At 51.5% G+C, this 68,582-nt stretch overlaps 4 protein-coding genes, 1 long non-coding RNA gene and 1 pseudogene across 9 annotated transcripts in view; 1 reads left to right on the forward strand and 5 right to left on the reverse strand.

The window, feature by feature from the left end:
- Nucleotides 1-10,274: 10,274 nt before the first annotated feature.
- On the reverse strand, nt 10,275-18,307 carry SOST (sclerostin). Its single transcript, XM_011289261.4, has 2 exons — nt 14,956-18,307; nt 10,275-12,218 (listed from the first exon to the last, which is right to left on the reverse strand). The coding sequence occupies exons 1-2, from the start codon at nt 15,170-15,172 to the stop codon at nt 11,797-11,799; spliced, it is 639 nt and encodes a 212-aa protein (XP_011287563.2). The 5' UTR covers nt 15,173-18,307; the 3' UTR covers nt 10,275-11,796.
- A 1,030-nt stretch (nt 18,308-19,337) lies between these two features.
- On the reverse strand, nt 19,338-21,967 carry LOC109494381. The gene is made up of 2 exons (XR_002149224.3): nt 21,789-21,967; nt 19,338-19,835 (listed from the first exon to the last, which is right to left on the reverse strand). It is a non-coding gene; the product is annotated as an uncharacterized LOC109494381 (long non-coding RNA).
- Nucleotides 21,968-23,781: 1,814 nt separating this feature from the next.
- DUSP3 (dual specificity phosphatase 3) lies at nt 23,782-38,087 on the reverse strand. The gene is made up of 6 exons (XM_023243574.2): nt 37,946-38,087; nt 37,701-37,752; nt 36,583-36,658; nt 35,635-35,794; nt 32,560-32,786; nt 23,782-27,592 (listed from the first exon to the last, which is right to left on the reverse strand). The coding sequence occupies exons 3-6, from the start codon at nt 36,587-36,589 to the stop codon at nt 27,387-27,389; spliced, it is 600 nt and encodes a 199-aa protein (XP_023099342.2). The 5' UTR covers nt 36,590-36,658; nt 37,701-37,752; nt 37,946-38,087; the 3' UTR covers nt 23,782-27,386.
- Nucleotides 38,088-38,200: 113 nt separating this feature from the next.
- CFAP97D1 (CFAP97 domain containing 1) lies at nt 38,201-41,991 on the forward strand. Its single transcript, XM_006940410.5, has 6 exons — nt 38,201-38,342; nt 39,090-39,160; nt 39,430-39,548; nt 40,445-40,568; nt 41,312-41,368; nt 41,863-41,991. Exons 1-5 carry the CDS (start codon nt 38,219-38,221, stop codon nt 41,366-41,368), a joined length of 495 nt encoding a protein of 164 aa, XP_006940472.1. The 5' UTR covers nt 38,201-38,218; the 3' UTR covers nt 41,863-41,991.
- A 3,422-nt stretch (nt 41,992-45,413) lies between these two features.
- On the reverse strand, nt 45,414-45,999 carry LOC102902027 (annotated as a pseudogene).
- A 3,876-nt stretch (nt 46,000-49,875) lies between these two features.
- Nucleotides 49,876-68,582, reverse strand: part of MPP3 (MAGUK p55 scaffold protein 3) — a 26,310-nt gene continuing 7,603 nt past the window's right edge. For 4 of the 5 annotated variants that reach the window (XM_023243722.2, XM_023243721.2, XM_019817962.3 and 1 more), the window contains exons 7-19: nt 67,661-67,742; nt 66,419-66,504; nt 65,039-65,113; nt 62,147-62,343; nt 60,071-60,135; nt 58,737-58,757; nt 58,200-58,241; nt 57,716-57,880; nt 57,519-57,599; nt 55,302-55,395; nt 54,988-55,096; nt 53,422-53,544; nt 49,876-50,183 (exon numbers count right to left, since the gene is read on the reverse strand). In XM_023243722.2, coding sequence (XP_023099490.1) covers nt 50,007-50,183; nt 53,422-53,544; nt 54,988-55,096; nt 55,302-55,395; nt 57,519-57,599; nt 57,716-57,880; nt 58,200-58,241; nt 58,737-58,757; nt 60,071-60,135; nt 62,147-62,343; nt 65,039-65,113; nt 66,419-66,504; nt 67,661-67,742 — 1,317 coding nt within the window. In that variant the 3' untranslated portion in view covers nt 49,876-50,006. The other variant, XM_019817963.3, reaches the window with a different exon arrangement.

Below are 68,582 nucleotides of genomic sequence, written 5' to 3' on the forward strand. Positions count from 1 at the left end.
TAGCTGAGTGGCTTCCCTGCTGAGGGAGTCTGGCTCCCTCCCCTAAACCCCACACCCTGAGCTGGGCACTGGCCGGCCCGCACGCACCTCGGGGTCCCCAAGAGACCCTGAGAACCTGGGGGGGTGGACGACGCAGCAGGCAGTGGGAGCTGTATTCCGGGTTTATACCAAGTTCTCTAGGAGCACAGGAGAGAGCGGGACTCCGAGAGAAGAAAGACGTCTAGGAGAAAAGGTCTCCAGGGCCACATCACGAAGTGGCCGTAGAGTTGACCAGGGAGCAAGGCTGTTCCAGATCAAGGGCGCAGCGTGAACGGTTCGGGGCCAGGGCCCGGGGAGGGGGTGGGGTGAAGCAGGGGCGGCTGGGGAGCTGCAGGGGGGCAGGAGAGGGGTGGTTGGGGGGTGGGGGAGGGCAGCTCCACGCGTTGGTTTGGCTAAGCTGAGAACCCCCTTCCCCATGGGGTCTGGGGCAGAGTTGCTCCGAAGAGGAACTTCCAGGAGATTTGGAAAAGAGAAACAGCATCACGGCTTTCAGAGGGTTGTCTCCACCGCTGTCTCCAGAGGCAGGGGCCTCCCCCCACCGGAGCCAGCTAGTTCGTCCTCACGCTTTTCTGCTCCCTGTCCCGCCCGAGGGCCTTGCCGGGCAACGGCCCCCACAGGCCTGTCCATCGGCTCCCTGCACGCCTCCCCCTCGGGCAGCTGGACGCGCTTGGCGTCTCACATTTCCCTGCAAGCTCCAGCTTGTCACCCGGGCAGGACTTTCTCTGATTGTCCAACTCTCCTTGCTGAACGTTATTCAGCCCGTCCCATGTTTGGGTAAGGTCTAATGCCTATAATAATTCCCTTATTCCCATACAGGCTGCTTCCCTGGCTGGACCCTTTCCAAACGGTCCTTGTCATGAATCTTTTTAAGAGCAGGAAAACCCTTCTGTGTAAGCATCTTACACACACACACACACACACACACACACACACACACACAGATGCACACAGCTCATCTGGGGTAGATCTCTTACTATCCAGGGCTGAAGAAAGAGAGGTCCCTCTCACCCTCACATGGTAGGAGAGCTGTGCCCTCTTTCCCGCCACCTGCCGGGGACAGGAGGGTGGGGAGGCCTGGGTGGTCCAGTCCTTCACTGGCGGGCCATCCTCGGCTTCAGATCCCCTCCAGAGGCTTGGAGGGCTGTCCTCTGATGTGTCCTCCTGAAACGCAGTCACGGCTGCTTGAAGACCAGACCAGACCACAGGTTGCCTAGGGCCCCTCTTTTCCCAGAAGCCTCTAAACTCAAATCAGTTTCCCTCCCGGGAGATCAGATCTTCCTCGCCGGGATTTCGAGGTAAAGATGGTCCAATTTCTATCCTTCAAGGCTGACTCCTCCTGCAAGTTAAGCCACAGGATTTTCACATCAGGGGCTTCTCTGCAGTCCTGAGCAGGACAGCCAGCCCCTGTCCTCGCCACCTGGCGATTCAAGAGCACTGTACCAAGAGCAATATGGGAGAAAAAAATACATCGTGCCATGAGAATACGGGGGAGGGCCCTCACCTAGGCCGGGAAGCCGAGAGGGGGCTTCCGGGAGGAAGTGATGTAAGCCGAGGCAGGAGCAGCAGGTGGGGCCGGAAAGGCTTTCAGGTCGGGAGTGAACTGCATGAAGGCAGGAGGTATGGGAGAGGAGGGGCTGCGGGGAACTAAGTGGGGCCCAGTGAGGCACCTGGGAGGCGGTGGGAAGAGAAGGAGCCGGAAAGCTGGGAGGTCTGATCAGGTTGAGCTGAGGGCTCTCTATTCCGGGGCCACAGTCAGCAGAGGAGGGGCAGGGTCAGATTCTGCACCTTTGGGACGACGGGCTTGGAGGAGGTGTGTCCGGAGGCCAGAAAACCTCAGAAGCCAGGACAAGGGAAAGGTGGCTGAATCAGGGGGCAGCCCTGGAGAGAGAGAAATGGATTCGAGGGTCATACGGCCGCTGGAAGGTGGGGGAAAACCATGCACGTGGTGGTCGGTGGGTTGGATGCAGGGGATGAAGGGGGAGCGGGAGGAGCCGTGGGGGGATCCCAGGTGTCTGGCTGGAGCCCCTTGAAGGGCTGGAGGCACCCAGTTGGTTGGCCGAGCGGCAGCTACAGTGTGAACAGTATTGTTGGTAAGGTGAAGTCTCTAATGAAGGCGTGACTATCGGGAAAAAAAAAAAAAAGGAAAATAAGATGATTGAGGGGAGGGAAGCACTTCGCGCCTGAAGAGACTAAGAATGAGAACTAGAAAAGCTGAAAACGTGTTTCTGGGGTCTCTCACCCCTGCGCCAAAAGAGGGTCACGTGGACCGACGGAGGCGCGACAGCGTTTGGGGTGTGGTATTTAAGTGATGGCTGCAGTGGTGGGCTAACAGTGGCAGCAAGGCCCACGGCCACCTCCCCTTGCTGGTTCACTAACTCGGCAAACATCTACAAAGCACCTGCTTGCCACGTGCCTGGCCCCGTGGTCTCAGCACAGGGCACACGGCCCTCAGGCCCTGCCTGATAGAGCTTCTGATTGGGTGCGGGAAGCAGACATGAGGCGACACTGATACGAAATGACAAATCGTGATAAGCGTTGGTAAAGAGAAGAGTGGCGTCCTGTTTCAGATGGGGACAGGCCTCCAAGGAGGTGACATCTGAGCTGAGATTGGAAGGCACAGGACTCAGGAAGAGCATTCCAGGCGGTGGGAATAGTGTCTCCCTCCCAGTGCTTTCGAGGAATGAAAACAGAGGCACTGTGGGTGGAGGGTGGCCAGAGCGGGGTGAGGGCTGGGGACACCGATAGGAGATCGGCTGGAGAGGCGGCGGGCGCTGGCTGCGCCGTTTGGAAAATTTTAGCCAAGTCCGGGCCAAGTGATTCCTCAGGGCCCTCGTTACCCCAAGTTTCAAGGACATTTTTTCAGAGTCATCCTGATCCCTTCTGTCATAACAGGCTCTGGAGTCTGTTTCCATCACCAGCTCTCCTCTGAGAAGAGGGGGCACTCAGGCTCTCACGAAACAGGTGACCCGGAAGATGCCCCTTGGTGCCCTGCCAACCGCCGGGCAACATTTTTAGAAAAGTTCCCTTTTAAACTCAACTTCTCTTAGCCAAATTGACCGGGGAAAGATAAGTCCCTACAAATAGCGATCGCCAGTGCATAAGGAGAGTCATTATCTTAAATTGAGGCTGGCTTCTAAGAAAAAAAGAAAAAAACCCGCACGCCACCGGCCAAAACCTCACCCCCCACCCACCCCCGGCACAGACGTGAGCGCGGTGGCTCCATCACCCTCCTTGCAAGGACAGGGCTCGACATGGGCCTCTGTGTAAAGGGAAGGAAACAGGCAGAGGAAGGAAGGCCAGAGATTAGAGAAGTTGACAGATGTAAATAGCCTCAGAGGAGCCACACTGTCCCAGCGTTGCTCCCCAGGGAGCCTTTTGTACCAAGGAATCTGGTTGCCTGAATGAAAAATGATATCATTTATTTCTTTAGTCAGAGCTGAGCTGTTTTGTTCAGACACAGAAATAACTCAACACCGCAACACCAAATTGTTGGCCAAGTGCTAGAGGTATCTGTAATTTGGGCGCTTGGTAACATCCTAGGTAAAGGGCCAAGGACTCGGTTTCTTGGGAGGGGCCCTGCTCCCCGCAACAATGTTGCAAAGCTCAGAGGGACTGGAATGAAAGAAAAGCTTTTGCAGAAGTCCCAGAACTCTGGCGTGCTGTGGAACTGGAAGGGAGCTGGACTTTTCATCACTGCTGCTCACACCATGCTCCGCAGACCAAACCTCCATTCATTCAACAAATATCTACTGAGCACTGACTGGGCCAGCCTGTGCAAAGGCACGGGGGCTACAAATGTGCAAAAGCTGGGGCCCTGCCCTGGAGAGACCCAACCCAGAGGGGAGGCAGCCAAGTTCAGCCCGTGTGGCAGTCCCTGGGATGCAGGGGTCTGCCCCCACGGAGGAGGCAGCGTTCGAGTTGACTGGAAGACAAAGAGGACTTTCCAGACCAGCGAAGTGGAAAGAGAGTGTCCTAGATGGAAGGAACAGCATGTGCGAAAGCACAGAGGCTTTGAAATGACGCCCGACTCTTTGGCAACTAAAAGAAATACCATATTGCAGGGAATAAAGTGTTAAGGAGGCCAGTGGTTGACGATGTGACTGGACAGGTAGGCAGGAACCGGATCCTATCTTTGTGAGCTAAGGAATTCAGAGTTTATCTTTTCGGTAAAGGGGGCCAAGGAGGAATCTTCAGCAGGGAAGTGATACGATTAGATTTTTGTGTTAGAGCACTCACTCCTTTCTGTCTTGAAACTCTACCATACATCACATCGGAAAACTAACGCAGGCAACTTCTTTACGGCATTGTTTGTAAGAGTGAGAACACTGGAAACAAAATAGATGTCCAGGAGTAGAAAAATGGAAAAACAAATACTGGTGGAATTATAAAATGTCATAGGGCTCAATAGTTAAGATGACCCAGCATGGCTCGCTCTTAAAAGCATGATTTTGAGTAAAAAAGAGGTGAGTTTCAGATTATGTATGGTATGGTAAAATGTGTGTAAAATTGAAAACCACACACGTTTGTATATCGTTATGAAGAATATATATGTAGAAAAGCATAGAAACATGGATTGGTGCTTCTGGAGAGTGAGGGAAAGGCATGAGGAAGGGGAGAAAGACCAAGAGGCATTTATCTAGAATGTTCTATTTGTTTTTATGTACAAAAGAAACAAGGGAGCAAAAGCAGTAAATTCCCTGCATTTAAAAAACTTTGAACTTTGTTTTTTAAAAAACCAAAGATCCATCTGGTGGTCCTGTAGAGGATGATACGGGAGAGGCTGAGAGAAGGGAGCCCAGGCTGGCCTCGCTGCCTCCATACGGCTCCTCCTGGTTGGGGGCGAGCTGGGGGCAGATCCGAGGACCCCCAGAGGGCAATGCACAAGGAAACACCCCACCTTCTTGGGCTGCTTTCAGCCTCTGGACAGAGCTGATATGCAATTCTGGCCTCTTGGCTGGTGTCCCTGGAAGACACAGCCACTGCTCGTCCAGTCCAGCTCACTGACAGGAATGTTCTTCAACAGTTCAAAGAAGTAAGAATGAATCCTTCCAGAAGGAATTCGTTTTTAGACAACTACTTACCACTCAGATCTCCACCCCCTGACCTAGTGGGAGCAGGAGGAGCATGTATACATCTACCTATGTTTATGTGTCTGGGCTGGAGCCATGGCAGAAAAGAACAATCAATGCATTTACGTTTGCGCTTTCCTGGGCCAAGCTAACCCTTGCTTCCATCGGAGCCTGGATTTTGTGAGCATCCAGTAAGGGAAAACTGACTTTTCTGCAATTACATACAAATCTCATAACTTAGGTGTATCCTAGAAGGAATACATCTGCCCAAAGCCCACAGCCTTACTTAAACAAACCTATCATGCTTTTTTTTTTAAGTTTATTTATTTATTTTGAGAGGGAAAGAGAAACAGCACCAGCTGGGGGGTGGGGGGCAGAGAGAGAAGGAGACAGAGAATCCCAAGCTGGATCCGTACCTTTAGCGCAGAGCCCAACACAGGGCTCGATCTCACAAACCGTGAGATCACATGACCTGAGCCGAGATCAAAAGTCAGATGCTTAACTGACTGAGCCACCCCGGTGCCCCTATCATGCTTTTTAAGAACAGAGGCATCCATAGCTACATAATTAATAATATGCAAATTATTCTTCTTGGGAGGGGAGGGAGGGCACCCCTTGGTCTTTAATATATAGAACCAGGAGAACATACCAAAGAGAGAGTCACTCTCTTTTACACACACACACACACACACACACACACACACACACACACACACCTCCCCACTATAATTATAATTACCATGCTGGTTTCCAGATCAGGGGTTAATAGCCTTGGCATGGAGACGCCTGAAAGGCACCCAAGACAATTAGTGGTGTCCCTTCACCACCCCCCTACATGCTGTCAGAGCCTTTGCATCCCCCAGGTCCCTATGTGGCTCACTCCCTTGCTGCACTTAAGTCTCGGCTCCAATGCCACCTCCTCAGAGAGGCCTGACCCGGCCACCTGGCTCTCTATCTGCTTACCGAGCTTTATTATTTTTTTTTTACAGAACTTTTCATTGCTGGGCATTATGCTGTGCATTTCTTTGTTTTCCAGCATCTGTCTCCCTGCTCTAGACCGTGAGCTTCATGAGACTTCATCATCACAATAACACGTCCGGAGCCTGGGGCGGTGCCTGGCACACAGCTGGCATTGTGTCCATCATAGTGGGACGAATGAATGATCATCCCTCTTTTTCTCTCCATGCCTACTTCTCCTTTCCCCGACTTCCTCTCCTGCCCCATCTCTCCTGCCTCCGTCTTAAATCTGCTGGCAGGATCAGCCCTCAGGAAGTTGTGAGGCAGGTGAGGTTCTTGGCTCCTCTCCTCATGTCCCTTGCCCAGCCTCCCTCGTGAGTACCTGTCTCCCACCTGACAGCTCCGGCCTTCTCGGTGGGCAGGACTCAAGCTCAGGCACGCCCGATGATTGTAGGAAGTTGGGGAGTGGGGCTGGAGGGAAGAGTGTCAGAAACGTAGGGCTCAGTCTCCAAAGCAGCCCTGCCAGGTCACAGAGAACAGAAGGTCATCCGGGGCACCCGTTAGCACCCAGGACCCAGCTTCCCGCCTTTCGCCAAGGAGTCAGCACTGCCATCGTAGGGACTCAGTCCCTTCCTCCTTGCCCCTGGGTGCGTCCTCTCTCCTGCCCCGATAGACAGTATCTGACTCTGCCCCACCCCCACACCGCTGTTCCTTCTGGCTTCTGCTGCTTTGTGTATTAAGCTGGGATAGAGAGATCTAGCTGTGTGCCTGGTTCCACGCCAGCATCACCCCCCACACCTGGTGTGTGTGCACCCCCCAACCCCAGCTCTTTTTCTTCCACTGCCTCTCCTCTCTGCCCCTCCTCGTCCTGGCAGCCTGCAAAGCTCAGCTCGGCTGGACCCCACCACTACCTTGCTCCCTGGAAACCCACACCCCCTCGGGTCTCTACCACTCTGGCGGCAAATGATCACATACTCCATGGCGGTATTTTCCACTTGATTCCCCGGCAAGATTACAAACTGCTTGAGAGTCAGGGCTGGGTCTTAACCTCAGAGACCTAATCTGCAAGGACGGACTCAAGCTACTTCTTTTCCCCAGAAGCCAGATACCCTCCTCCCTCTTCCCAGCATCATCCATACATCCCGGTCCGTTCTATCCAACCTAATCTCACAGGAGAAGAAATCCCGGATAAACTGAACAACTGTGTAACCACAAGGCACACAGGCGCCTACTGTATGCTGGGTCCCAGCGGTGCCCTGGTGAGCAGCAACAGACCAAGAATCCTTGCTTTCCTGGGTCCTCCAGTCGGGGCAAGGGGAGAAATTAATCAAACACTTACATGATTAAATCTATCATTGTGTGACTACTAAGGTGAGTCCTTTGAAGGAAGGAAGTGTTGCTCATGAAAGATGAAGCATGGTTTCGTTGGTCAGGGGAAGTGACACTTGTCTGAGGCCCGCGGGACAGACAGGCCTTGAGGAGGTACGCAAGGGACTTTCCAGAGGGGCCAGCATTTGAAAAAAGGCATCTGAGCCCCAGCCTTTCCACAGAAAGCTGTATCTCTTATATTTGCGTCTATAATAGCCATGTAATTTATTGCTCGAACAGGATATTTCTGAGGGTAAATGTGGGAGCTATTAATAATTTCACTGGGCCAATAGGTGTCAGTGCCTGGGCAAATCGGGCGCATGGTTCCATTAGTTAAGAGTGACAATCCCACCGCCTCCTGCCCCTCTAGCAATGAAAGGAACTTCCAACTCTCGGGGTGGAAGCCGCCAGAAGCCTGAGGTTCACCTGCCGGTGGACAAGGGAGAAGACAGAGGATGCACTCCAGGAACATTGTGGGGGGTGGGGGGCAGGGAAGTTTACACAGGCCCCAGAGCTAGAACCAATGATCAGGAACTAGGGCAGACCCGCGTCAGGGGACAGGTGGGAGGTGGGCGGTGACACCAGTTTCCAAGGGCAATGACTCCAAGCTTGGCGTGTGAGCTCTCCGCCCTCTCCAGCTGCCCAGGTCCCGCCTGCTTCAAGGAAAATGGGGAAGTCTGGGTTCCTGTGGCTTCTTTGAGTTTCTTTTCCTTTACCTCCTTGTGCAAAGGTGGCCTGATTTGTACTTGGAGTGCAGGTAGAGCCTGATGGATTGCGTGTGTGTGTGTGTGTGTGTGTGAGAGAGAGAGAGAGAGAGAGAGAGAGAGAGAGAGAGAGAGAGACCTGTTTCCCTCTGCCCCTCTGTCTGACTCTCAAGACTATTAATACAAACCCCATGTCTGGCTGTACCACCAGAACATGTGCTCCCCACGGCAGAACGCCACCCCCACCCCACCCCCCAGCTGAGCCTGTTGTCTGTTCTGTTTCTGATCGGCGCCAGGCTCATAGACCCCATGTAGGTAGAATATAACTTTCCATAAATAACCCCTAGCCCGACCTACAATTTAGGCTTTGGGTTTTTTTTTTTTTCCCCCTCGTGGTAATGAGATTATAGCCTGGGCTGATCCCTCCGGGTCCTGGGGTCCCAGAAAGCGGACCCTAGGTCTATCTGGGGTTGGACATTGCTTGAAATTCCCCGGCTCCCCCACGCTGCCTGGCACATGGTGAGGACTCAGTGCATGTGGAGGAATGTGGTGGACCGAGTCTCATGCCCCCTCGCACGGCCACGCACCTTCAGCCTCAGTGCCTTTATTTGGGCCAGTGCCCTCTGCTTAGAATGCCTGTGCCTCCTTCCCCACCGGGCAAACTTCTAGGCAGCACCCACCTCTGCGACAGCTTCCCTGAGCTTTCCTCCTCATTCCTACCACAAAGCGAGTCCTCCTGCGCTCTGTCCCATAACGCTTTGTACAGACTGTGTGACCTGATGGCTTGCCCACGTGCCTGCCAGGCTCCCAGTGGCTTAAGTGAGTGTCAGAGCAGGAACCGAGCCCACATCTGGCCGCGGGCAGACATTTAACCCCTTGGTGCCCCCACTTTCCTTCGAATCAAACACAAGCCTGGCTCCAGAGCCTGTGTCCCCATCCACTGTAGCACATGGCCTCTGGGGCTGGACCATGTGTCTGTTTCCTACCTGCTCTCATTCCCCAACTCTGAGACATTCCTCACGGTGCGTGGATTCCCTGCAGGCTCTCGCTGGGGCCTCCTCGGGGCCTGGAGGCAGATACTGACAATTATCAAAAACTTGCTGCTGCTGATAAGGAATTTAGGAGGGTTCATTGGGAGTTAAAGTGAAAAATCGGCGGGGCTGGGGAGGGCTTTGGGGTGGGGTTACCCCGAGAGGGGCTGGACTGGATTCAAAGCTTTGAGTCATCCCGCCTTGTGGCAATTGAAGGATATTTCCTGAGTGTCAGCCAGCGTCCAGCGCTGTGAGACGCCTTGGTGAGGCCATGCTGAGAGAAGGGCAAGACGTCGGCCCTGCTGGTGAAGATCGTTCATTTTACCAGGGGGGCGTGAGAGTCACGTTTGGAAAAACGCCTGAATGAACCCCCTGTGAGCTGGAACCGAGTTGTACTCGGCTTTGCGTCTGTCCCAGGACTCCGCAGGGCTTGACCAGGTGAGACACACGTCCACGAATGAGTATCGCACGGAAGACAGAATCAGGAAGCAAAGCAGTGGCGTGGACAAAAGGCCTGGGGCACATGAGGAGAGATCAGTGGGGATTGCAACATCTCTGGAAGGTGCAGGCTCGGAGGTGACAAGGAACATGAACTCCGAAGTAAGAGCAGGCGTCACTGGGGGTGGTCTGAGGCTGGGGGGTGGGGAGGATCAACTAAAAAGGCAGGGGCGAGTATCGAATATCGTTCGGCCTCTTGGAGTCAGGAAGGAAGTTTGGTAGAGGGGGGATGGAAACCCAGCAGGGGAAGGCTTCACGTGTCAGGCTGAGAAGCCCCAACTTGATCTTGGGCAAGGAGGAGCTATGGAAGGATTTTGAGCAGGGGTGAGGCACAATGAGAACAGTCTTTCTGGATGACAGTGTGGAGGGCAGTCTGCTTCAGGGGGACCAGGCTGAAGTTATTACAATGGCCACGGGGAACGAATGAGGTTTAGGTTTGGAAAGGAAGGGACAAACATGACTTTTCAAAGGGAGGACATAATTGCCACAAGGGCCACCACAGCCCAGGCAAAGGTGCCTCCCAGGTTGCAGTCCTAGCACCGAAGAAAAGGATGTCAACTTTGACAGGAATGGCTGTGTGTGGTTGACGAACATGAGACCACATCCTCTCGGAAATGATTCATTGTCTTTATTAACAATGCCTCTGGAAAGAACAGACTGGTATTTCATAAAGCAATATTAACGTTGTCATTTCTCTACAAGAAAAACTTTTGCATAAATAACTTAAGTGAGAAAATAAATATGTAACTTAACTCTTTGTAAAAACCACGACTTTCATTCTTGTGGACAAACCCCACATGGAAGGATTGTGGAAAGGACCAGCCTGGCGGGATTTCACACGGCATGTGCTTCTGGTTTGGTGTGTGTGTGTGTGTGTGTGTGTGTGTGTGTGTGTGTGTGTTACACAATTAGAAACTACACAGAAAGTAAGAGGTGTCTGGAAATGACTTTCAAAAAGATTTTTGGATGACATTTATCAGGCTTTGTGGTTTCTCGGCATATGTACAGCACTTGTAATTTTTTTCCCCAAGTAATATTATTTCAGTGTAAGATATGACATCACAGGTAACAGCACTAAGAAGCTAGGTTCTAGACAGAATTGTGTCTGTGAGTGGTAGGCAGGAGGATGTCTGCAGAGGGATTTGCTGGTCTTTGCATGGGTGGTGGCTGCTCCCTTGGGCCTGCAAGTCCAGTGTCCCGGGACCTCTCCTTCTCGACCCCAATCAATGGCATTGTTTCTGCATCCTTTGGGATGGAGGGGTGAAGACAGGCAAACATCCGGGGAGGGCCAGGCCGGGAGAGAACACAGCTTCTTCCAGGAGTTTGTCAGCCCTAAAAAAGATGCCAACCCCGCACCCCACCCCCACGGCCACACTTGTTTTTCATCTTTGGCTGTCAGATCCGGGCATCACAACTCTGAATTCTGGACGTGACCATGGCAGCATTTCAACCCAACCTCTCTCTCTCTCCTTTGCCCATTCAAAAGACACGCAAGGCCTTGGAATCAGGTGACCGTAGACTCCTCGAGATACAAATCCCACCCCCATCTCCATTTTCCGAATAGGAAATTGAGGACAAGAAAGAGAAGAGTGTGGTCCAAGGTCATCCAGCACGTTAGCGGCAGAGTCCGGACTAGAAACCACACCTATGGACCCCGGTCCTGTGTTCTTGGCACAACAAGGCACTAAAGGCTTTTTGAGGGGCAGAGAAGTGGAGAGGGAATCTTATCGCATTTTCTTAACCAGTCCCGGGACTTTCCTCCTCCCCCACTGCTCCCTTAGAACCCCTGGGCGGTGAAATGCTTGCTTTTCTGCCTCCTCGGAAGTGGGACCAGCAAAGGTGGGCGGCCCCTGTAGGCGGGGCTGCGTGGCTCAGTGTCTGTGACTCTCAGCGCCCTCCCCTGCCCTGCGGGACCCCCTCGGAGACGAGGGAGTGGGGGCTCTGCTGGCGCCCGGGATCCGCAGGGCCTGGCTACCTCCTGCCGAAGCCCAGAAGGTCTCAGCCCCCTGCCCTGGGTTGCAGGCATTTACAATGAGATACAAACAATCAAACCGCGCGCCGAGGGCAGAAACCCGGGCGCCTGGGCCGGGGCGCGGGTTGTGGGGGGAGGCGCGGCGCGGCGGGCGGCCTCTAATAGGCGTTCTCCAGCTCGGCCTGGTTGGCTTTGGCGCCCCGGGCGCGGGGGCGCGGCTTTCGGCCCTTCTGCGGCCGCGCGGCCTCGGGCCCGAAGTCCTTGAGCTCGGACTGATTGTGGAAGCGGGTGAGGCGCTTGCACTTGCACGAGGCCACCAGGCGCACTTTGCGCGCGCGCGGCGCCGCGTCACCGGGGCACAGCAGCTGCACCCGCTGCGCGCGGTAGCGGTCGGGGATGCAGCGGAAGTCGGGTCCGCTCGGGCGCCACCACTTGCCGCGGCCGATGGCGTTGGGCAGCAGGCGCGCCGGGCCGCACTGGCCGGAGCACACCAGCTCGGTGACCGGCTTGGCGCTGCGGCAGGGCCCGTCCGTCACGTAGCGGGTGAAGTGCAGCTCGCGGCAGCTGTACTCGGACACGTCTGCGGGAGAGACGGCTTGTGAGGCCAGCCCGGTTCCCTCCGCGCCACCAACCCCCCCCCCAGCCCCCAGCCCAGGTCTTTTCCAAACCTGCGGGCTCTCCAGATGGGCATCTATTACTGGGAGGGAGGGGGTGGCGGCTGGTGGAAAGAACGCTGGCCCACCCTTTCCCCCTAAAACTTTGGAGCCAAGCGTCTGTTGCCGTTCGAATACCAGCCCCATCGCTGTGTGATCTTGGGCAAGTCACTTAGCCTCTCTGTGCTCCTTATCAGAAAAACGGGTTGTCCTAAGGAGTTAGTTGCGTATATAATGCAGGGGACACTGTGAGCACACAGTAAGAGCTGGAAGCGTTGGCCGTGGCTGTGTGTTATTCTTCTTCTTCTCCTCCAAGGGGGCCCTTTTCTCCAGATGGAAGTCACATCTGTGCCACAGAGGGCCTGGTCGAGGCAGAGTAGGTATTAGCCACACCCTTTACATGGTCTTGGCTTCTCCTAAATTCTTTTTCCAGCCACTTGGGAGGGATGGCGAGGGGATAGAGAAAGGAGTAGGGGTTAATTGGAGGTAATAAATCAGGGCAACTGCCGCCAAGGACAGGGATGGAAGGGGAGGTGGGGAGGAGAAGTTATTAGACGCTAAGAGAGCCAAAGGCAGCTTGTCCAAGCCTCTCATCATCGCTGAGGACACGGAGGCCTCGAGAGGGAATAACACTTGCCCAAAAGGCAGAGTTGGGTCTCCTCACCCCAGTTCCCTGGGGCCCCAGCACCTCTGGGGTCCCACAAAGGCAGAAGCTATGTGCCTGAGCGCCCAGGTGGGAGGCTGGGCTGGGGGTGGGGGCAAAGGGCTGCCTTTCACTGCAGTTACTTCCTGCCCCAGGGGACAGAGCTCTGACTGAAAACCTACAGGTTCGCCTGCCACAAACATTTATTAAGCACCTGCTGTGTACCAAGCACTCTGCCGGGGACATCTCTTGTTTTGTGCCATTTAGATGGATCTCCGAGGGTGACACAGGCTTGTTCCTGGGTTGGGGGGGGGGGGAAGGGGGACTGGGCTCTGTGGCCTGGCTTCGTGCCCTGAAGGCACCTTGATCAACTCTCCTACTGTGGGCTTATTCAGATGGCAGCCTGTCCACCACCCAAGGGTCTCATGGGGACAGTTCCCATGTGACACAAGGGATGAAAAATAACCCACGACCAAAACCAGAGAGAAGCAGAGAAGGCTCCACTCCCCAGGCCCTGCAGAACAAGCATGGCAGGGGAGATGTGGGGTCCGCCTTCCTCCCGTGGCTGACCTGGTTTCTGCACTGGTTTGGCATTCTCGCCACTGTTCCCCGGCTGCAGGGGTAGCGTGTGGGGGTGGGCTGTTTGCCCAGGGAAGGAGGTGTTTTGGACTTTCCAAGAATAGTGCCCTTGGGTCAGGCACTTCCTCTGCAGAGGGTGACTTTGTTTTGAGCTCACAGCCTCCTCGGGGCCTGTGGCCTCTTATAGGAGCCCGGGGAAGTGGATGGTTTGTACTTGGGACCCAAACAGCGGCGTGAAGCAGTCACTTGAGCTTAATCGACCTTGCCCGGGGTGGGGGGTGGGGGGTGATGTGCTGCCGCCCTCCTCTTGTGAAGACTTGAGGCCCCAGGCCTCCTGTGGGGTTCCCCAGCCTTCACAATTGTGGGGCAAGGACGGATGGGTCGAGAGGGGCCTGGGCAGTGGATTCCTCACCAGCCCGCCCAACGACCGGAGGGCAGTGAGGCCCTCCCTCTGAAGTGTCATTCCGGCCCCTGCCCCCAGCCATTCCTGCCAGCTGCAGAGCCAGCTGTCACCCCCGCCCTCCCCGGGCTTCTCTGCGCAGACCTGACCAGGAACCCAGATGTGCCTTCCAATGGGGCTGTTGCCTTGTCACTGGGGTCAGGCTCCCTCCCTAGGAACGAGACAAGGCCTGGTCTGGGGGCAGAAGAGGGGGGCACCTGTGTCCACTCCCTGCACAGAGGATGCCACCTCCCCTCCAGGGCCCGGCCCCAGCTGCCACCCAGGTCCGAGGCTACGACTGTCCCTGCAGCTTGCATTCCTTCAAGTGCCAGCTGGCTGGGCAGACCGGGGACAGGGGGAATGTCCCTTTCTCACGGCTCTGTGGGGGGTTTTCTCTGGCTCTCAGTTCCCCCCCCCCCCACCCACGATCCCCCTCCAGGGCCGTCTTGGAATGGGATCAAACTGGGGTCAAACCCGAGCTCTTCTCACTACCAAGGTACTTAGCGTCTGGAGATCTCATTTCTTTACTTGCCAGCTGAGAGGTCACCTCATGGGGCTCCCGCACGGTGGATCCCCGGGGTAAGGTTCAGGTATGGCCTGTGTAAAGGACCTGCATCCGGCAGGTGCTCACAGCTGTGAGGCTCCCTTGCCTTGTCCCCTCTCCCGAGGTGCCAGCTGGGGGACCTATCTCCTGTGATCTCCAGAGGGGATTCTTTGAAACTGTCTCCGTTCTGAGGCTCTGAGCCTGTCCCAGAATTGGGCTCTCGCCACCTCAGCCTCCTTCCTGCCCCGGGCTCCCGCGGCCAGTCCCCTGCCAGCCCCGGGCCCCTGCACCTCAATGCCAAGGCTACTACGTTAGGCATGCTGTCCTCCCCTGCCTCCAGGCAAGACTGTCCCTCCTGGAGCGCCGGCAGCGGGGGACTGTCTACCCCAGTCTTCAAAACCTCCCAGAGAGAACCCTCCCAGGCCCCTTGTGCTAAACATGCCCTCCTCTACCCCATACCTTTGGTCTCAAAGGGATGGTGAGGGGGTCTCCCTCCGTTCTCCGCTCGGTTCATGGTCTTGTTCTCCAGCTCTGGTGGAGGCTCAGGGTACTCGCCCAGCTCAGGGATGATCTCCGTGGCATCGTTCTTGAAGGCCTGCCAGCCCTGGCCCTCCACCACACAGAAGGCTGCGTGCACCAGCAGGCAGACAAGACACAGGGCGAGAGAGAGCTGCATGGCGCCAGCCAGAGGAGGGCACCCAGCCTTCCAGTAGCACAGGCTCCGGTCCCCAGCCTGGGACACGTTTGCCTTTTTAAAGCCCCCTCTGCCTCGTGCCAACCAATGAGGACAGGCTGGGGCAGGGCTGGTCCCACGTTTCTCTCAGCCCAGGGGGAGGGAACGGGTGTGCTCAGAGCAAGCCCTCCCCAAAGACTTCTCAGGCACAGCAAACTCCCTGGGAGCCGGTGCTCCCAGGTGACCTAGAGAGAGGGGGGCGTGTGAGGCGAGCCTGCCCTCCAGCACCTCCCACATGCAGGTGGCTGTGGTTTTCGGATATCAAGATGAGCTCCAGCTCACAATCTTTACCTCCTTGGGCCCCTCGGGCTTTCTCAAAACAAGCTTTGGGCCAGCTTCACAAAGAAAACTACAGCCCGGAGCCCTCCACAGGGCTAAGCCCAGCCAAGTGCCTTTCTCAGGCCAAGTTCGTTTGTTACCCCACTGACAAGTGGCCCGAGGGGTATATCTTTGGCCCCCACAGACCCAGGCAGGGGCAGAAGGATACTTTTTAAGAAACCCCATTGGTCCCGATTCCATGAGGCTGAGCATCGATTACGCTGATCAAGAAAGCCCCCGTTGGCACCCTCTGGAAGGCAAGAGAGAAAACTGGAGGGCCGCGGGGAGAGTATCTGCTTGGGCGAGGGGGCGGGGATTCTGGTTCCAAGGCCAGGATGAGTAAGTCAACGGACAGTGGTGATGGAGCGCGAGGAGGAAACCGTGGGGATTCTGCGCGTGGTGACAGGCACTTTTTGGCCAAGACACTCACTGCTGCTTGCGGACTGATGTGCCCAAGGCAGTCATTTCCCTGGCCAGGCTGTGGGTAGGAACGGAGAGCACAAAAGTCCCTTTTCGTAGCAAAGACCAAGGCCGGCATTTTCAGTGCTGACATCCTTTTTTTCTTCTTCATCATCTTTTTGTTTGGTTGGTTGGTTGGTTTCTCAGACGATTATATTTTTCAAAAACAGCTTTGAGTCCTATATGGAAAACCTTATTGGTCCATGCTATGGGGTGCATTCCATGAGGCCATCCCAGGTCCAGCTAGCCGCAAAGAAATCAAAAGGAATTGCTACCTTAGCCCTGGAGCAGAACCAGGGGCCTGGGAGGGGTAGAGGCACCGGGGAGGAAGGTTCACACCTGAGGTGCAGGAAAAGAAAGGAGAGCCAGCGGAAGCTTTCACTGCAGATGGATTGTTCCAGGAGGCTGGGAAGAGGGCTGTGGCCCGCGTCCCCTTGGTATTTTCACTGGGCAATGAATCAGTATGCCCCACCTGCAGAGCCTCCGCGAGGCCTTTGCCACCTGCCTTGACTTGCAAGCCGCTGTGTCCATCTGAAGCCGTCTGTCCCTCCTTTCCACCATCCATCACTCGACACATGAATGCAGCTGCCCTGACAGTTTTACAAGCCAGACAGAAGCCCCTGCAGGAAGGGCCCTCTCTGATACCTGCTTCCTAAGTCAGTTTCCTTCGGGGCAGACGAAAACAGCTGTGGCCATTGTTGGAGGTGATCTATCTCTCCCAACAGAGCCGGTGGGTGTTGTGAGAAGCCGGCCCTCTGCGCCCCCTCCCCCTGTCTGTGACCCTCCAGCCTCCTTTTCCCTTGCTCTGGAATGTAGACCATTAACCCTATCGTGGCCGGACAGCCGCCTTCTTGCCCTGGATTTGGGAGAGGGCAGTTCCGATGATGCCCGGATTCCTGAAACTTGGCGCTGTCCGCGCGGGAGCCCCACCTGCCGTCCGGAGCTACAGACCCATCCGCCTGAACCGGAGCCCGTGGGGGCCCATCCTTGGGACACTCCTGCCACCTGCTGGAGACCGAAGGGGGAGCCAGCGGCCCGAGGATGGCGAAGGATTTCATTTGGCTTCAGGGTTTTATTTGAAACTGAAGTGAGGTGAAAGGAAACAAGAGAAGAATCCAGTGGATTTGAACCGATGAAGTGTGTCCATCCTTTCGAATTCTTCTCTGCCAAGGTATAGCCGTGCTCTCCGCGGAACGGCTCACAGATGCCATCGATGCTACGATGCTCATCTGCTTCACTTCCTGCTTATCCAGCTTCATATGTACTCAGTTCAGGAGTCTGTCCTTCTTCAGAGTTAAACCCCTAGGGTTTTAGCTCACTTCTGTTGTGGATACTGTAGGCTATTTCAATGCTCTCCTATCCTCAGTAGGGATGCTATGAACTTCCTCGCCCAAAGCAATTTTTTGAGTTAAACTTTTTGAGATCATTGTAAATTCACATGTACTTATAAGGAATAATACGGAGAAAATTCCATGTACCCTTCAGCCAGTTTCTCTCTATGGCAACATCTCGCAAAGCTATAGTACAATATCATAACCAGGATACCGACATTGATACACTCCACCAATTTAGTTCAGATTTCCCATTTTACTTGCCTTCTTGTGCGCATGCACACGTGTGTGTGTGTTTCGGTCCATGTAAATTTATCACACGTGTAAGTTCAAGTATCCATCACAGCTAAGGTAATGAATCACTCTGATCACAAAGATCCCTCTCACTGCCTTTTTATAATCACACCTACCTTCTTCCCACGCCCTCCCTCTTCACCCCTAACCCATGGCACCACTAACCTGTTCTCCATTTCTATAATATTGTCATTTCAGAAGTGTTACCTAAATGGAACCAAACAGTATATAGCCTTTTAGGATTGGCTTTTTTCGTTCCACATAATTCCCTGGAGATTCATCCTGGTTGTTGCGTGCTTGTATCAATGCTACATTGCTGGATGATAGTCCACACAGTAATTGAACAGACTAACAAACAAAACTTTGGGGTTATTTCCAGAAGCGAACGCTGGGTCTGAGAGGGTGAACAGTTGGCTGTGTATTGCAGGGTTGTTCTCCAGAAAACTCAGCCAGGTCCCTGCTCCCACGAGTGACATACCAGTAGGCCTGTGCGTAGGTCAGCCAGGGCTGCTGAAACAAAGTACCACGAAGTGGGTGATACAAACAACACAAATGCATTGTCTCCGGGCGCCTGGGTGGCTCAGTCGGCTAAGCTCTTGATTTCGGCTCAGGTCATGATCTCGCAGTTGGTAGGATTGAGCCCCAAGTCAGGCTCTGTGCTGACCCTGCAGAGCCTGCTTGGGATTCTCTCTCTCCCTCTCTCTGCTCCTCCCCTGCTCACGTGTATGCGCCCTCTTTCTCTTTCTCAAAATTAAAAAACGAAAGAAAAAAAGAAATGCACTGTCTCAGTTCTGGAGACTGAAACTGTGAGACCAGTGTTGGAAGGGTTGGTTTCTTGTGATGGCTGTGATGGGAGAGTCTGCTGCATGCCTTTGCTCTAGCTTCTGGAGCCTCTCCTGGCAATCTTTGGTGTTCCTTGTTCCTTGACTTCTAGAAGCTTCACCCCGATCTCTGCTGTCACCTTCACATGGTGTTCCCCGTGTGTGCTTGTCTGTGTCGTAATTTCCCCTTTTTTATAAGGACATCAGTCATATTAAATTAGGGCCCACCCAAATGACCTCATCTTCTCTAATTACATCTGCAACAAACCTGCTTCCAAATAAAGGTCACGTTCTGATGCACCAGGGGTTAGGATTCACGATATGAAGTTTAGAGGGGGCACAATTCAGCGCATAACAGCATGTGTCTCCACAAGGTGGCCAACACTGGGTTTGGGCTAAACAATTTTTAATTGCATTTAGTAATTTACTCGTTGTAACTAAATTTCTAGCAAGGCTGTTTTTCTTTTTCAATTTTTTTTTTTAGTGTTTATTTCTGAGACAGAGAGAGACAGAGCATGAACGGGGGAGGGTCAGAGAGAGAGGGAGACACAGAATCTGAAGCAGGCTCCAGGCTCTGAGCTGTCAGCACAGAGCCCGACGCAGGGCTCGAACTCACGGACCGCGAGATAATGACCTGAGCTGAAGCCGGACGCTCAACCGACTGAGCCACCCAGGCGCTCCGCAAGGCTGTTTTCCTACGTGATGATTTGCTGGTTTTCATTTCCACCGAGCTGCCTGTTCATATGCCCACTTGCCAAACATTTAACGAAGCAAGACCTCATCTCCTGCTAGGAGGTGTGGACTGATTCGTGCCCCCCTCCAGGAGCTCCTGTACCAGGGAAGAAAAGAGTTCTTCCACAAAGAAAGCAGTTAGTTCCACTGAGGAAAGGTGCAGATGCTTTATTTTTTTCTTTAAAGGGACAAAGTGTTATGAGCTTTCAGAGGGGAGAAGAGTCTCTCCCACCTGGGATGGATCAGGGATCCTCACAGGAAGATGAGGCGTTTGGACCACGCTCTCAAGGACAGGCCAAGTTTGGAAAGTAAGCTATGCTCCTATGTATCCTCAGGATTACAGGATCTTTGATCTGAAAGGACGCTCCAAAGGCATCTAACTCTTTACTTGGTACTCAAGCCACCTGTCTGTAATTCATGGGACCTGAGACTTCTTGTTGGCTGCATTTTTACACAGACTTTGCTCCCACAGGTCGGGGTAACATGGGGTCTCTGGCTTCGGAGGGCAATCTGTTTATAGGCAGCTGCCTGCATTGAGGGACGTCCACACCAGCCTGTCTTTTTTCACAGCTGAGAGATTGTTTCCTGGAGAGCACAGGGTCTCGGCACAGGTGGAAAGTGGAACCCTTTGACTTGTTCAGTCAGCAGCTTCTGAGGGACAAAGAGGAGAGGGGTCCCAAAGACCATTGTCACTTACCCCCACCCCCTACTCCATGCTTAGAATGGGCCAATGGTTCCCCCAGCCCTTACAGGATGGAACCACCGTGTTCTTTCTGGAAACCAGGACAACTCATTCCAGAACCTCCCCAACGGCCATCCAAACTACCACCCTCCGCCTGGAGGGCCCCTGTCTGAAAACCCTAAAGAAACAAGTATTCATGACACTTGTTAAAAATGGTAAAGTCAGGGGTGCCAGGCTGGCTCAGTCAGTTAAGCGTCGGACTCCTGATTTCGGCTCAGGTCATGATCTCACGGTTCAGAAGTTCGAGCCCTGCATCAGGCTCTGTGCTGACAGTGCAGAGGCTGCTTGGGATTTTCTCTCTCTCCTTCTCTCTCTGCCTGCCTCTCCCACCCCACTCATGCTCGCCTGGATGGCTCGGTCAGTCGAGCGTCTGACTTTCCGCTCAGGTCATGATCTCGCGGTTCGTGGGTTCGAGCCCCGCGCCGGGCTCTGTGCTGATAGTTCAGAGCCTGGAGCCTGTTTCGGATTCTGTGTCTCCCTCTCTTTTTGCCCCTCCCTGTTCACACTCATCTCTCTCTCTCTCTCAAAAATAAATAAACATTTTAAAAAGTTAAAAAAAAAAAGAGTTCAGGAGAAAATGAGTAAACTCTGGCCAAAGAGAGGTTCTGTCACCCCATGTGTTTGGAGACCGATGTCCCTCTTCCAAGCCCAGCTGCACCTGTCCTCTGCTCTCCATTCTCTTTTCGACTCTTCCCTTCCTCTTCTTTCTGTCCTCCTGCCTCTCAGGGCGGCTGCCCCAGTGCTCCAGTGCATGGAGAACATTCCACTGGAAGGCCGTTTAGCTCATGGGCTTGCAGACCAGATCTCTCAAAACCTCACATTTCCATAGGGATGTCTTAACGTTTTAGTGTATGTGCTGCCGAAGAGAGCACTTAAGGTTTTAAAAATATGTACATTTCAATTATTTAAAAATATAATAAAAGCACATTGATCATACATGGTGTGTATCTGCTTTTAATGAACTGGAGACCCCCCCCCCCATTCATTGTGTTGCTCTAGGTTAACTCATTCTAGTGTAGACTGCCAAAATCGAATCTTTGCATTTGAACTTCTTATAAATGAGTCATCAATTCAGAAGGCCATGACTCAGAGACTGCCTTTCTAAAAATTAGGCTTGGGCTGCCACCCCCAGAAAATAATCTTTTTTTAGGGGTGTCTGGGTGACTCATTCAGTTGGTTAAGCATCCGACTTCGGCTCAGGTCATGATCTCGCAGTCCGTGAGTTCGAGCCCCGCGTCAGGCCCTGTGCCGACAGCTCAGAGCCTGGAGCCTGTTTCAGATTCTGTGTCTCCCTCTTTCTCTCTGACCCTCCCCCGTTCATGCTGTCTCTCCGTCTCAAAAATAAATAAATGTTAAAAAAAAATTTTTTTTTAAATAATAATCTTTTTTTTTAAAAAAAGTAATCTTGGGGCGCCTGGGTGGCTCAGTCGGTTAAGCATCCGGCTTCGGCTCAGGTCATGATCTCGCAGTCCGCGGGTTCGAGCCCCGCGTCGGGCTCTGCGCTGACAGCTCAGAGCCTGGAACCTGTTTCAGATTCTGTGTCTCCCTCTTTCTCTGACCCTCCCCTGTTCATGCTCTCTCTCTGTCTCAAAAATAAATAAAATGTTAAAAAAAAAAATTTAAAAAAAAAGTTATCTCTACATTCAACGTGGGGCTTGAACTCGTGACCCTGAGACCAAGAGTCCCACGCTCCACCGATTGAACCAGCCAGGCATCCCCTCGGGCCCCCATGAAATTGTACGGGCAAGTACAGAACAATCCTCCTTAGCTCTGAGTATGGGGATGTGCTTGACACTGTGCCACCACAAGAGATGACAGAAATTAACAGGATATAAAGCAGATAAATTGCAACTGCCACTCACCTCATTTCGACATTCTGTGCTCCTTTAAAGCAGCCTGGACCTTTAAAATAAGAGTACAGAGGGGCGCCTGGGTGGCTCAGTCGGTTAAGCGTCCGACTTCGGCTCAGGTCATGATCTTGCGGTCCGTGAGTTCGAGCCCCACGTCGGGCTCTGTGCTGACAGCTCAGAGCCTGGAGCCTGTTTCAGATTCTGTGTCTCCCTCTCTCTCTGCTCCTCCCCTGTGCATGCTCTGTCTGTCTCAAAAATAAATAAACGTTAAAAAAATTTTTTTTAATAAAATAAAATAAAATAAAATAAGAGTACAGAAACCACCGTATACCATACACAGTGGAATGCTATGTAGCAGTAAAATGAATGCTACTGTAAGAAACAATTGTCCGTTAAGCAAAAAAAGCCAAGTGCAGAACATTTTCTATGGAATCTCTCCGTACACACACATGTGCCTGGGATTTTCCTAGCAGGATATACTTTTTTTTTTTTTCAACGTTTATTTATTTTTGGGACAGAGAGAGACAGAGCATGAACGGGGGAGGGGCAAAGAGAGAGGGAGACACAGAATCGGAAACAGGCTCCAGGCTCTGAGCCAGCAGCCCAGAGCCTGACGCGGGGCTCGAACTCCCAGACCGCGAGATCGTGACCTGGCTGAAGTCGGACGCTTAACCGACTGCGCCACCCAGGCGCCCCCAGCAGGATATACTTCTTAAGAGTGGCTTCCTCGAAGAGGAGGGATTAAAAGTTTGGGGGTAGGAGACTTACTTTTTGTGATAAGCCTTTTGTATTGCTTGAATTTATACTATGTATATATAGCATTAGCTTTTCAATGAAAAGGTTTTTAAACTTATATTTTAAGAAACACTTTTCCCAGTCTCCTAGATTAGTGTTTGGCCTAAAATCCTATGTAAAGATATAAAGATTATATTTGTCCAAAGAGACTGGACAAATAACGAGTTAGTCTAGGTTGCCTCTGCTACGGGGAACGAGAGATGAAAAAGGTTTTTTTTCTGTCGTGGAGAAAAGGCACCCCACTCTTGAGGTTTTTATTCGGAGAAAAAGAAAAAAAGCCAATGTTTATCATAAGGGAGATAAAAGCTAATGGTGGAGTCCAAGGCGTCTGAGGGCGGGGCCAGGTTTGGGGACTGCCCATTTGCAGGACCCCCCAAACCCTAAAAATGCCACCCAGTCATCTTCACGTGAGGCCACCTTGAGACTGTCACCCCCAGTCTCCTACTGTCTTGGGAACATAGATCTACCTCCCTCATTTGGGATGGGCCACTCTAGTCAAGAATATTCCAGTCAATTATCCCTCACAACAGCTGCAATTTTTAGCAATTAAATAAATAAAAAGATTATTCCCATCACAGGAAATTTCTGGTACAGGGAAGATGTTTAATAAATATCTACTGCATAGGGCACCTGGGTGGCTCAGTCAGTTGAGTGTCCAACTCTTTTTTTATGTTTATTTATTTTTGAGAGAGACAGTAAGAGCGCAAGCAGGGGGGAGGGGGGGCAGAGAGACAGGGAGACGCAGAATCCGAAGCAGGCTCCAAGCTCTGAGCTGTCAGCACAGAGCCCCACGCAGGGCTCAAACCCACGAACCGTGAGATCGTGACCTGAGCCGAAGTCAGACGCTTAACTGACTGAGCCACCAGGTGCCCTGGAGTGTCCAACTCTTGATTTCAGCTCAGGTCATGATCTCGAGGCGATTTGGGCTCTTTGCTGACAGTGCGGAACCTGCTTGGGATTCTTTCTCTCCCTCTCTCTCTCTGCCCCTCCACCCTGCTCGTTCTCTCTCTCTCTCTCTCTCTCTCAAAATAAATAAATAAACATTTAAAAATACCGAAATAAATACCTACTGCATAAATACAATCATCATGGAAATGAGAACTAGTTCAGGAGGGCTAATTTTTAGATGATGCTTATTTTGAAAAGTTAGAAAAAGCAAACAGAAGAGCAGGGAAGAAAATCAGCTGTGGTAAGAAGGACAAAAAGACCATTTCTATGTAATGTAAGACATTTATTTGGGTTACAGTTAGTGTTTTAACACTGATTTGTGATACAACAGACGTTAAGCTTACTTTCCTTTAAAACCGATTTAATGCCTTCCCCTTTTCTGCCCAGAAAATTCACGCTTTCACAATCAAATCACCCTAACAGCTGGCAGGAGGTAAGTTAAGCTTCCGACGGATCTGCTCTCTCAACCGGAGAGGGTTTCTATTTCCAATCAGGATAAAACCTTGACTTGGAAAGACCAACACTGTTTGTTGGCTCTTCGGTGATTCCTGACACCGGTTTTACGACAGAAAATTTCCTGCGAGGAAAGTTCGTATCTTCATATTATAAGATCAGTGCTTATTTTAATTAAAACATTAGCATCTTAACATTAACTTGTGACACAAAAGGCACCAACTTTCCTTTTCAAACCATCCATCACCATGGGTGGAACACAGTGCCACCTGCTGGTCATGTTATTACATACCCTATAATTTCCAGGTGGTGGTAAATTCCAGGTGGGGGTTCTCAGAGAACCCGACAGTGTCAGGGCCAAAGGGACCTTAGAGGTCTTCTAGATGGGCCCCCTGGTTTGACAGATGGGTGATTTCTGCTCTCCAGATAACTCAGAGTGGCAGGGAAACAGACCAGCCTGTGGAAAGTGTACTGCTTTAGATTTGAGAAGAAAGCCATTTGGTGCTCTAATTCGACCTATGTGAGGGTCTGCTAGTCAAAGAAGGGATCAGGTCAGGGGAGGGGGTAAGGGCACCCTGAGTTCCTATTCCACCATTTCCCAGGGGTAGAGAGCTGTCCAGAAACAGCTTCCACTCACAGCTGGGCATATGCTGGCTCTTACACAAATAAGAGTTTTATTTCACTCAAAAATTAGGAGCTAAATCTCATGAAGTAAATACAGGGTTTCTGGGACTAAAGACTACCAAGAAATCCCAAATTATCAGCATAAAAGTAGCCCCAGAGTAAAGGCAGTAATTTTCTCAATTGCCTTTTCTCCCTCATGCCCCCACAAAAAGGCCTTCGAGAGGTCTGGTTAACTAGCCTAAGTAGCTGTGGCCGTCCTGTGGGGTGACCACTGCCTAAGTGTGGGAGGGGGAACCCTGGCCCCCCAGCCCCAGAGCCTCTTCTGGAAGCAGAGCCGAAAGCTCCAACTTAGGGGTGCTACATGTTTCCTGGAGGAAGAGCCACACATTCTAACCGAATCGGGGACCCACGTTTTACTTCCGTTTCCTGGAGCAGGGATGGGTTTGTACCAACTCCCTCCCGCCCGCGTGCAGACCCCCTGGGCAGCACAGCTGGAACCACCGTACTCCATCCAGAGCACCGACTGGCTCTTGTGCACACAGGCTGGGTCAAGGGCATGTTCAGGGCACCTGGGCACTCCCAGGGAGCTCCTGTCTTGGGGGAGGAGGGTAGCAGGAGACAAAGAATTCGGCTTCAGGGAGCAGCAAACTTCCAAGTCTTGCCTTGGCTCTGCCTTAAGAGGCCGGGACAGCCTGGGGGCCGTGCCCTCCCCCAGTGTGAACCCCAGCTCCTTTTTCTTAAAAAAGGTAACCATACATGAAGAAGCTCTACCAACTTGACCGGGTTACTGAAAGGATCAAGTTAGATTACGTGGGACAGTGCTCTGGAAACCGTGAGGTGAGGTACACAGGTTAGAGAGGATGGCCGTTTCACTTAGGTGGGTCTACGTGGGCAGTCCGGTATCTGGAAAAGACGACAGACCCTAGTTTGTCCAGGGTGACTGTGGTCACAGAGAAAAGGGACCATGCAGCAACAGAGGTCACGACACCCATGAGGCCCTGCGGCACCCTGCTTCTCCTTGTCTGGCCGGACGTTCCGGACGTTCCGGTCAACTCTTGAAAAAGGCGCATTCCGGTCAACTCTTGAAAAAGGCGCATTCCCGCCTCGACAGGTCAATGCTGCCAGAATTCAAATGTAAAACGGAATTTTTAACTACTCAACAAAAGTCCTGGATTTTTCCCTTCAGGCCTTCTGGGAGCTTGATACGCCCACCAGAACAACACCCTGCACACGTCTGGTGCTCAAAAAAAAAAAAAAAAAAAAAAGTTTAATTCCACCAACTTTTATAGACCTCTACGTGCTAGGACCTGGGGGTGTGGCTGAGGGACACCTCTCTGCTGGCAGGGAACCTGGAGAGACAGGAACGCCTCACTTTCCACGGTGACGGTCATGGAAAGTCCTAACAAGACCGTGTTCGAAACAAAACTCCTATATTCTGACAAGCGTGTGCACGCGTGTGCTAGTGCGTTCTGACATCATCCTTACAAAGTCCTAAAAAAGGCTGTTCCTGTTTGTGGTTTGCTCTACCAGCAGTGAAGGCTCCATTTGGACGCGCCGCCGTGTTTCATTTCTGCCTGGCTGAGTCATTTTTGCTCCCGGGGCCCCAGGCTCGCTCCTGGCATCACAGAGCCGTTAAGAACTACCTACAAGCAGGCACGGTGAGGAGCCACTCGTCCATCCTCTGCCTGTGTTTCTGAGACACACACCCCCCGACACACCCACACACCCACACTGTAATTGGCCAACTTCCTCCCGTCCCTTGGAATAGCAACCGAGACAAGAAAGCAGTTAGCACGAGAGGGTGGCGCTGGCCAACACGGTCATTCAGGGCAAACCCTTTGTAATTCTTCAAATGGTGGGGTTTTTAAATAGGCTGGAACTTCAACACTCTGTTTTCTAAAAAAATAAAAATAAAAAAAATAAAAATAAAAATAAAAATAAAAATAAAAACAAAATAAAACCATGCCCAAGGCATCGCGCTTCTAACAGACCAAGCGACCTGAGAGCAGTCCAAGGGGAACATTCCAAAGCAGGGGATTCTGAACGCAAGCCTTCCAACGATTCGCATCTTAAAAACTATTGACTTAGGGGAGTCCTCCAGGGGGAATCTGTTTGCCCCTCCGAGGGCCTCTTCGTTTAGGTATCTTTGATCCTAAGGAAATAATTACAATGCAGTCTCTTCATGGGAATTTCCACCCGCTAACAACTGATGGCTTCTCCAGGCCAGTTCAGACCTCACGATGGGCCTCTGCCTCTGAGCAAGGTGCGGACAGCTAGGAGGAGCAGGGGGAGACAGGCATGGTGGAGGGAGAGGAGCCTGCGTTTGCATAGTTCCCTTACAGGGCTCGAGGTGCGGGGGTCCCCGCTCAGGAGAGGCCCCAGGGATGGATGGTAGGGAGCAGGGGGGAGGGAGGCAGGGGGCAACGGAGGTCAGGAGGGACCCCTGTGGGCATCTCGAGCCTTACACTTGCACAGACCTCCTGCCTTCGGTCATCCGGGAGAAGGACACATGCCACACGCCTTCCCCCTCTGCGCCCCCACCTCAGGGAGGGGACATCATAAACTGCAGGCACAGGACACACACCAGGGAGCGAGAACGCCCTCCTTAGCAAGCTTCTTTATATGCTCCCCAGGGGGAAAGTGGCCCAGGGCTGTGTTGGGACAGACTTGTGGGCGAGTGCCTGGTGATGCTAGGAGCAGGGTGCACTGTGTTGCCTAAACATGGTGGCTTGGGACACCTCAACCGGGGGCTCCCCTGTCTGCCTCTAGAGAAGAGGCGGCGGGAGTGCCCTAGAGTTTCAATTTCCCCTCCTTGACCAGTCTGTCATTGAGCTGGCAGAGCTGAGCCAGGAAACCATCGTTGGGGCCAATCTCACGGTTCTGCCTCACGATGCTCAGCGCGGACTTGACATCCATCTTCTGGCGCAACATGAGGTACGCGATGACTAGGGTTGGGGAGCGGCTGTAACCTTCCCGGCAGTGGACAAGCACCCGGCCTGTAAGAAACAGGACACGTGAGCTGGAGCTGGGGCCATCCAATCACAGAAGACCCTAGTCAAAACTCTCCTGGGGGCGCCTGGGTGGCTCAGTGGGTTAAAGGGTCTGACTCTGGATTTCGGCTCAGGTTATGATCTCAAGATTCTTTTTTTTTTTTTTTTTTTTTTATGTCTATTTAATTTTGAGAGAGAGAGAGAGAGAGAGAGAGAGAGAGACAGAATGTGAGTGGAGGAGGGGCAGAGAGGGAGACAGAATCCGAATCGGGACGTGGGGCCCGAACTCATGAAGCATGAGAGCATGACCTGAGCCAAAGTCAGACGCTTAACCGACTGAGCCACCCAGGCACCCCTGATCTCATGATTCTCGAGAATGAGCCCCGCATCAGGCCCTGTGCGGACAGCACGGAGCCTGCTTGGGATTCTCGCCCTCCCCCTCTCTCTGCCCCCTCCCCTGCTTGTGCTCTCTCTGAAAATAAATAAATAAACATTTTAAAAAATGAAAAACAAAACCCCAAAAAAAAACCCTTCCGGGGAAATGCAAACGAAAAGTAGAGTAAGAAGCCATTGTGTACCCACCAGAATGACTCAGTGAAAAAGACGGAAAACACAAGGCGTCAGTCAGGCTGTAGAGCAGCAGGACTTCTATCTGTGGCTGCGGAGGGGGCTGTGCGTTAGCACAGCACGCCAGCAAACTGTAGGGCAGTATGTACTCAGCCTGGACACACGCGGCCCCTACGGCCGGGCGGGAACGTGCGCACACGTCCACCAAAAGACACCAGAACATTCACAAGGCAGCGCCCATCACCATAATCCCCGCTGGTAACTCCCAAAGGCCCACCAACGGTAGAAGAGATAAAGTACCAAGAACGAACACCAGAAACAACACAGATGAAACACACACAGGGCATCTGGGACCCCATAGAGCAGGAGAGCGGGCAAACTGCTGTGCTATCAGAAATCTGGATGGTAGTGATGGGGCGACTGGGAGGGAACACGTGGCAGGCTTTCTAGGGTGCTGGCGGTGTCCTGTTTTCGGATCCGGGGGCTGATACGTGGGTGTGCGCAGCGCACTGATCCACACGCCTGTGATACCGGCGCTTCTCCACATGAAACTGCTATTTCAATCAAGAGCAGAACATGGAAACAACCCAAATGCCCGTCAACAGGTGAATGGACAAACCAGTACATCCACATGTTGGAAGACTACTCAGCATTAACAAGGAGCGAATTGTTGATACTTGCAGCAAGAGGGATGGAATACCCAACAATTACGCTGAGTGAAAAAGGCCAGGCCAAAAGAGCGTACATGTAATTCCATTTATACAGAAGTCTACGAAACGTATACTCAAGTCTGGTGACAAAAAGCAGACCAGTGGTTGGAAGGTGGAGAGGGGCAGAGCGGAGAGGTCACGAGGGGCATATGAGGAAACTCCAGGCAGCGGGGGAGGGGATGGATGTGCTCACGATCTTGTTTGTGGTGATGGTTTCACAAGTGCATCCGTATGTCAAAACTTCAAATTGTAGGTTTTAAATATGTGTGATTTAGCGAATGTCAATTATCCCTCGACAGAATGGTTTAAAAGATAAAAGAAACATGCATGTCAACTACAAACACAAAGACAAAAATATCAAAACACACCCAGGGCACTTGGGTGGCTCAGGGGGTTGAGCACCTAACTCTTGATTTTTGGCTCTGGTCACGATGTCACGGTTTGGTTTGTGAGTTCGAGCCCCACATCCATCCGGCTCTGCACTGACAGTACAGAGCCTGCTTGGGATTCTCTCTCTCTCTCCCTCTCTCTCTCTCTGCCCCTCCCCAGCTCGTGCATGCGTGTACACGCGCTCTCCCTCTCTCAACATAAATAAACCTAAAAATAATAATAATAATAAACCACACCAACAAAAAACACCCTCTCATGGCCCTTCAAATGGCCCACGAGGCCCTACTAAAGCTGGTCCCCCACGTCTAACGCCATCTCCCCCTATCCCGTTATTAACGTGATTAACGCTATTAACGCTATGACCTATCTAACCCCACGACGCCGCAATTTCCTCATCTGGGTTAAGAGCACCCATTGCATGATGTTGTTAGGGGACTGAAGGAAATGACATATAAAGCCCTTAGGCTAGAGGGGCGTCTGGGTGGCTCGGCCGGTTCGGTGTCCGACTGGCTCAGGTCATGATCTCGCGACTCGTGGGTTCGAGTCCCACACCGGGCTCTGTGCTGACAGCTCAGAGCCTGGAGCCTGCTTCAGATCCTGGCTCTCCCTCTCTCCCGCTCACACTCTGTCTCTGTTTCTCAAAAATGAATAAACATTAAAAAAAAAATTATTTTAAGCCCTTAGGCTAGAGCCTGGCACCTGTAAACACTCAATAAATAGCTATCATCTGGCATCAGGAGTCCTCTAGTGGCACCTAGTATCTTCCACTATGGCAGCCCAGCTCTATGTCACTGTTGGCCTTGCACAGATCTACCCCTCCTCTGCCAGACTGTGAGTTCCTTGAGGGCAAGGCCTGTGGGGTATTGGTTTCTGGATGCCCAACCATCCCTAGGATACATTGGTGTTCAATGAGTATTTGCTGACTAGCCAAGTAAATGATTACCCACCAATACATGTAGACTGCCATTACTTTGAAGGAAAGCGGCTGGTCCAGAGTCAAACCCAGTCTCTTCTGTTCCCATCACCCCACCCCCAAAACATGACTCTATTTCCCCAGTGCCTCCCAAACAGGAAGGGGGAGGCCTCCACTTTCCTGCCCATTCACTCTCCGGCCAGTGTACCCAAAGTCCGCAGAGCGGGGAACTCCCATCCATGCCCCGACCCTGGCAAGGGGACCATCTGCACAGAGGCTTCCTCACCACCTGGAACAGACTCAGAAGTCCAAGACGCACAGAACCAATGGGGAAGGGGAGGGCTCGACTCCCATCCTTCCAGGCCCCACCCAGACGCCATCCTCCTCCGTAAAGCCTCCTTTGATCTTCCTGGCTGGAAACGACGGCTTCCTCCTCTGAGCACTCCTGGCTGTTCCCACTTCTCCAAAGTGATGGACACCTGGTTCCCCTGAGCCCTGCACACTGTTGGGAGGCCAGTGCATTTCTGTTGACTCACTCGGCCAATCAACCCCAGAAGCATTTACACTTGGCATTAGAGTCCTGGGAATTCGTTTTTGTCACTTGGTAATTATTTACAGCGTTGTCTGCTATGTACCCGATACTACATCAGGGGCTGGGGAGACAGACAGGGGGACCCAGTGACCCAGCCTGAGGGCAGGTTTCATGGAAGAGAGAACACCGTGCCCAGCGCTAAAACGCAAGGTGGAGTTTGCCAGAGGACAGGGTAGGGAGAGGCAGGGAGAAATTTCCAGACTCAGCCCACGTGGGCTCCTGCTAAGGCAGGAGGTCACAAGAAGTCAAGCTATGTTCCTAGTTGTATGGAAAGAGGAAACAAAGTCAGAAAGCTCTAAGCTGCCCGAGTGGATGACCAATCCATATACAAGATGAGCAAAACGCACCCCCTTACCTGTGCCCCTTGTTGCCATCTACACAAGAACTCAGTACAGCCGAAGCCGGGGTTGGGGGACACAGGAGACCACGAAGGGCCTGACAGTGAAGTCTGCAGATTCCCTGCGTGATAACACTTCCCTCCTGAGCCCCAGATATGCCCTAATCAGCATCTGGTACAAACTGGTCATTGGAAATCGTTCCGGGGCGGAGGCCAGGCACAAGAAGCATTATGTAGTAGAGACGGCCTAGAATCAGGGGGACGAGGCTGACCGTGCCTTAATGGCGGGGGGGGGGGGGGGGCACTTCTCCTGAGAAGGTTGTGGGGGGGGGAGGAAGAGGCTGGGGGAAGCAGCTTGAAGGTAAAGGCAGCTGCTGAGAGAAGTAAGCTAAAAGCAGAAAGGGCAAGAGGCCCAGCCTGCTCAGCTGACGTCTGCCTTCTGCCTTCTAGGATTTCCCCCAGGGACACCTTCCCTGACTGCCAGTTCCTCACCAGTTCTGCTTCAGTCTAAGGTTTGGGAGCATTTAGAAAGTAGCTGGAAGACATGGCCCACGGGCCACAGCTTGCCGAGCACCAGCCTAAGCCGGTCACGGCTGCCCCCATTCCTCTGGCCGGGCATCCACGTAAGCCAAGTCCAGCCAGCGAGATGTGAGGGGAACCCTACCGAGGAGTTTCTGAGGACCATTCTACGAGAAAGAAAGAACAGAAAAGCAAAGAAAGGGAAGGGAAGGGAAGGGAAGGGAAGGGAAGGGAAGGGAAGGGAAGGGAAGGGAAGGAGGGAGGGAGGGAGGGAGGGAGGGAGGGAGGGAGGAAGGAAGGAAGGAAAGAAAAGAAAAGAAAGAAAGAAAGAAAGAAAGAAAAAAAGAAAGAAAGAAAGAAAGAAAGAAAGAAAGAAAGAAAGAAAGAAAGAAAGAAAGAGAAAGAAAGAAAAAGGAAGGAAGGAAGGAAGGAAGGAAGGAAGGAAGGAAGGAAGGAAGGAAGGAAGGAAGGAAGGAAACACATGAGAAACAGACGGCGGCCTCGTCTTTCACTGCACTTTGTCCTGCTGGGATGTGGTGACTGGGTCTGCCACTGCCGCGGTGGGACCACTAGGGGACTGTCCAGCACGGAGGGCGGCAAGAAAGAGAGAGGAGAAACACCTTGTCCTGATGCCATCACTGAGCTGCTGAATCAACCGGCCCCAGAGCTCCTTCACCTCAGGACTTCTTACCACGGAAGATAAACTGTTATTACTGAAGCTATTTGAATTGGGGGCATGTGGGGAGTGGCTGGAAATGAACTCTCAGCCGAAGTCAACTCAAACACAAGGACCCCAGGGCTGCCACCCGGTGAAAGGTTTGTACATCTTGTGTAATGTAGCGCCACTCGATAGGTTCCAAGAGGAAGCCCACTGCGGGCCTCTTTTCCAGAAAAAAATCCAGTCAAAGTTGCCTTGCACGGTTTCCTGGGAGGCAGGTGCCTTACCGTTCTTTTGAGCCAAGGCCTGGTCAATGAAGTCTGCAGCCCTTTCAAAGTAGGCGCTGAGGTTGAACTCCTGCGTGTCATTGGCTTTGATGCCCAGGTAGGTGATGCCGGAGTCCTTGTAGAAGTTGGCGTTGGTGTTGACGTGCATGAAGGACCTGCCCTCAGCAGCATTCAGAACATGGGTGATGCCTAGTTTCTGCAGCTTGGGGATGTCTTGAGCCACCGATCTGGACAGAAGAGAGCAGCAGGGAATGATTAACTGACCCAGTGGCAGCCCCGGGGGGAGGAAGACAGAGAAGATTCTAAGTCTCTTGGCAAAGCAAGGAACCCTCCACGCTCGGCCCCTGCCAGCTTCTCCCCATCTTATGACCCACCTCCCTCACGCCAGCCGTATCTAATTACCGGCAGCTTCCCCAAATAGACTGGGTGGTTTCATACCCGTGTTGTTCCCGCTCTGGAATGCCGTCCTCTAGCTTCTCCATGGACACACACCCTCTCATTTTTCACCACCCTCTGCAGTATGTCCCGGTCACCCCTCCATTCCATCTGGCATCGTGTTCCCTATGCTGAGGCGGTGGTAGAGCCCAGTGGCTAAAAATGGGCTCCAGAGCCGGACTGCCTGGGCTGAGTCCAACTCTGAGACTCACCGGCCAGGTTAACCTTGAGCAAGTCCCTTGACCTTTTTGTGACTCCAGCTTCCCCGTCTGTAAAATGGGGATGGTAACGGCAGCTACCCCGGGGGGTTGTCATTGAGTGTTAAATGTGCTATTGTGTAGACAGAGCCTGACACTGAGGACAGTGCTATTCTTTTTTTTTTTTTTTTTAATTTTTTTTTTCAACGTTTATTTATTTTTGGGACAGAGAGAGACAGAGCATGAACGGGGGAGGGGCAGAGAGAGAGGGAGACACAGAATCGGAAACAGGCTCCAGGCTCTGAGCCGTCAGCCCAGAGCCCGACGCGGGGCTCGAACTCACGGACCGCGAGATCGTGACCTGGCTGAAGTCAGACGCTCAACCGACTGCGCCACCCAGGCGCCCCGGACAGTGCTATTCTAATGCCTGATGGTGCTTATTTGTTTTGACGGGCAGGCTGTGAGCTCCTGGAGGGAATGACCACGTCTGCTTCGGGTCTGCATGCCTATCACCTGCTATAGCACCTGGCACATAGTAGGTGCCAAATAACTATGCAGTGAATCAGTGAAAAAGAAGGAAATCGGCACCACCTAGGCAGCCCCCCTCCTTGGATTATAAAGCACGGCAGCCCCGCCAGTCCCCCAGAGGGACCCTTTCCGCCACAGACCACCAACCACGGTTCTGAAGCTCTCTCGGGTGAGGAAGCACTTGGGGACCAAGTGGCGCCAACAGAACTCTGGGGGTTACAAAACATTTGATCTGAATAGTCAAAGGGCTCCTTTATTTCATCTCACAACAACATCCCAATTCAGACAGCAGTGTATACTTTACAGAAGTGCCTTCTCCTACAGGATCCTGTTTGCCTATCACAGCAGCCTGTAAGGAAGCAAGGACTCGGCTTAGACTCGGGCCCAACAGGACAGCGGAAGGATGTGCTTGTGCTCACATGGGCTGCTTGGAGGCAGAGCCGGGAGGAGACCTGACGCCAGCTCTGTTCTGTCTTCCCCTCACTCTGCCTGTCATGTCCACATCAACTGCAAATCCTGAGTTCTACAAAACAAGGCTCATACAGGATCCTCTCTGCCCTGTGAACCCTGATTTGGTTAAGGGGCTCCCAACATGCGGGAGCTCACACACACACACACACACACACACACACCCGTGGCCAAGTCGAAGCCAGATTCACTAACTGGGCAGGGGATGTGTTTTCTACAGTGGCCGTCAGCACTTGCCAGTCTGGCTACCACCAGACATCCACAACCTAGGTTTTCACTTGGTAAGTGGTGGCAGCCGAATGTGCCAAACTGCCCAAGACAGCGGGTCCCAAGGGTGCCAAGGCCACTTGCTGCTTGCGTTGACTGGACAGGGGGCTGGCTTTCCTCAGAACTCTGCAATTACTGAGCCCTCTGGCTGAGGCTCTGGGACTGTTTTAGCTTGTCCCTGCTCACCATACTGCACACGGTTGTATTGTAAGGCAGTGGTTGATGAAAACAAACAACTCTGAAGGTGAACTCCCATTCACCTCCCTTCTCTATTACTTGACATTCGACAAATTTACCATTATCATTAATATCCCTATGAATGCGCATTATACAGTGCCTGACACACAGTAAGTGCTCAATATGGTGAATGAATAAATGCAATGGAGGAGACGGTCCCCCATGAAGGTGGGACCTGCCTTATGGACCCCTTTTAGCCCCGCGATGAGCCCCGTTTTGTGGCACTCCTTAGGGTAAGCAGCAGTCCTGTAGTACAGGACAGGGGGTACAGACATGAACAAGACTTTGACCCTGTCCTCACAATCCCTCAACCACTCTGGGCCACCACTTCCCCCTGGGTAAAAGGAGAGAAGAGAGTTAGTTCTGGGTTTCCAACACGCAGACCCTGGCCCACAGAGCTCAGGGCGTTGGTTAATCAAACCCTCTGTGCAAGGCAGGAAAAGGAACGAGGAAACCCCGGCCCCGCTCTCCGGATCCCACATTCCTTGATCAGGCCGGCCCAGCCGGGAAACTTGCACGCCCGATTTGTGACGTCAGCCCGTTGCCATGGCAGCGAAGGCAGACATTCCGCGGTGACCTCACTGCAGAGCCAGGCAGCTGTCACATGACGCGCGGGCTGGAGACCGGCCGGGTGACTGAGGGCCACCTGTTAAGTGATCACGGTAGCCCGACCCCACCCAAAGCCGAGCCCCTAGCGGGTAACGGCTGCGGGCCGGACGCCGGGCTGGCCGAGCGCCCCGGGCTCCGTGCCCCCCGCGAGGGGGAGGACCTCGTGGGGCCGGGGCGGGGTCTAGCCCCTCCGCCCCCACGCACGGGGGCGGGCGGCGACTCCAGCCCCCTCTGTGTTCCCGGACGGCGACCACGCCCCGCACCCCCCCTCCCCACGCCCGCGACGCCCCCACCCCGGCTTTCGGGTGGGCGGGGCGCCCCAGCGGCGACTCACGCGTTGCCCACGTAGATCCTCGGGGTGACCTCGTTGCAGGGCTGGCTCGGCAGGCTGTAGCAGCCGCTGCCGTCCGAGAGCAGGTCGTTGAGATCCTGCACCGAGAGCTCGAACGGGCCCGACATGGCGGCGGCCGGGCCCAGCACGCCGGGGCAGCAGCCTGCGAGGGGAGAGCCGCCGGGTCAGCTGGGCGGGGGCTCGCGAGCCGGGACCCGCCCCGTCCCGCCCCGGAGGCGGGCCCGCCGGGCGCGGGAAAAGGCGGAGCGCGGGCGGCCGACGCGCCCCGCTCCCCGCGAGAAGGCGAGCCGCTGGGGTCGCGCGGACGCTCCGAGGCCCCTAGGCACGTGCCCCGGCGGAAATGGCGCCGCCCGTGTTGGGGGGGGAGGGGTCCTTTTCGGCCCACCCGCGGCCTTTTCTGTACCATTATCCACTGGGAAGTGCAGTGGCTTCATCGGACTAAACTCGGGACGCAATAAATGTTCTTATTGACCAGGCTCCGCTTGACACCACAGGTGTCGCTTAGTTTTGCAGGATTACCGGGACACCAGGGTTGGGCTTGTGACCTCTGACTGCCTGCTGCGGGACCAGCAGCCCAGACCTCGCCCCGGGGAGCTGGTCCGAAAGGCAGAATCTGAGCCCCAGCCCAGACTTGCCGGATAAGAATGTGCCTTTTACAGCACACACTCCCTTCCCCCCCCCCCCCCCCCCCCCCGCGATTCCTACAAAGGTTAGAGTTTTGAGCAGCACAACTCTGAGGCACGTTTCTTCCAACAGTTATGGAGACCCAGCATCGTGCCCAAAAGCTTGGGTTCTGCGCAGCCAGACTTGGCATTCTGACGCTGGTCTCTCTGAACCTGTTTGCTCTTTAAAAAAAAAAAAAAAAAAAAAAGCTTCTATTGATGTGGGAAACAAAGACAAAAGAAAAAGTTAAATTTCCCTGCTACTCACAGCCCATTGATCAGTCCTTGAAACCGGCAGAGTGACCTTCCTCTGGGAGCTCAGCTGTCTCCACGTTGATACTTTGCTAAGGGCAAAAGGGAATCTTAGCTTAACGTTACCCACCCCCCCCCCCTCCTCCTGCCAGGATCTTGTGAGTCTACTTTAAACATATAGAAATTCCTTTGGAAACTTCCTTTACCTGTACCCCCCAAGGTGTATGTTAGCAATCATCCTCCAAACATGTGGCCCCAGGATATTATATCTGAAAGGGCTCCTTTTTACGAACAGTAATAAATGACTTTTTCGTAACAATAGCTAGCCTCCTCAGGGTCCTGGAAATCTTGTTTCCAAAATTCCTTACAGGCTTTCTCTGTCCCTAACCCCCTCCCGACTTGAAAGTATATATTCAACTTTCCACAACCCCAGTGCTCTTTCTCCCCACTGGTCCTGCCCTCATGCTTTAAGAAAACCACCGATGGGGCGCCTGGGTGGCTCAGGTTGAGCATCCAACTTTGGCTCAGGTCATGATCTCGAGGTTTGTGGGTTCAAGCCTCGTGTCGGGCTCTGTGCTGACAGCTCAGAGCCTGGATCCTGTTTTGGATTCTGTGTCTCCTCCTCTCTCTGCCCCTCCCTCATGTGTGCTCTGTCTCTGTCTCTCAAAAATAAATCAATGTAAAAAAAGAAAACCACTGTTTTGCCCCAAAGATGTCTCAAGAATTCTTTCTTGATCGTTTGCTCCAAACCCCAACGTTTCCACATCATTTGTGCCTCGTTCCTAGGGTTGTTTGAAAGATTAAATGTGACGCTCAAGGAAAGCGCCCAACGCTGTGCAATGAGCACTCAGTAGGTGTTCTTCTACTTTAGCCAATGTAATGAGCACCCACTAGGTGCTACTACACCTGTGCTACTGTGGAGGTGAATCAGGCTCCTTTGCAGCCGGTCCAAGAGCAGCTGCCAGCCCAGGGTTGGCTGCTCCTCATTTGCTGAGATCCCACTAAGAGCGGACGACGGTCTCTGTTCTCCCCCACTGCCGACGGCAGATTACCCACACCCACCCTTACCCCTCCCAAAACCAGATGTCCTGGGAGTTCAGGAAACCTCATCCTGAGTCCAGCCCTGCCACTAACTCGGTTCTTGAGCAGCAAATCAGGCTGTGACTCTGGACTTCAGTTTCCTCATCTGCAAAAGGAAGAAATTGGATGAGATTATCCTTCAGGCCATCTTTCACCTTCCCCCCAAAGCTGGTGGTCTCACGGCTCCAGGGGATCCATCACGGTGGAGACTAGTTAGCTTAGAGCCCAAGGTGTATAACCAAGGCTGGACTCCTCCACCCCAGCCTCCACCCGGAGCCTTCCCACCCCTCCCAGCGCACCATGCCTTTTCCCATAGTGCTGGTGACATCTGCCTGCGAGGCAGGTGGGAGAGCGAGCTTCTGAGTCTCACCCCTCATCTTGACTTGGACCTAGATTAGCTTTCAAGCAGAAGCCCAGGGGTGGCCAGGCATGCTCCGCCACTCCTCTTCCTTCCCCAAGACCCGTCCCTGATGTCATAACTGGGTAACTATGACAACATGTCACGGGGACCGCTAAGGACCTCACAGAGGAGACTGAGTGCCTCATTTCTGAAGTGAGACTAGGAAGAGAAGATGAACAATTGCCTGGATTATCTCGCCTACCCTGTAATCGTCTCTAATCACAGGCAGAGCACGACCTTCAGGAAGAAACTGGACTTTGGCCACTACATATTTCACAAGAATAGGATACAAATAGGTATGTGGGCCATTGGGGCAGGACACTGTGATTAGGGGTTCTGGAAGGGTCCACCTTAGAGAGATTGATGGTAAACCAGACAAGGACAGGGCTTTGCAGTGATGTGGCCTTATCTGCTGGGTTGGGTCAAGAGAACAGCGTCAGTGACAAAATTTATCTTCCACCCGGAGTCCAGTGGACGGAAATGCTCATTTAAACTCGTTAAAGCCAAAGAAAACTAGAGAGACTCCCAACAGGCTAGTCCTATTGTGGAGGTTGAGAGAGACGTTTTTTTTTTTTTTAATTTTTTTAATGTTTATTTATTTTTGAGACCGAGAGAGAGCATGAGCAGGGGAGGAGCAGAGAGAGAGGGAGACACAGAATCCGAAGCGGGCTCCAGACTCTGAGCTGTCAGCACACAGCCTGATGTGGGGCTTGAACTCCCGAACCGTGAGATCAGGACCTGAGCTGAAGTCAGACACTTAACCAACTGAGCCACCCAGGCACCCCGGGAGAGGCTCTTTCACTGGGTGCAAAGAACATTGATCTCTACGTTTTACTTGTTCCCGCCCTCACGTTCTTTCACGTCTGCTAAAAAACTCATCAAAGATGTCAGCTTGGGACAGTGAAACTTCCCGAACTAGAGTAACGTCGGAATTCAAAATCGTAATGTGTATTAGTCGGACGGTCATTTAGAATGAGTGGGTTTTCCGAGGTAGCTGAGGGGACTCCTGTGTCGTAACGTGGCTCTCTTTTATCCTTCTCTAGTGAAGCCTACTGTCGATACCAAACCTCCGGTGGCACACACGCATCACATTTTAAAACTGAGCAAACTACAGGTATTTGTTCTTGCCATTTGCAGATGTACTTGACTGATCTTTATCTATGTCCTGAAGGGGTCCAGCTTCCCAGAGCCTCATAAATACCCACCTAACCCAGAGATTTGTCACTCCTCCCCTCCCCTTGCACACCAGCCATTTCCTGTGCTCTGCTCCCCGTCTCCATGGTGGCCCCCAATTTGCCCCTCCCCCACCATCCCAGAGGACGGTGATCCTGAGCCATTGGGTGTTGGACGATGTCACCATGCTGGGGTGTGGTTTCTTACCAGGGTGAACAAAAGCGAATCGACAAAATCGAATATGAAAACAAGCAACTGTGTCAGAAAATCGCAAACGCCCATCGCGGCCCTGCCAGGGTGGATTGCTGGAACGAGTATTTTTCCAAGAGGTAGTGTTCTTTCACCCCTTTTCATTTTTGGAAAGTCAGAATTGACTTGCCCCTCATTGAATTTTAGTGTGAGTTTCCCTTGAGCAGGAGGACTCGAAGGAAGGTATCTTGACGGGTAAGCCGGAGAGACCAGATTAAGGAGAATAAAAACTACTCAAAAGGGGGACCTTCCTCTAGCGTTAAAGACTCCTAACTTTTATTGCATCTAAGAGACTTTTTGGAGTCCTATTCAGAGTTTGTCACGGGAAAATACCGCATAGTTTTGTCAAATGGTGACCAGAGGTGGGACTCTGAAGCACAGCGTTCTTAACGATCGGTTCCTCAAATATTTCCTGAGCAACTGCTATGTGCTAAGTGCTACGAATAGAGATGAAATATATATATATACGTATATATATATATATATATATATATATATATACGTATATATATATAAATGATGAAATATATATAGATGAAATATATATATATATATTTCCTTGTATATCTGAAATAGTTGAAAGCTGAAAAGAAGCAAAGCAGAACTTGTCCCTGGCCCTTTGTGATGTATCCATAGGCAAGCCCCTTCCCCCATGACATAAACCAGACATTCTCAGTCCTGGTTTCATATAACCATTCCTGGGGTGCTGCTACCAAATGCCAATGTCCAAGCTGCACCCCAGACCAAAAAAGTAGAATCTTCTAGCGGACATCAGGGTTGAAAAACCACTGATGCAAACCTACCAATGCTGTGCACGTTCGCCAGAGTGTAGTCGATTTCAACAGGTATATGGGGCCTCAGGGATCAGCAGGACAGTGTGTTCCCTGCGCTTAGGCAGCCTGGGTTTATGACATCACGACTTCATCCGAGAGGGGTATTTTATTCTTCAACCATCTCAGGATTTTGTGTTTTTCAGCTTGAACAGAGAAACAAGAAACCGGGAGCTAGTGAGAATCACCGTGGAAAACCAGGGCATTCTGAAGAGGCTTGGCGATCGAAAACCGCACTATGACCGCAGATCATCCGAGATAGATTGGCAGGCACGTGGATACTCCGCCCTATTCCCTCGCACACACAGAGTTCGTCTGTGTTCAGAGTGGAGTCGGTCTCAGAAGGGACCCCTGAGTGGCTGAGGGAGCGATCATGAGAAATGCAACAATCCATAAAAGGGAAGCTACCCAGAGCAAACAAAGCTAACGACAGGAGCAAGCCACCCTCCTTGGTAGCAAAGCTGCTATGCGTCAGTTTCAGAAAAAAATACCTCGGTAGCGTCTTCCTTCAGGCTTTAATTCATTGAGGAAAGCCAAACGTACAATCAGAGAGGAGGAAGGGTATACCATTCAGTGTGCGGTTGATTTCCTTCATTTAGGAATGACCCTTCAGGAAGGAAAAAAAGAAAAAAGGCATCTGCGGTGTTTTTAAAAAACCCCCACTCCCTGGCTTTGGTCTGTAAGACTTTTCTAAGCCAGCCTTAGGAGTTAGACTTTCAAGTTAAAAAAAAATTTTTTTTTAACGTTTATTTATTATTGAGAGACAGACAGAGAGAGAGCAGGAGCATGGGAGGGGCAGAGAGAGGAGGAGACACAGAATCGGAAGCAGGCCCCAGGCTCCGAGCTGTCAGCACCGAGCCCGACGCGGGGCTCGAAATCACAAATCCTGAGATCATGACCTGAGCCGAAGTCGGATGCTTAACCCACTGAGCCACCCAGGTGCCCCTAGACCTTCTACTTTAGCACCAGCCCCCTGGCACTGACATAATTCTCTCTGATTTTTTTCTTTCAAGAATTCAAGGCGCTATATCAGAAATACAACAAAATATCTTCTCTCCCGAGATGGATAGGTATGTCTTCCCATGGCTGCTTCTTACTGTGAAATAACAGTGATCACAGTTGCTATCAAAGCCCTAAGAACTGTGTACATGAAGAACAAGGGGCCCAGTTAAAGGGATGGATTTTGCTCTTCTGTTAATATAAGGGAACTTAGGGCTGTGTCTTCTCTCCCTATGAGTAGGAAATGACTGGCTTTTGTCATCAGGTTTTGAGTCTTCATGTGAGTCTTAAGGGGAAGTGATTTGTTCCAATAAAACATAAACAGGAGGTCTCGTGGCTTTACTGTTGTGCCAAAAGTTGAATTATATGTCTCTGTCACTGTTCAAAAGTACCGTTGTGTTGGCATTTTGTATTATTTAACTTTATTAGTAATGGCCAAGTTTGGGATTTTTTTTTTTTTTATCCCTGGGGAGAAGGATAAATGGACACGCAGGCTTTCCAAGGAATAGGTCTGTGTAATTAATGTGTCTCTATTTCTCTCCCTCTCTTTTCCCCTGAATACAAGGTTACTCACAGTGGAAAAGATACAAGAGAAAGCCCTAGGATTTCTTAGCTGCTTAGACTCTCAAAACACTCCTAAGTGGCTGAATGCTCAATCCTAGGATGCTACAATAAAGCTTGGAACATAAAATGAGTAAGTTACATTTAAGGTACCTGAAGGCTTTAAGTCCCATCCCAAAATGGAGACAGAGTGGGGCAGGCAGAAGGAAGGATACAACCATTTTTATTTGGGGCTACGAAAAGAAGTGTCCATGAGAGAGAAAGCAAGGGAAGCATACACCATCACCACCCTCGTAGAGGGGAGGAAGGCGGGGTAAGATGACCCAGCCACAAACACAGCTCTGTCAAAATGGAAAACAGAAGCACGTGATAAGATTAAGGTCCTGACAACACAGAGAACAAATGCCATTTCTCTGTGAATACACAGAATTGGAAAAGAATGCTTCATTGAAGTTTCCGTGTACTCTGTTCATTTATAAGGGGGCGGCCACAGTGAAAATGTCAAACGTATCTCAAAACATATGGCAAGACAACATTCCCTGACTGCTGTGACTGGTCATGCTGGGGTTGAGCCTGACTTTCTTTAAACTTTTTATTTTGAAAGAGAGTAGATCTTAAGTGTTGTCATCACAAATAAATCAACTGTGTGTTTTAAAATAGATTCACGGATGGGGTGCCTGGGTGGCTCAGTCGGTTAAGCGGCCGACTTCGGCTCAGGTCATGATCTCACGGTCCGTGAGTTCGAGCCCCGCGTCGGGCTCTGTGCTGACAGCTCGGAGCCTGGAGCCTGCTTCGGATTCTGTGTCTCCCTCTCTCTCTGACCCTCCCCCGTTCATGCTCTCTCTCTGTCTCAAAAATAAATAAACATTAAAAAAATTTAAAAATAAAATAAATAAAAAATAAAATAAAAAGGAACTACATCAGGGTACCTGGGTGGCTCAGTCGGTTGGGCGTCTGACCTTGGCCCAGGTCATGATCCCGCACTTTGTGGGTTCAAGCCCTGCGTCGGGCTCTGTGCTTCAGCTCGGAGCCTGGAGCCTGCTTCGGATTCTGGGTCTCCCTCTCTCTCCCTTCCCCTGCTCGCCCTCTCTGTCTCCCAAAAAACATTTTTTAAAGGAACTACAAAACTATTTCCAGAGTGGCTGTACCATTTACCTTTTCACCAGCAATGGATGAGTGCTGCAGTTTCTCTATGTCCTCATCAGCGTTGGATATTGTTCTTCATTTTAGTCATTCTGATATGTGTGCAGTCACATCTCATGTGGTCTTCTCATCTGCATTTCTGTAGTGATTAGTGACGTTGAACGTCTTTCACATGTTTGTCATCTGTATATCCTCTTGCATAAAATGCCTGTGAATATCTTTTGCCCATTTTCTAACTGGGCCGTTCATTTTTTTAATATTGCATTTTGAGAGTTCTTTATATATTCTAGACCAAATCCTTCGTTGGATCTGTGATCTGCAAGATATTTTCTCCCAGTCTGTCATTTGTCTTTTTGTCCTCTTAACAGGGTCTCTCATAGAGCAAAGTATTTTATTTTAATTTTTTTATTGTTTATTATTTATTTTTGAGAGAGAGAGAGAGAGAGAGAGAGAGAGAGAGAATGAGCAGGGGAGGGGCAGAGAGACAAGGAGACACAGAATCTGAAGCAGGCTCCAGGCTCTGAGCTGTCAGCACAGAGCCCGATGCGGGGCTTGAACCCACGAACCCCGAGATCATGACCCGAGCTGAAGACGGACGCTTAACTGACTGAGCCACCCAGGCGCCCCAAGAGCAAAGTATTTTAATGTTGATGGCATCCAACTTATCAATGATGCAAGTGTTCTGTGTTTTGACTATATCGATGTCAATATCCTGGTTGTGATATTGTGGCGTAGTAATGTGCTACCCCTGGTGAAAATGGGTAAAGGGCAGACAGCATCTCTCTGTTATTTCTCACACCCACGTAAAATCTACAATTATCTCAAAATAAAAAGTTTAAAGAATAAATCCGTATACCCAAATATAAATTAACTGGGTCCAGTTTATCTCAGTTTGAGGAATTACCTCAATCTAGATTCTTCTAAACATCCAGGTTAGAAACCCGGGGTCATCCTTTACTTTGTACCTCTTTCTCCCTCCCCTGACTACATATTTTATTATTTTTTTAATGTTTATTTTATTTTTGAGACAGAGAGAGAGCGTGCGCATGAGTGGGTGAGGGGCAGAGAGAGAGAGAGAGAGAGACACAGAATCCGAAGCAGGCTCCAGACTCTGAGCCGTCAGCACGGAGCCTGATGCGAGGCTCGAACCCACGAACTGTGAGATCATGACCTGAGCCAAAGTCAGAGGTCCAACGGACTGAGCCACCAGGCGCCCCTAACTAGGTATTTTAAATCGAGCCCTCCTATCGCTTGGTCTCTGTGTGTGCTGTTAGTTTCCCTTCATCTGAGAATGTCACTTCCCTTTCAATCCTTAAGGATAATTTCATCACATATAGAATTCAAGATTGACAGTTCTTTGCTTTCAGCACTTTATAAATGTTGACTTCTTTCTGCCTCCATAGTTTCCTTTATAGGCAATACTAAAATAGAACTTGAATTGGTATTCCTTCCTGGTTGTTTCCCCTGTTTTTCATACTTTAGCTAAGTGTTCAGCTTTCAGAAGATTAATTATGATCTGTCTAGTGGATTTCTTTGGTCTCAACCTACTTGGAGTATATCAGCTTCTTGAACCCACAGGTTTCTAACTTTCAACAACTTTGGGGAGTTTTCAGCCATTATTTCTTTGAATACCTTTCAGCCCCACATTTCTCCTCTCCTAGGATTCTGATGACACAAATGTTAGCTCTTTTGTTATTGTCCCATGGGTCCCTTATCCTTTTTCTTTGTTGTTGGGATTGAGTAAATTTCATTGATCTGTCCTTAAACACCCTGATCTGATCTTTTGTCATTTCCATACTACTACTGAGTTCATCCAAGTTTTAACTTTCATAGTAATTTCTCATTTCTATCATTTCCATGTGGTTCTTTCTCATAGCTTCTATTTCTTTGCTAAGATTTTCCAATTCAAGAGAATTTGCAGTTGATTGTTGCAGCATTTTTATTATAACTGCTTTAAAATCCTTGTCAGATAAATCCTAACATCTGAATCATATCAGTATTGGTATCAGTTGATTGCCTTTTATTTACATTGTTGTTCTTCTGGTTTGGGGTATGATAAGTGATTTTCTATTGTATCCTGGACATTTAGGTCATTACGTTAGGGATCTTTTAATTCTATTTACATCTTCTATTTTAGCAGGTGGGAGTCCTGTTTAGGTGTAGTATATTGGTTCTTTTATGGGTTTTACTTCCAACGACCGTTGTTTCCTTCTTTTCTTTTTCTTTCTTTCTTTTTCTTTTCTTTCTTTCTTTTTCTTTTCTTTCTTTCTTTTTTTTTTCTTTTTTCTTCCTTCCCTCCTTTCCTTTCCTTCCTTTCTTTCCTTTCCTTCCTTCCTTCCTTCCTTCCTTCCTTCCTTCCTTCCTTCCTTCCTTCCTTCCTTCCTGTTTTTCTGACTTTTCTTTCCAGTTTTATTAACACGAATATGACATGTACATAAGCTGTCTATTCATTCTCTTCTCTGAGCAGCCTCGCATTGGGGTTGGTGACTCCGATGGCCAGCTGGGCTCCTCTTTCCACAAGGACTTTGTGGTTCTTGGAGGAGATGCCGTAAACGATCTCTGCACAGTAAGGTTTGCTGCTCTTCAGCGGTACTTCCAGCTCCTTGGCATTGTAGACTAGGAACTTCCAGAAGCCACTGGGCAGCATGGACTTTGTTTTCTTGTCACTCCCGTAACCAATGTTGGGCATCAAGATCTGGCCCTTGAATCTTCTGTGCACCCTATTGTCAGCGCCTCTGGGTTTCCACCATTTGCACTTAACTTTGACATATCAGTCTGACTGGTGCCAGATGAGCTTCTGGGTCCTCTTTTTCACGATCTTGGGTCTGGTCTGAGGGCAGCCAGGATGCCGAGTAAGAGCTGGCTGCCACCTCCACAGGCAGCGCCGAGGAAGAGACGGTAGTTCGGTTTGTTTTTTGAGCCCTTGCAATACTATTCTGGTCTGCGTTGTTCTTTTGGTGCAGCTGGGGTTCCTGCTCAACCCCTGCCGGTGCCTTCTGTGGTGTCAGAAGGTGCTTCCCTGGGTCGCATGGTGTTGCTGGGCCTTCTGCAGAGGGACAGGCAGGGAGACACAGGGCTTTGCAGCTGCTGTGAACAATTCGGGCCACCTGCTGGCACGCTGGTTTGAAACTAGGGCTGGGGTTCCCTGTAAGTCTCTACTGGGCTCCCCCTTTCTTGACCTTTGGCTGAGAAAGCAAGCATTCCACTTTTTTTTCCTTCCTCCTCTTTCTGTTGGTGGCTCTGGGTTGCAGGCCCCTTCAGAGCTTAGTCCAGGGTATATGGGAAAGGAAAAGAAAACCCAGGGAGATTCACCACTTTGTTGTTCCTCAACTCTCAATGACCCAAGCCAGCCCACCATCTTCTTTCTAGCTTTCAAGGTTTCTAGCTATCATGATTTTTAAGCTTTCAAGGTTTTTAGTCGTACTTAGAGAAGAGAAGGAAAAACTGATTCTGCACCATCTGGTTCTAAAACCACAAGCCTGCCTTTTAAAGGAAGCAGTGGTTGGAGACTATATTCAAAGGGCAGGGAAAAATAAAATAAATAAAGAAATCGACCCACATCAACTCCCCCAGTTGGTTCCTTGGTTCTGAACTGTATGACTCAAAATTGGGCCTTGTGCTTGGTCTGGGCTGTTGTCATTAAATAAGTCATCAAGGGCTATCATTTTGGTATGCATGATTCCGGGGACTGGTGGCACAAACGGTGTGACACTGGGTAAGTGGATGTAAAACTGTGATGGGCTACGTGTCTTTATGTGCGTATTCAAGCACACAATGGTTTTAAAAGCACAATTGGCTAAGGTTTATCATAGCTGAGCACTGCCTGAAGGACGGATGGTTGTAACTTTCTTTTTTTTTTATTTTTAAAAAAAAAAAATTTTTTTTCAACGTTTATTTATTTTTGGGACAGAGAGAGACAGAGCATGAACGGGGGAGGGGCAGAGAGAGAGGAAGACACAGAATCAGAAACAGGCTCCAGGCTCTGAGCCATCAGCCCAGAGCCCGACGCGGGGCTCGAACTCACGGACCGCGAGATCGTGACCCGGCTGAAGTCGGACGCTTAACCGACTGCGCCACCCAGGCGCCCCGGTTGTAACTTTCTTAAACCCCTCTCCTGCAGAGAGTGGAGGGGGTGGCAGGCATGGTTACAAATTACTGGACCAGGGATGGCAAACAGGATTAACTCATTTGCTAATTCTGCTGAATTGATGCCGGATACTTTGTCCTGAAAGATCCAAAAGCAGGGCTTAGATTCAGGGTCATGTTCCATGAGTTCTGTGTACCGTGGATATAGGAATGGGCGGTGGCAGCACATATGCCTCACCCGTTTAACATCCCCGATCTAGAAAAGTCCTCCAGAGCTCACATTCTTCCCATAGACACAGGCAGGGCTTACCTGAGTTTGAAGGCCCAAGGGTGGAAAAAAAAAAAAAAAAGCGATCTATCTTGAGGAGTATGTAATAAAGAGATTTCTTGGCGTGGGGACCCAGAGCGGTGGGCTTTTGCAAAGATTTTGCCCAGTGGTTCAGCACGTGAATAGTTCTAGTTGGAATGAGACTTGGCCTGATATTTACACAAGTCCTACCAACATCTATTTGTAAACAAGTGCGTGTTTTGTCTTGTTTTGTTTTTTAGCAAGACTTTTCTGCTTTTTGCAAAGAGTAGAAACACTTTCCAAATGACCTCTGACTCTGGGGCCCTACCTGTTCTACTCACAGACTCAGTAGCAGACAAACAGCTGTAGACACAGCTCATCTCAGGGGCCAGGAGGGGATTCGGATGGGAAATAAAGCAGGAATCACATTTCCACGCCTTGCTTCATCATATACAGGAAGAGAATTATTACCATTTTATCTGACAGTTGTGTAAAAATACTAAGAAGCCAAAAACGCCCGTTGTGTAAATGAAATATAAAAAAAAGAAAAAAGAAAAGTAAGGAAAAAAGAAAAAGAAAAGAAGGCTTTAGGTGCTCAACCACTGTTCATATACTGGAGGAAAAACCACCAGAGGGGACTTGGCTAAGAGTTGGTCATTGTCTCTCAAGGGTCCTTTTGACCTCTGCGTTTTCTGCCTCGGTGCTGACTTTAGATCCTGGCTCTCCTGTGTAACGACACAACTTTGTACGTGTCATTCACACGTCAAGGGCCAGCTGCCTCCCTGCCCTGCTGCCTTGTGGAAGAGGTCAAGACTCATTTCACTTGTGAGGAATCTAGCGCCTGGTCAGTGCAAAGAAGTCTGCGTCCTTTTGCTTTTTTCGAATGTGATCCTGGCAGGTGGACCTACCAGGTTAGTGAGCTACAAAGTTGCAAAGGTGTCTTTGTAGGAGAAGGCAAAAATGGAAATTTCGACATGGGCAGCAAATCTCACCAGGGATAGAACTTGCAATGGGTAAGCAGCCTCCTCACAATCTTAACAGTTACACACCGCCCCCCCCCCCCCGCCCCTGCATTTTGTTGTAAATTCTAGCTGGAACCACAGCCCTCACATATAAGTCAATTCTTTAACGGGTAGCCTCAATTATGGGACCACAAAAGGACGAGGCAGCAGAAGATACGGATTAATGACCATCTCTGGTAGGGAGACTTGAGTTCAAATCCTATGGCTCTGCCATTTCTTTAGAACTATGTGAGCTTGGACATGTTGCTGAAACTTTCTAGGCCTGTTTTCCGCATTCGGATAATGGGGTGATAGGCCCACGTCATAGGCTTGGTGTATCTGTCAAAGTAATGTATATAGCGGCCTTAGCATAGCTCCTGGCACAAAATCAAGACTTATACACACTGGCTATTAACAAGAAATCAAATTCTCTGAGCAGCTAAGATATATCACAAATCCTGTGACGTTGAGCACTTTTGCTCAAGGACAACCCATTAGGCCCGCACTGAATCTTTATACTTTGATTTTGACAGTCAGGACCGATCTGTCTTTGACAGGGGATATCATTTGGTTTCCCACGACCTAGCATGGCAAAAGCCTCTATAATCTGAAGGTGGGGGCAGGGGAGAAGCAGGGCAATTGTCAGGGACAAGAAGGACAAGTGATGGAACAGAACAGAGCAAAGCCAGGGCTCCATTCTAGGAATCTTGAGGGTATTTAGAAAAGGTACCAAGCAGCCTTGTATTCCTCCCGAGTCCCTGAAAACACCACTGTGTCGTCCAACAGCCCAGTGATTCATGACGACGGTGAAGTGTGCCTTAGGCTTCAGTTAAAGTGTGTGCTCGATATTTAAGAAGGCAGAGAGCCAAGTTTTCCACTGCCAACCAAACACTATCAGGGAGGTCAAAATCAACACGTTAGTGCTTGGTGACAGGGGAGTCTCAGTTGCATGGGACATCTCGGTGGGCAAAACAACTCAATTCCCAACAAAGCTGAATAAATGAAGCGTCACTCTGTTTATAAAGCTTAAACATCTCTGGGGCACCTGGGTGGCTCAGCTGGTTAAGCAGCCGATGTCGGCTCAGGTCACGATCTCACGGTTGGTGGGTTCGAGCCCCGCGTCAGGCTCTGTGCTGCTGGCTCGGAGCCTGGAGCCTGCTTTGGATTCTGTGTCTCCCTCTCTCTCTGCTCCTCCCCCACTCATGCTCTGGCTCTGTCTCTCAAAAACAAATAAACGTTAAGAAAAAAAAAAAATTGTTGAAAGCTTACACATCTCTGCAAATCGGCACTGCACAAATTCACCCCCGCCTCCCCCAAAAGACAGTGGCCACTTCACTTTGGTGCAAAGAATCAGGGTCAACTTGCCCGCGACACTTTTAATGAATGAAATGTGTTCTTTTGTGATATGCCCCCTCTCAATTCGTGTTTTCCGCTCCGAAGGGGCGCAGTGAAAAACAGCAGACAAAATCCAGTAACAAACAAGACCTCACGCACGTACTCTTCTCGACAATGGAGTTTATGGAAAATTCTGCTCCTCTCCACACTTGAGGTTGCTTGATGGTTGGCCCGGGGGAGGCCGGCCTAGGTGGTGTTCCAGGTCCCCTCCGACCCGGCCGTTCTAGGATACAGTTACCTGACCCAACTAACAGGTACCCAGTGAGTGTCCTTGGTCAGCTTCTCTAGGAGCGCTCTGAGCTGGCTGTGTGCGCTCTGGAGGTCCTGCTTCACCAACACAGAGTCCACCAGGTGCCCGTAGTGCTGGTCTATGAAGGCGGCGGAAGCGGCCATCTCCCGCTGCTGTTCATCCTGCAAGGAAGAGAGGCGGTTACGGAGCAACTGGGTGGTTCTCGCTCAAAATGAGACACCTCCAGTCTTCTTCTCGGGCAGTGTTCCAGCCTCTCGTTTTCCAGCGATGAGCGGGCGACTGTGGCCCGTGAGTAACCGACGGCGCGCACAAGAACAGGGTGTAGTGGTGACAACCCATCACGGCCCCAGAAATGTCGCCAGGCGGTAGACCTCATCATCGTTCGTCCTCTCGAAATACCTACTACGCATCTGTTCACCTCCAGCCACGGCATGTGCTCTGGAGGGGGAGGCCGATTCTCTACCCGTGCGTACATCTATGTCAGTATCACACTTCCTGTTGGAAGAGATTTCCAAAGAAGCGGTACTGTTGTGCTGCACGTCAACTTGGTTGCATAGTTACAGCAAAGCACTACAAACACTACTAACTAGAAGCAAAGCAAGCATTTCCGGAATCGACGAAGGGGAGAAAGGAGAACGAGTAACTCTAATGCCTTCTCAAAACTCCTAACAAGAAGAACTGAATTCTTCTTGTCATTTCCTCAGACGCAGAGCCAAACACTAGCACAGCAGCTAGAGTTTTTTATGCAAGGGCTGGGATCATCCCGACCAAATGCCCCATTTCCTTTCATCAGACTGCCTTCCTGACACGTAACGGTAAGGGACAGGTAGCCAGTGACCCCTCCTTTGCTCAGCCTGCTCAGGGTTTGCTTCTTCATTCAAAAACACTTGGAATAAATAAGCAGAAGCTCAAGCGGGTAGCTGACTGACAATGAGCTTGATTTGGGCGGGGAAAGGCCAGCGGCAGATCCTACTTTAAGTAACACTGCAAAATGAAAACGGGCCTCTGGCACTCACCCACCTCCCTTTCTATCTCTTTCCAGTCTTTTTTTTTTTTTTTGAGTTTTATTTACTTAGAGAGAGAGAGAGAGAGAGAGAGAGAGACAGCATGAGCAGGGGAGGAGCAGAGAGAAGGGAAGAGAGAATCCCAAGCCTGACGCGGGGCTCAAACTCACGACCTGTGAGATCATGACCTGAGCCTAAATCAGGAGTCAGACACTTAAACCTGACCGAGCCCCCTAGGCGCCCCCACCGCTCTCCAGTCTTGGGCTTACAGAGACTCGGTGCTTTTACAGAGCAGGGCGAGCTGTCCTCCCCCAAAGAGACCCACATTCCAAAATTCTCTCTCCTCCTCTTCTCTCTGTTGCCAATCAGCCCCAGACTCCTATTTTGGTTTAGAAGATATGTTCTAAAGGTCTAGGAAACAGGTTGGCATGCTACCACAAAAACGATAGAGACACGAGAAGGCTGAGGCTCCTTCTTCTCCTTACTTCTTTCTCCCAAGAGGGGAAAAAGGAGATGACACTGGGAGAATCTTTCCTTTTTTTTTTTAATTAAAAAAAAAATTTTTTTTAAGTTTGTTTATTTTTGAGAGAGAGACAGAGCACGAGCAGGGGAGGGGCAGAGAGAGGGGGAGACACAGAATCCAAAGCAGCTCCAGGCTCTGAGCTGTCAGCACAGAGCCTGACGTGGGGCTCAAACTCATGAACCATGAGTTCATGACATGAGCCAAAGTCAGATGCTTAACTGACTGAGCCACCCAGGCACCACTTTAATTAAAAAAAAAAAAAAATTAATGTTAATTTATTTCTGAAAGAGAGAGAGAGAGGCAGAGAGAAAGGGAGACACAGAATCCAAAGCAGGCTCCAGGCTCTGAGCTGTCAGCACAGAGCCTGATGCGGAGCCCGAACTCACGAACTGCAAGATCATGAACTGAGCCGAAGTTGGACGCTTAACTGAGTCACCCAGGCACCTCCTTTTTTAAAAAAAATTTTTAGGGGCGCCTGGGTGGCTCAGTTGGTTAAGCGGCTGACTTCGGCTCAGGTCATGATCTCGCGGTCTGTGAGTTCGAGCCCCGCGTCGGGCTCTGTGCTGACAGCTTGGAGCCTGGAGCCTGTTTCAGATTCTGTGTCTCCCTCTCTCTCTGACCCTCCCCCGTTCATGCTCTGTCTCTCTCTGTCTCAAAAATAAATAAACGTTTAAAAAAATTAAAAAAAAATTTTTTTTTAATTTTTTTTAAGTTTATTTATTTATTTTGAGAGAGAGAGTGAGCAGGGGAGGGGCAGAGAGAATTCCAAGCAGGTTCCACACGGTTAGTGCCTAAATCAGGAGTTGGACGCTTAACCGACTGAGCCACCCAGGTGTCCCCAGGAAAAGCTTTCTAAATAAATACTCTCTCCCACAGGGCTCCTCCCCTACTCAAAAGCACTCTTCAGTAAGCCAGCGCTGTCCCTGGATCTTCAACCCCACCTCCCCATCCACCCCACATACACACCTGTGCACCTGTCCCCCGCTTCTGGAGTTTCCCCACCTCCAGGCACCCTCATTGTTCATCTTGGAAGCATTTAGCTCTTTAAGAAATCATAGAAGGAACATTTTTGCCACTGAGTACCTCAATCCTCCTAATATTTGCATCTTGGAGGAACTCAAGTAAATCTCTCATGGAGTAAAATGGATGACATTTGTTTTACAGCCATAAAACCCCTGAACCCTTTTCCTGGCCTGTAAAGGTGGAACTCAACCACCCGTGGCTTTAGCAAGAAAGTCACAGGGACACCTGGTGACTCAGTTGGTGAAGCGTTTGACTTCACCTCAGGTCATGATCTCAGAGTTTGTAGGTTTGAGCCCTGTGTCGGGCTCTGTGCTGATAGCTCAGAGCCTGGAGCCTGCTTCAGATTCTGTGTCTCCCTCTCTCTCTCTGTCCCTTCCCTACTCACACTCTGTCTCTGTTTCTCAAAAATGAATAAACATGAAAAAAAAATTTTTTTTTTAAAGACCGTCACAGTCCTGAACAGCAGACAGGACGGATTCCTGCCGTGCTGTCGCTTGCCCCATGTTGGATTCACTTGCTGGATCCAAGTCGGTATTTTAATTAAAAACTACTTGGGTTTGGCTTGGGAATTTAACAGATTCGTGTGATCAAGTTCTTGACAGATGTCCTTGATTTTCTGGGAGGGTGCTTATGGGAAAGAGGGAAGCGTGGGGAGCCCAGGCAAAGTCATTGCTGTCTGAAAATGGGAGGAACTTTCAGATGCCCCGTTTTGAGCCTTCTGGTGACGTGACCGTCTAAGTCTGGCCAACAGGCAAATGGAAAGACGGTCCTGTCCAGAAGGCACAAGCACCCTTATGCAGCTGGAACAGGCCTTTTTAGGCCTTCAGAAATGATCAACTTTAAACTTACAAGCGGGGCTGCTGTGTCCTCACAAGCTGGGGATGTAGGTGGCGTCTTCCTTTTTTCCTGTATTGCAGGCTTTACAAATATAACATAGGGCTTGAACTCTGAGGTCCTCAGTTGTTGCAGGGCCTGTGAAAGAAAGTTCAAGAATAGTATGCGTTTCGGAAATACGTTACTGTGCAAACGCTTTTTGAATGCTCAGTGATGGTGTGCTTCATCACATAACCTCGGGGGCAAACGTCCCGAGCACACGGTCCTATGACACTGGACTTCAGCTGGGCAGACCAGCTGCTCCTTTTCCCGTCCTCCACTGTGACCCTGGACTTGGCTGGGCCCCAAAGGCCCACTTGCTGAGAACGAACGTTCCAAAGCTCCAAGAGTTGCCATTTCTTTAAGCCCTGACCCCACAAGCTCTGATTAACCTTCTTATGCCCTTCTCCACCTGCCCAGTCCTGACAGAAGAGGCAGCAAGATTCAACGTGCTTCTATTTAGTCAACTGTCGTCAATTTGGACTAATCCAAAATATGTGTTATCACACAGGCCTCCTTATGATATTCAAAGAAGAAAAGGTTTGCTAAGCAAATGAGGAGACGAAGAAATCATCTGAAACAAACCCTAAAGACTTTAGAAGATGTTCAATATGCAAATCATCCTGTTCATTAGCACATATGACCTATAACATTAGGGCGTCAATTTGGAAATACTGCTAAATGTACAATCTGTACCCCGCCCCCCAAAATCAATAAAATCACTTTTCAAAGAAAATGCTGAAATCTAGACTTTTAATTCCGATTACCAACCCCCAGTAAGTCTAAATGAGAGAGGGTTTTCCTCCCTAGACATAATGTGCTTGCTGGAATCTGTTTCAAGCCAACTTCTGTAAAATAAAGCCTTACAGCTTATAGCGTAAGCTGTGTCTATAGAGGAAGAAAAGTCCCCAGATTGGGTTCATAGCTTAGAAGTTTTTCTCAAAGACAAGGTTAAAAAAGATGGTTAGGTCCCGGTCAAACACACAGCATGCAGCGTGTGCAGAACTGGAAATGTTTTTGAAGCACTTCACGGGGTCAGGTCTCCCTCTCTTTTCCCTTTCAAACCGCTCTCCTGGTCGCCTCCTTCGGTGATTCCCTAAGTCACTGTTTCACTTGTCTGGGGAGGCGGGGGGGGGGGGGAAGGAGGCACTAGGGATGCGGGAGGGGGGCGGTGTCCTGATACCGAGAGCTGAGCCCCAGCCTCCACCTGCGCATGGACATCTAATTCCCGGTCACGTCACGGATGACCACTCGGTGCCGCCATCTACTCCATGATTTACTCCATGCAGAGGCTACTGTCCGAGGCCTGCAGGCCCGCAGAGGGTCCACGAGCGCCCTGCAAGTAATGCGGCTTCGTGTATAGATGGGCACGGTCGGGGGTACAACAAGGCTTCCGTTAGATTCTCAAAGGGAGACTGAAGGACATGCAGTACTCTGGACTAGAAAACCCTAAAACTGAGGTTCAAATGTTCTGTAAAACACACAGTCCCCTCGTTTACGTATTCCGTCAACAGAAAATGCCCAGCTGGCCCAGAAACTCACGTCCGGCTCCACGTCCACCAAACACACTTTGTTTCTGGCCATCACGGCCTGAATGGCGTCCAGGCTGGTTCCATAGAGATTTTCCTTATATTCACCATGCTCCAGGAACCTAAAACACCACCAACGGGGATCAGGCCTTTAGTTCCCAAGCTTGTCTGAGTGAGTGTGGAAAGACGGGCGGACTTTGCACCGCAAATTCTCTCCCGCTGCCCCCATCTCTTCCGAGAGCCCTCCCACGAGGTCAAGTGGACCACTGGACACTCGCCAAGAGCCCCAGCCGCACCGAGGCCAGCCGGGCCGGCAAGTCCACGTACTTGTTATGATGTAAGTCGGCCTCGAATGCTTGCTTAGAGACGAAGTGATATTCCACGCCCTCCTTCTCGTGGCTCTTTCGGGGCCTGGTGGTATCTTTTAAAGAAAGGAAAAGGGAAACCGGGCAAAGAAATGTCACCTCACAGTGAGCGAGAACAGCGGCAAGCCCGTGGCCGCCTTCCTCTCCGGAACCCATTGCTGCTTTGCGGATAAACGATTTGTCTGTGTCCCTGTGGGGCAGGCACAACCTGTGATGTAGGAAAAGGAGCCTCCCACTTTGCAGGTGAGGACACTGAGGTGCCGGCTGTGGCTTTTATTTATTTATTTATTTATTTATTTATTTATTTATTTAATGTTTATTGATTTTTGAGAGAGAGAGAGAGAGAGAGCATAAGCGGGGGAGAGGCAGAGAGAGAGGGAGACACAGAATCCAAAGCAGGCTCCAGGCTCTGAGCTGTCAGCCCAGAGCCCGACACGGGGCTCGAACCCACGAACCGCGAGATCATGACCTGAGCTGAAGTCTGACACTCAACCAACTCAGCCACCCAGGCGCCCCAAGGCCGTGGCTTTTAATGAATCACAGAAGGGATCCCTAATCCTAACCTTTGATGTCCAAATTGTTTTTCTTTTTGAGAGCAACGGGGCCCCAAATAGAGATGACGCTGCTGTATGCTTTTAATTCCTTATTCGGCTAGTTCTCATTTTGCAAGAAAAGGCATGAAGACAGTCCCGTTATGGACTAGATGTGTCTCAGCAAAGCTGGCTCTCACGCTAATAATTTAAAAACACACAGCGTTTCCCCACTGATTTCTCTAGCAGACTTGAAATGCACACTCTGGGGAAAATCCAGTCCTTCACAGAACAAGAGCACTCATGAAGTAACACACCGTTTTCCGGAGCATTCCAAAAGAAAAGATGGGATCTTGAGGGACGTTTTCGTGCCCTTGAGAACTACCCGGGGATGCTCTGTGCTCCATATGTGGCATCTTGGTCCAACCTCTGGCAGAGCTGCGGGGTCACTTTTCTGACCATGCCATTCACTTGCTTAAATGCTTTTTATTCACCGTCCATTACACTCGAAAGACCTTAGATGAGTCTCTCCTCCCACATCACCCACACTAACTTCCCCAGTCCCTAACGCTGCTACCCTGGGTCACACCTCCATCCCCGTGGATGCACAAAGGGAACTATTCCTTTCTTCTCTGCCTGGAAAACTCCTATTTATGCTTCAAAACCCAGGCTAAAAGTCACTGCCTGTCTAAAGTGGGAAGAATCGGGAAGCCTTCCTCGACTCTCCTAGTTCCTAAAAGCACGGGGGAAAGTCACGTACCTGTGGTGTGCCTGGAAGGTAGGCCAGACCATCCATATACCCCTGCCCCGGGGGCTGGATCTGGGGGTCTCCAAAGGACCAGAAGCAGAGGCCTTTTGTGTGGCCTCATTAAGGACACGACTGGGCAGGCTGCCTGGTTTGAAACTTGGCTCCACTACTCACCAACTGTGTGACGCTGGGCAAGTTACTTAACCTTTCTGAGCCCCATGTCTTCCTCTGCAGGACAGGGTGGTGATAATCCTTCTCCTCAAGGGTACTGGGAGGGCTGTCCAAGCTACCACACATAAAAGCTCTTGCTACAGGTCCTAGACTCTTCATTCTCCTCTTCCTTATCACATCCAGAACCAGGACCTCCTGCCTACTGGCTCTCAGCATCCACAGCTGCTTCTAGACTCAGGAACTGGCAGGGGCGTTAGCACCTAGGAGGACGCCCAGCCCCTCCGAGGGGCTGGAATCCAGCTACAAGGGCTCTCTGGCTTCTCTGAACTGCTCTCTTACCCAAGCAGAGGGCAGCGGCCATCGGGGTCAGAGTCATTGCGAAGAGGAAGCTGGAATGCCCCCTGAGGTTTCCACTTTGCCTGCAATGTGCTCTAGACTCACCTCCCACCCCAGGAAGGAACTGGGCAAGTGGACTGGACTGAGAGTGGGCAGAAGTGGCCTTCTGCCTCAAAGGGTCCTAGTGGACCACTGAGAGTGGGTTTCTTCTCATGTCTAGGTCTCATGATCTGCATATAGCAGGCAGTGTGTCCATCGGTCCCTCAGACCCAAAGTAAGGATTAGGATGGATATGGGGAGTCAAGCCCCAAGAAATATCCATGCACGTGCGTGTGCGCACACACACGCACCGCCCCCCGCCCCTCCCACCGCCATGTGGGCCCTCTTCTCTTACGTGGAATAGCAACACCAAAGTGCTGTGGGTTCTCTGCCACCACCTTCTGCTTCAGCTCGTGCAGTCGGGCTCCCAGAGATCCTGGGAAACAAAGGGAAGGTGACCAGGGTCCCTGCTGAGCAACCTCCCCATCCTTCCGGGAGGAAACCAGGGAGGAAATCCTGCATTTGTCCCTGGAAATGCAGGACATCACCTACCAATCAGAACCACCAGGCGGGGCCGCTCACCAGGCTGGTGCTGGTACCTGGTCACCTCCTCATAGGTCAGCAGCTCTGGAGACTCGGCTACTGCGGACACCTTTCCCTCCTGGGGGCTTCCCAGTCTCTCCCTTCGGCCCAGCCGGAAGCTTCTCCGAAGACCAGCTTTGGGGGAAGGGCAAGGGGAACCTCGGCATTAGTCCCAGGATCTCCCGGTAAAGACTTTCTCCCCCTGGCCGGACCTTGGAAGGGGGGCTGAGTCCCACCGGCCTGCATCCCTTCCCTCCCAGGGCTCTGCTCCCAGTGTCTGCACCCCAAAGCCCGGGCAGGTTAGCCCCTCTTCTGGCTGCCAAGAAACTGAAGAGAAATGTGAGCCCCCCAGGCTCAGCTATTCCTCAAGGATTTCTGGGGATGAGATCACCCTGCCTGGTTTGGGAGCCCAAAGCCAGCTGTGCACAGGCAGGGCAGCATCCCCACTACTTACCCACATAGTGCCCTTTGAGGTACCCCTCACAGTCAGACGTCTCTGGGAACCAAACAGAGAAAGGGCGGCCAGTGAGCCATGCTGGACACATCCTCTGACCTAAAGGTTCCCGGTCCCTGGGGGCCAGGCGGAACCCACTGGGATGGTGTCTCGGGGGGGCAGGAAGAGACGCCATATCTGGCCCCCCAGGAAAGCAACCTCTTCTGTTTCACTCAATGCTCCATGCTGAGGCCCCAAACAGCCTTTCCAGGCCCTGGCAGGGGTTTCTGGGCCAGCAAGCCCCTCTGGGCTAGGATCAGTATGCATCAGGAGGGGACATTCACTCGCCCTGTCCACCCCCTGCAGTCTCCTGCCTCCCACCAGCACCGGCAGCCCAGCCCAGCCGGCGGAGGCCCGTGTGCTAGGCGGACAGGGAGGAGCTCTGTCCCCAGCAGCTCTTCACACCTCAGGGCACAGGGAGAAGGCAACAAGCCCTTCCAGACATTCTACCAAAAAAGGAGTCTCATCCGGGTGCACAGGGGATAGATACCAGCCTACCTTTGTCACAAGGCTGATCATCTGCGGTTTGCACAAAAGACAGATGGAAGAGCGTTAGCGGAGGGGAACCAGGAGGCCCTGAGGCTGACAGGCAGCCGTGGCCTCGTGTGCGGAAGGAGCCCTCCATCTGTCCCCTCTTTCTTTCCTCCGACAAACCTGTGATCCGAGCTGCGGTGCACTATTAAACTGAGACTAGCTCTAATTAGTCTTCCTGTGTGTGTCTCATTAGCGGCCCCAAGCAAGCCAGCTCATCACCGGCATTAGCAGCCTCAAGGCCAATTTACTCAGCAGTCCTTCTGACTTGAGAGCAAGTCTGGACGAGTGGCCGTGGGCGGTGGCCCGGAGCCAGCAGAGCGGCTCACTCCAGGATGCCTGCCGGCAGCGGGCTGGAACCTGCTCTCTCTTTTCCGGGGCTTGAGACCTGCCTGGGCAAAGGCAGGTGCCAGAGGATGGAGTGGCACCGAGCAGGGCTGCGGGCCAGCTGTCCCCCGGTCACCTGACACCCGTTTGGCCCCCTTGCTTGGTTCCGAGCCCCCCTGAATCCGAAAGGCCATACCACGGGGAAGCTTCCTCTCTATACGCGGCTCTAACCTGGACACTCTGGCCACGGGCCCTCTGAAAACCTGACACCAGCCCCCACGCCATTCTCCCATGTTGGAAAAGAGGATGTCCTGACTCCCCTACCTCACACTGTGATGATTAAAAGGTGAGTGTGTTTTCGAGAAGGCAGGTGCTACACAGAGTAAGCTGCCAGATAAAAATACAGGACACTCAGTTAAACCTGAACTTCAGATAAACAACAATTTCTTAGCATAAGTATATCCCAAATATTGCATGGGTTACACTTATGTTAAAAACTCATTCATTGTTTATCTGAAACTCAAATTTAACTAGTCATCCTTTGTTTTTACTTGCCAAATTTGGGTCACCCACAGCCTTCTCCACTCCTCCACCATCAGTGGCTCTTGAATTGTCAGGGTCAGAGAGCCCCTTGGGAATCTAATGAAGGCCGTGGACACTCTCCCAGACAACACAAACACACAAACACAGACACACACAATTTGCACACAATTTTGGGAGAGATGTTTAACATGTCCCCCAGTATCATCTATGGGCCCCAAATGTAGTAGCTTCTCTCCAGGGACTAGCCCCCCTGACCTACCCCATTGCCCCTCCGCATCCCTCTCCCCATCCCCTCCTTCCTCTGGAGGCCCGTGAGCTCAGACAAGACCCATCGTGCCCTCTCCAGTCCAGTGCTTGCTTCTTCGGGGCACAAACCCCCTGAGTCCCAACCCCGGCCCCTCCCTGAAGTGCTTCCCTGCCCATCTACTCACAGGGGGGCTTCCTGAGGCTCTGTGGGCTCGGCAGGGTGCCTGTGGCTCTCCGGTAGCTTAGTCGCCTATGAGAACACAAGGAGATGGGCAGGCCCATGAGCTGGGCCACAAAACCAGTCAGAGGGACTGTAAAACTTCTGTAAAACTCAGGGAAACTAAGGCCTGGATTGCACAGGTAGGAACAGCCTGGCACTCCAAGGGCCTCCCAGCTTCACAGTCAGTTTCCATAAAGAGAGACACTTTCACGGGAGCTCAGTGGTTCACGAGGAGAAAGAAACCAAGTCTTTTGCTCTGGGAGAAGCAAGACAGTCCGGCCCAGGACGGTCAAGCGATCAGTCGGTACTTTCCTATGACTGATTCTCAAGGAAAGGAGGTCTTTTCCTCACTCTCCCCTGGCCTCCCCATCTCCAAGAAAGCTAGGAAGCAGCAGAACAACTCCCAGGAGAGGTCAAGGGCAAAAGTAACTCTAATTTAACAGCCTTTTCCCCCCAAATCAGAGAGCTCAGCCAGGCACGTTGCCCAGTTTGGCCATCAGTGGAGAGACCGTCACCGAGGCCTCATCTCTGATCTGAGAAAACACTCAGGGCTCTTAGAGGTGTCTTGAGTTCCATATTTAAATGCAGCTGAAGACCTCTTCCCCAAGACCTGTGAAACCAAAGACGCATACGGGTCTGAGGTTCCCCTGAGGGAATAGGGCAAAGGTTCGCAAACTTCGCCACCTCAGAATCACCTGGAATGTCTGTTGGGACACAGAGCTCAAGTCTGCCCCTAGAGCTCCTGATGCAGCAGGTCTGGCGCAGGGCCCAAGGGTCTGCATTTCTAACACGCTCCCAGGGGATGGTTCCCAGGGGATGCTAATGCGCCTGGCCGGAGACCACACGCAGGGGCACCGGAACAGCTGAAGCCTGAAGTCTGTCCCTAGAGCATTCCACACCCCAGAAGATGGAGGTGGGCTACAGGCCTCAGAAGAGGTGACACGGTCATTACTGCCACACCCTCTGAGGCACGATTTACACTTTTGGAAATCTATCCTAAGGAAATAATTTGAAGCATGAGGAAGAGTCTAACGCGCAGGGTGATTCCTGCAGTCTCATAGCACTGAAACAGTGAAGACACCTGAAAAGTACAGCCCCAGGGAGGCAGTGAAGTCACCCAGGTATGATCCTTCCCCAGAGACACCTCCCTGCACGCCCCGATGAGGGGCGACCCTCCTACGATGTGACCTTGCGGAGCACAGGTCCTCCTCCCCAGCACCCGCCACATTTATATAAAGTGTTCGTCTGAACCCTGTGTGACTTGCCTGCTAAACTGTCAGCTCCTCGGGGGCAGAAACCGTACTTGCTGCCCATGAGTGAACGGTCTATTTGCTGATGCGATATTATACAGCCATTAAAATCACACAGTAAAGAAGAGGCAATAATGTGGGAAATGCTGACGTCAAAATATTGAGTTATATACACACAAAAAGCAGGACTTCCGGGGCGCCTGGGTGGATCGGTCTGTTAAGCGTCCGACTCTTTGATTTCGGCTCAGATCATCATCTCGAGGTTCGTGAGATCGAGCCCCGTGTCGGACTCTGTACTGCAGTGTGGAGCCTGCCTAGGATTCTCTTTCTCTCCCTCTCTCTCTGCCCCTCTCCCTCTCGTTCTCTCTCAAAATAAATAAACATTAAAAGAAAAGTAAGACTTCCAATGCTACGTGCGTCACTTACATAAAAAGCACAGGAAGGAAATAAATGATGCTGTCTCGATAGGGGCAAGACTTTGGGCAATTTTCTTTTCCTCGCCCTTCCCTTCTGTATGTTTATGTCTTATTTTTCAACTTTCTTTAGGTGTGTGTTATAAAATATACGTTAATTTAGGAACATAGATTTCCAGATGTTTGTTTAAATCTCCAACAGCCATCACCACCGGTTAGGGCACAGAAGACAAAACACACAAACAACCAGTACTTACCTCAGGAGCAACCACACAGTGCGCCCCTCCAGCCATGGTGGCAGAGATTTGGGGCTCTGCCAGCTACCTGTGCCTCTAGCCACTCTAGAGCGCCCCCCTTTACAACATACCCCAGACCCACCTTTCCTGGAACTGCTTGGAGGGGATGAGACCGGCCCGGAGGTTGGTGTCCCCTACTCGCTTGGCCTGCCACCACGTGGGATCATCTTGGCTCACCACCTCCAGGACCTGCCTGCGCTGGAAAGGCAGGCCTGCCTCCTGGCAGGGAATGGCCCGGTCCTCCCGAGGGTTGTAGTGGAAAAGAGCCCGCATGAACACCTGAAGAAGGCGTGATCACAGACAGGTCTATGCTGCATCGAGGGCCAAATGACAACTATCGCCCACGGTCAGGACAAGCAAGGAGCCTCGAGAGCAGAAAGCTACTCGGAAACACGCCGCACACATTTTCCTATCGTTCTTCAGCCATTTTGAATATTATAGTCAGGAAACCCATCAAGGTTCAGAAAATTAATAGATGGGCTCTATATCTGAATTTCTCGTTCCAAAACTAAGTATTTCCTTATTTACCGGATCTGCTGTCCTTATAACAACCTCTTAGCATAGACAAAGCGGCGATTAGTCCTGGGAACAAAAAGTAAAGGCAAGCACGATTTTAACTAAAATGTTATTTTTGATTTGCTAACTGCCCCTGATGAAGTCAGCAGCCATCTGCTAAATAAGTAATCTAGATATTTTGGTAAGAACCCAAATACTAACAAAACTATTGTTACTGACTCCTCACCATCCCCTTTCAGTGGGTAATTGACATCCACATTTTTTACAGCTCAGTCCTGCCTCCTCTGTCACATACTTGGCCAACCCCCAACTCTCCCCTTTACCCTGAAGTCACCCTCTAGAGAAGATGATGGGAAAACAATAGCATTTTGTCACACTTCCCTGTTCTATAACTTAGTGGATAGATTTTTTTTAATTTCTATTTCCAGACCATTGAGGCCCAATCACATTAACAGCAAACAGAAGAAAAAAAAAAAAAAAGCCAGGGGGCTTCCTTAAACAGATCCAAGTCATATTCCTTTATGCACCAGTCAGAAAAGATCCAGTTAGACAACAGTAAGAACTTTCTGGCCAGATATTACAAGGACAGACACCCTCAACCAGCCACAGATGTCACCAAGGTCCCAGGTACCCGGAAGAGAGTATAATCTTAAAAGCCCAGCCCAGATCAAGCTTCTGGATCAAGAATATTTAGGAAGGATGGGCTAAGGCACAGGCTACCCATTTTATCCTCCAGGAAAACCAAGTTTTCTCCCTGTATCGAGTTAGAACCTGCAAAAGCTGCTTACAGAGATCACATCAGCATGTCCGAGAAAGAACCACCTTCCATCAGATAAGAGTCTACATTAGGTAAGCCCTGGGATTTAATCAAAGTGTGCAAATAAGAAACAGTCGCGGGGGGGCGCCTGGGTGGCGCAGTCGGTTAAGCGCCCGACTTCAGCCAGGTCACGATCTCGCGGCCCGTGAGTTCGAGCCCCGCGTCGGGCTCTGGGCTGATGGCTCAGAGCCTGGAGCCTGTTTCCGATTCTGTGTCTCCCTCTCTCTCTGCCCCTCCCCCGTTCATGCTCTGTCTCTCTCTGTCCCAAAAATAAATAAACGTTGGAAAAAAAAAAAAAAAAGAAACAGTCGCGGAAAGACTATGTGTTCATTTGCTGTGAAACACGGACATCAAAGACGTTGTCCATTACTGATCCCCATTCACCAAAATGTTTATTGACAGCTACTCTGTGCCAAGTGTCGTAATGTCCCTTCTTTCATGCACTTAGTGCTGGGAGGCAGGAGCTGGGAATCACCTTTCTTGAAAAACTGGCATGCTTCCTTCCACCTACTAATGAAAAGTATGTTGTGCATTTCATCTCCTTTCTGCCTTGGCTGCCAGGAAGACCAGATCCAAATTTATTTGAAATCAGAGCAACGCCCTCTGTTCCGCTCTACCCACCACCTCAGCTCGGGTCATAATAATCTCCCACCGAGGCTTTTACAACAGCCTCCCCACCAGGTCTCCTTGCCCCCAGCCTCTACCCACTCTAGCCTCCCCCACGGAGCTGCCTGGGAGCTCCCGCATCCCCCGGGGCCTTACCATTCCAGTGCGCGCCAGGCAGACTTCCAGCAGCCAGCCCCGGCATCTCTTTGTCCAAGGGCTTTCTCCGGCCACTGCTCTACTCTAATCCAGCCAGCAGGGATTGCTGGGAATTAATTCCCGGGTGCAGCCTGGTGCGAGTTGGTGCCCTGATCTCCCTGGTGCCCTGGTGCCCAGATCTCCCAGCTGCCCTGGCTCTTGGGTGGGAAGACGGAGGGCGTGTGTCTATAGGGCAGCCCTGAGTTTGTCCCAGCAGGATTACACCCACAGTGGTAACTTCCTCCTCTCCACACCCTTGAGCCTCCGTCTAACGCAGACCCCTCTGCCTGAACCTCCCTCCTCCTCATCTTCACCGGGGAAGTCCAACCAGTCCTCACCTTCCTCCAGCCCCACTTCTAACACCCTTGCTACATGACACCTTCCATGGCACCTGTAACTCTGCTCAGGATCCTTCTGAAGCACCAATCATCTAGCAGTGAAACACTTGGTCCCCCGCCCCTTCTGAACTAGGAATCCTCAGAGCTACTAACTGTCCCTGTCTCCAGCACCTGGCAGAGCGCCCGGCACAGAGGAGGTGCCCAAAAAAGGGTGCCTCACCGAAGAATTAAACAAATGGCAGTTACTTAATTGGTCCCGAATCCAGCACATTTGGTACCTTCTCCTCTTCGTGGCCCTGATTTTCTATTTCAATTAAAATAACCTTGTCTTTTATTAGTAAGCTACGTCAAATCCTGTTTAGAAAGAGACAGGTACAAATACATGAATCACACTGTGACTGAATCACAGTTCTCCACTGAGCGTGCGGTCCAAGGACCAGACACGTGATCTCTACCGGAATGACTGCTTCAAAGCCCTCCCCCACTTCCAACCCCCCCATACCTTGCTGTCCTTTAACCGGCCCTCCTCCTGGGTGGCTGGGATGATTTTCAGGGTAATGGATCCCTGGGACTGCGCCTGAAAGGGGAGAGGGCGAAGCTTACCACCTCCCACGTCCCAACCTCCTTGAGTTCAAGTCTTACTGTCCAGATCTGGAAACTCGCGTTCGGAAGGAAGTCAGACTCGCCACCACCCCTGTGGCCCACTGTCCCATGGTGGCACCCGGTTGGATTAACTAAAGGAAAACTCAAAACCAAGTACCATTTGCATTTTCATGGGACAAAGGGACAAAGGAGCACCAAGGACAGCGCATGCAATGAATTCCACATTCCCATCCCTCCTGACCTCCAGTGCCCCAAAGGGCTGACCTCTCATGCCTCAAAGGGCCGCCCTTCTTTCTATTCTCTCAGGTTATTTTAATAACCAAGCGCAGTTTCCTTTCCTCCCTTGCTTCCATTTTCCCCACACGGGTTCTCCAATCTCAAGCCACTCCTCCTACCTTTCCAGGGGTTCCCCTTCCCTCTACCCGACACAGACTCTGCACCCCCACGTGGGGGCCGAGGCAGAATGCTGGCAGCCCACGAGAGCACGTCTCGCCCAACGGTCTCCCGGGCCCAGCACCACCCTAGAACACAAGGAGGCCAGTGCCCAGAACCAGGGAAAGGGCAGTGGCGGCAGGAACACCAAAGGAGCCTGCCCGCTCCCTACAGCGGGGCCTCCTCTCTTCGGATCTTCCCATTTCTGCCCCTTCCCAAACCATCAGAAGTTAGAAAAGAGGGTCATGTTCAGGGAGGATGCCTTAGGGTAAAGAAGACAAAACTGTGATTGGGGCTTTTTACAACTGCAGCTTGACTTGAACTCCCAGCACGTAACACCCTCTAGAATCCCCTTACAGATTCTACAGGAAGTGCTGTAGCCTTTCCCAGATGTTTGCATCCTAATCATAACCGCACACTGGATGAGAAGCCACCCCTGCTCCGACTTTACAGGAAAGTGAAACGCAAAGTGAACTAATGACCTGCCCGAGGCTGTACAGCTAGAAAGCAGTGCAGGCAGGATTCAAACCCAGGACCGGCTGACCCCAAAGCCCTTGCTCTTGGTCCTCCCTGTGCTGCAGCTTCTTGTTCCATATTCCTCAGCCCTTCGGAAGAGGGGGCCCTTTTGAGGGGATCTCACAGAAGGGTCCTCGGGAAAGGGGGAGGGGGAGGGCTGTGCTGAAGAGACGGTCTGAGAAGCAGGAGGCCCAGAAGCGCCATTCTTCCTGTCCCCCACCCCCCGCCCCTGGGCACGCTGCAAGGCCACTTTGCCTGTAGCCTCCAAAGATCCCCCCCAACCCCCTGCCCCCTCCCCCCTTCCCGCCCCCAGCATGCGTGCAGCACAGACCAGAATCTGGCTGATCTCGTCCGGGCGCTTATGCAGGACTGTGATCCCGTTCACTTCTCGGAGCTCATCTCCAACGTGGACCAGACCTAAGAGACACAGGGGCTGCCCCTCAGCACAGGAAGGGGCCTCAGCCCCAGGGCCCCACTGGCGCCCACCGGAGGAACCCGCCGCACGCACGGCAGACCCAAGGTGTAAAGGCAGCGGGTGGGCCCGGGACTGGCTGAGCCCTACTGCGCGCGGGGTCCCTCACTCGGCACCGCGGCCTCAAAACCACCCAGGGAAATCCCCAGTTTACAAGGGCGCAGCTGAGACCCAGAAAAATAACGCAGCTTGCCCAAGGCCGCTCTGCCAAGAAATAAAGGAGCCTGTGTTCGAACACATTTATTTTGACATAGAAGGCCTGTGTTCTCTCACTTTCAACCTTTGCTTCTTTAAAACCATTAACTCTTCACCTTCCCGGATTAACAGACACACTCTAAGAATGTCTTTCTCCAGTCTTAACAAGAAAAACCGAAGGGCCCCGGGAAAGATGGCATCAAGGGTGTCACACACACCTGTCCACTGGCCTCTGCTTGAATGACAAGAGTCTCTACACACTGGACCCTCTTTGCTAATCAAAATGAGGCCGGCAGCAATGGCCGCCAGAAGGCAGGCAGGAGTGCGGAATCTTGGGCCCGCCCTCGACCTGCTGAATCAGAGCTGCATTTTAACAAGATGCTCAGGAGGGTGGGGGGGGCTTCTGTGCTTGTTAATGTTTGAGAAATCACTGGACTTCACAACAGCGATCCCCAGACTTCTGGGGTAACACCTCTCTACACCAGAAGGTTTGCCTCCCAACGGAGTAGCTCTTTCACACAAGTGATTCTCAACCTGTTTCCCACCCAAACAAATCTGGGGCGTGAACACCCTTCCCTCTGTAATAGTGACAACCGGGGTGGTGGGGAAGGGTGTCCCGGCTCCTCAGTTAGAAATTACCCGTCAAGCTCGTGCCGTGGGCTGAGCTACCATAGCCCTCGGCTAGGCCACGGGGCAAGACCCCGACGTTCTCCAGGCCCAAGGTATTTTCAGACGATCGAAATTTCTACCAGGCTTGGGAAGAAGAGAAATCCAGCCACACTTCCCGAAAGCAAAGCACATCCCAAACAGGGGCCGGAAAGGAGGAAAGGAGACTTGTGGGCCAAAGGGAGAAGGCTGGGGCACGCTGGCCATCACCTCGGCCAGGCCAGCACTGACGCCACTCACCGCTCCGGTCTGCTGCGCCCCCTCGCATGATCCGGGCCACCACAACAGCCCCTGAGTGCTCATCCCGCCGGATGGTGGCACCCTGCATCAGAGACAGAGCGGGCGGGATCCTAAGAGGCAGCCCCAAACCTCAGACCCCAACTCTCTGGACCCAACAGAGTGTCCCCATCTCTCCTTTTGTCACCCAGAGGGCAGATCAATGGGGCTCTTTCCAGTGCTGAGGACATCATAAAACCGGCATCTCACATTAACACAGCACAGCAATTCACACCTTACAAAGCACAATAACACTGGGGCGCCTGGGTGGCTCAGTCGGTTAAGCATCCAACTTCGGCTCAGGTCATGATCTCACTGTTCGTGGGTTTGAGCCCCGCCTTGGGCTCTGCGCTGCCAATCACAGGGTACTGGGCCTTCTGTGGTTGCCGAGGGGAACCAGTTATGCACCAGCCAGAGCTTCGGGACCAGGACTTGGCCCGTGGACCACAGCAGAGATGATGTCTAGGGTGAGAGGCGCTAACAAGCCCTCAGTTTCGTGCACCATGCAGGCGGGACTGTGGCAGGCAGGGCAGTGTCAGGTGAAGGGCTGGAGTTGGATGACCCTGAATTTGAATCCTCTCTGCCATTCACTGAAAGCATGCAGCCTTAGCAAGGAAGCTCCTTATCTTCTCTGAGTCGGTTTCCTCTAGGGTGTGGGATAGCACTTAACTCCGGGGGTTAGTACAAGGGTTCTGTCAGGTAATGCAGGCAAGCCACGTAGCATACAGTAAGCATTCAGTAAACGTTAACCTTTTATTATTGGCTGTTCCTGCAAACGCATTGGCACACCCGTTATTAACTTTGTTCACGCCGCCTATTTGAAGTCCATAGGACAGATACTGCCAGAAACCATCAGCCAAGAACCCCACGGCTTCTTGCTCCCTAG

The sequence above is a fragment of the Felis catus genome, chromosome E1 (genome assembly GCF_018350175.1).
Source record: "Felis catus isolate Fca126 chromosome E1, F.catus_Fca126_mat1.0, whole genome shotgun sequence".
NCBI lineage: Eukaryota > Metazoa > Chordata > Mammalia > Carnivora > Felidae > Felis > Felis catus.

What these genes read in the sequence shown, in the direction of transcription:
- SOST (XM_011289261.4), bottom strand. Translation starts at nt 15,172, where the DNA reads ATGCAGCTCTCTCTCGCCCTGTGTCTTGTCTGCCTGCTGGTGCACGCA. An exon ending in CCATCCCTTTGAGACCAAAG is followed by an intron (nt 12,219 to 14,955) that starts GTATGGGGTAGA and finishes TCTCTCCCGCAG; the next exon opens with ACGTGTCCGAGTACAGCTGC.
- DUSP3 (XM_023243574.2), bottom strand. An exon ending in AGGATCTACGTGGGCAACGC is followed by an intron (nt 32,787 to 35,634) that starts GTGAGTCGCCGC and finishes TCTTCTGTCCAG; the next exon opens with ATCGGTGGCTCAAGACATCC. An exon ending in GGCCTTGGCTCAAAAGAACG is followed by an intron (nt 27,593 to 32,559) that starts GTAAGGCACCTG and finishes TGTTTCTTACAG; the next exon opens with GCCGGGTGCTTGTCCACTGC.
- CFAP97D1 (XM_006940410.5), top strand. Translation starts at nt 38,219, where the DNA reads ATGAACAATTGCCTGGATTATCTCGCCTACCCTGTAATCGTCTCTAAT. An exon ending in TAAAACTGAGCAAACTACAG is followed by an intron (nt 39,161 to 39,429) that starts GTATTTGTTCTT and finishes GTTTCTTACCAG; the next exon opens with GGTGAACAAAAGCGAATCGA. An exon ending in AACGAGTATTTTTCCAAGAG is followed by an intron (nt 39,549 to 40,444) that starts GTAGTGTTCTTT and finishes TGTGTTTTTCAG; the next exon opens with CTTGAACAGAGAAACAAGAA.